Source organism: Beta vulgaris, chromosome 3 (assembly GCF_026745355.1).
Source record: "Beta vulgaris subsp. vulgaris cultivar EL10 chromosome 3, EL10.2, whole genome shotgun sequence".
Taxonomy (NCBI): domain Eukaryota; kingdom Viridiplantae; phylum Streptophyta; class Magnoliopsida; order Caryophyllales; family Amaranthaceae; genus Beta; species Beta vulgaris.
Window position 1 is genome coordinate 25,595,314 of NC_079204.1, and position 72,089 is coordinate 25,667,402.

General features: G+C 37.6%; 1 protein-coding gene across 2 annotated transcripts; it reads left to right on the forward strand.

The window, feature by feature from the left end:
• Positions 1–29,882: 29,882 nt before the first annotated feature.
• LOC104884621 (cytochrome P450 734A6) lies at positions 29,883–52,235 on the forward strand. Of its 2 annotated transcripts, XM_010669308.4 has the most exons (4): positions 29,919–30,579; positions 48,285–48,529; positions 50,003–50,366; positions 51,624–52,235. In XM_010669308.4, exons 1-4 carry the CDS (start codon positions 30,073–30,075, stop codon positions 52,038–52,040), a joined length of 1,533 nt encoding a protein of 510 aa, XP_010667610.1. In that variant the 5' UTR covers positions 29,919–30,072; the 3' UTR covers positions 52,041–52,235. The 2 variants fall into 2 exon arrangements, with proteins under 2 accessions (XP_057249662.1, XP_010667610.1); XM_057393679.1 differs by lacking the exons at positions 48,285–48,529; positions 50,003–50,366; positions 51,624–52,235 and adding an exon at positions 42,198–43,433 and having other exon boundaries at positions 29,883–30,579.
• The last annotated feature ends 19,854 nt before the right edge of the window (positions 52,236–72,089 follow it).

The following is a 72,089-nucleotide window of genomic DNA, read 5'->3' on the forward strand; positions in this document are numbered from 1 at the left end:
TATTAAGACATACTCATGCCTAAGGAATCCACTAAATATAGTACTTTGTTTATACTTTTAGAATATAATTAGGTCAAGACTCAATGTATCAACTATACATCCATATAATCAATTAGACATCTCCATGTCTCCATAGCCCATGGGACTGCGCTATCAACTAATTATATACTAGTCTTTTAAAGAAATCACTTATGTCCAATTTAGTGATTTAGACTAGGGACTTTAAATAAATTGTGAAATCTGCTCACTTTATAGGGTTCCATTATCAAAACGTTTTCGATAATCCTATTTGAAAACAAAAATTATTTGGACAATTTATTTAATACTTATAAACTAAACAATTAAATAGGAAACAAATTTTTATTGATAAACATCCAAAGCATAATCAATGTATTTACAATTGTAAACATGAAGTAAACAATCTAAAGCCATTCTCTCATATGCTTAAGCCTCATAGACCTAGTATGACACTCATGCTTAGGTTGAGCAAGCGGTTTAGTCAGAGGATTTGCTATATTATCCTTAGTATGAACCTTGCTTATCCTCTCTTGTAGTTTTTCAGTATGAAGCTTGCAAGAACCTCATCAAAATAAGTCTCTCCTAGACTTTTATAGAGAAATAATTTTTAAGCCATTCCTTGACTAACTCAAGCATGGTTTTATCATTTCCTATGAGAAGTATGTCAGCCACATAAAAGACCAGAAAAGTAATATTACTCCCACTTAACTTCTTGTACACAAGATTCCTCTTTATTTCAGAGAAACCCAAATTTCTTGATTGCCTCATCAAATATGAGGTTCCAACTCCTTGATACTAGCTTTGGTCCATAAATAGACTTCTTTAGCTTGCATACCCTCCTTGGATTTTGTAGATCTTCAAAACCTTGAGGTTGTGTCATGTATACACCTTCTTTCAAGAACCCATTGAAGAAAGCGGTTTTGACATCCATCTGTCATATTTCATAGTCATGAAAGGCAGCAATCGCAAGGATTATCCTAATGGACTTAAGTATGGTTACTGGTCCGAAGGTTTCATCATAGTCAATACCATGAATTTGCTTAAAACCTTTCGCAACCAACCTTGCTTTAAAAACACTAATGTCTCCATCCTTGTTTGTTTTCAACTTGAAAATCTGTTTGCATCCAATGGGTTTTACCCCATCAGGCAAATCAACCAAGTCCCAACTTAATTTTCAGACATGGAATCCATTTCAGATTTCATGGCCTCAAGCCATCTTCCGGAGTCTTGACTATCCAAAGCATCTTTGTAGCTACTCGGTTCTTCTGAATCTAAAATTCTCATGTTAGAACTTTCAGTCAAAAGGAAATTAATATATCTCTTTGACGAAATGATGATCCTTCTAGACCTACGTGGGGAACAACAGAAGAAGTTTCTACCTCACTACTTCACATGGAGTCATGTCGTTTATTGCTCATCTCGAACTTCTTCGAGATATACGTTTCTCCCACTTGTTTTTCTGGAAATGAACTATTTTTCCATAAAGACACCATTACGAGCAACAAGCACTTTGTTTTTCGCTTTGGTTCTAGAAGTAGTATCCCTTGGCCACTTTAGGGTAACCCACAAAGAGACATTTATCGCATTTAGGTGAAAGCTTATCAGAAAGTAAATGTTTTACATAAGCTTCACAACCCCACATCCTTTGAAAAGACAATTTTTTCGGAACGTTTCCAGTCGACATATCATATGGTGTCTTTTCAACTGCTTTAGATGGCGCTTTTTTAAATGTGAATGGCGTCGTTCAAGCGCCAATCCCCAGAATGAGATAGGAAGATCAGTAAGACTCGACATGGATCAAACCATATCAAGTATTCCACAATCCTTCAAATGATCACCAAATTCTTGAGATAAATATTCACCACCACGATCAGATCATAGGGCCTTAATTTTCTTCTCACGTTTGTTTTTTACTTCATTCTGGAATTCCTTAAATTTTCCAAAGGATTCCGACTTATGCCACATGAGGTACACAAATCCAAATCAGCTTACATCATCAGTAAAAGTAATGAAGTAATTGTACCCTCCCTAGCCATATTACTCATAGGTCTACACAAATATGTATGTATGAGGGCTACAAGGTCATTGGCTCTTTGACTTGAACCTTTGAAAGGTGACTTTGTCATTTTCCCCATCGAGCAAAACTCACAAGTATCAAATGATTCGAAATCAAATGATTTCAGAACTCCATCATTATGAAGCTTCTCAATATGCTTTGAGCTTATGTGGCCTAATCGACAATGCCATAGGTATGTAGGGTTTGAATCGTTTATTTTATGTTTATTGTTGTCTATGTTATAAATTTGGGTTTCTAAGTCTAGAACATATAAACCATTTGATAACTTATCAGAGACAGATAACATATCATTCACATACGCAGAACAACAATTGTTCTTTATTGTAAATGAATAACATTCAGAATCCAAAACAGGAATCGAAATAATGTTCTTTGTGATAGCAGGAACATAATAACAATTATTAAGTTCTAAAACTACTCTTGAAGGTAAAAGTAGACTATATACTCCCACTGCCAATGACGCAACCCGTGCTTCCTTGCCAACGCGAAGATCTACTTCTCCTTTTCCCAATGTTCTACTTCTTTTGAGGCCTTGCAGATTACAACTAATGTGCAAGCCACAAGCAGTATCGAATACCCAAGAAGCAGAAGTTGCTAAGTTAACTTCTATAACATACATTTCAGAACTAGAAACTCCTTTCTTTTGATCCTTGAGATACTTAGGACAACTACTTTTCTAATGACCAACCTTATTACAGGTGTAACAATAGTGCTCATCATTAACTTTTGGTTTTAGTGTAGTCTTTTGCTTTTCAGAAGTTTCAGACTTAGCAACTTGTATATTTTTGTCCTTCTTAATGGTCATCCCAATCCTATTGAGCGATTGCCCTTTAATGACCATAAACACATCATATTCTTTTCTTGGCTCGTTAGAGATGTTTCGCTCAGTCTGAGTTAGCCTTTCATGAATCTCTTGAATCGTTGCTTCCTCCCCTTGCATGTGAAAGTGGGTAAACTTATCAGTTCTGAGAACGGTTCTCACTTCCCTTTCACCTGTAATGAAACATTCAACATTCAATTTTTCCTTCGAAAGGACGGAATGCAAATTACAGGTAGAATTATTGGTGCTGATGTTGTTGTTACTAGACTTAATTACTACAACAAAATAAAGCAAGATTCAGACCATGTTTATCAATAAAGTAGCAATTAAACAACTTTAATTAACTACTACCCTTTATTCAAAATGAAAGTCCCCTATTGAATAAAGAAATAACCAAGATCACCTCCCACTACAATCAAACAGACTTTGTCCATGCCTTCAATTAATAGTAGTTGAGGTAAGTAAACACTTTACTAATTATAACTAATTATAATTCTTAGTAGACAGGTGAGCAACTCATTGTTTACTCATATCTCTTAGCTTCAAAACCCAAAACTTTATCTTTTGATGATTTTCTTGAGTTAAACCATACGTTAACATGAAAGTTTCAAACACCTACCCTACTATCCCCGGAATCATCAGTAACACCCTGATTTGGCATAAACTATCACTCATTATCTAAGGCTTTATAGGTGTTATTTGGAAAAGTAATTAAAACTCAATATTACTTGTGGGGACCTAAGTTTACTAATATGGTCAATTAATAGTGAACATGTGAATCAATTAACCACAAACAAACTTAGAAGCAAGCATTTAAACAAAATAAATGCAAGAATATTATAAAAGCTATCACCAGTGGAAAAATAAGGAAGGGTTGCGCTAAAAAGGGCCCTTAGGGCTGCGCTTTTTGACAGTAGCCCTTTCAATAGCAGCCCTTCACTTTTTAAGTAAGGGCCACGCTTGAACACAACGAAGGGCTGCGCTTTTTAGGTAAAAGCGAGCCCTTCAAGCTTAGAAGTGCTGCGCTTTCACGTGAAAACGCAGCCCTTCTATGCTTGAAGGGCTCGCTTTTACCTAAAAAGCGCAGCCCTTCCTACCAAAAATTAAAAAAAAAAAAATTTTGACCTTTTTTTTTACTCATATATTAATCTCACATTTTCTGAATTTTAACATTTGCATTAAACTTTAAAGTGCAGCCCTTCAAGCTAAAACTAAAACTAAAACAGGAAATCAAAAGGGGAATAGGAAATATGGTCAGGAAAACTAAAACTAAAACTAAAACAGGAAATCAAAAAATGTTATCACATAGAGAATTCTACAATGCAACTAAACCCAAAAAAAAAAAAAAAGAATGAAACGAAAATGAAAAAAAAGGAACAAAAACTAAAATACAGAAGAGAAATAATTATAGATCTGAAAATACAAGAACATTAATCAAAACAAAGATTAAGAAACCCTAGATATGAAAAGTAAAAAACTGCCTCCAAACATTGACCTAATAATGTTTAAATACGTAAAACAAAACTCTAATACGTAGTTAAGAAAATAATAAAATTCGGAAATACTTAAAATGCCTATTTCGAGCCTTAAACAAACTCGGATGGCTTAAAAAGCCTACACATAACAGCATAGCGGTGAGTTTGACTCGTTGGTCCATTCCGCTTCCGAAAAGGTATCACTATAGGCAATCGGACTCCGTCGGCTCGATTAGTGCAAATCATTTCAGGCTTTTTGTCGCGAATCTGGGAGTTTTTGAGAGAGAAGAGAGGATGAGAGAGGAGGAAAAGGAAGGGAGGAGGGACGTGAGAGAGGAGAGAGAAGGAGGAAAAGGGAGGAGGGATATGAGAGAGGAAAGAGAGAAGGAGGGATAATATTTGAAGCCCGCGAATTTATTATTTCAAATTTTTTTAAGAAAGGTTGCGCTTGTTATAAAAACGCTGCCCTACATAACAGAAGGGCTGCGCCTTTGAAGAAAAGCGCAACCCTTCACTTAGTTGGGATGCGCTTGTAGAAAAAGCGCAGCCCTTCTGAATGTAAAAAGGGTTGCGCTTTATTATTTCCCTAGGAACACTACAAGAGGGGGGGGTGAATTGTAGGTGTAGAAATAAACGTAACTTTTTGCGGAAATTTAAACTTAAACGAATAAACAAGCTAGAGGAACACAAGGGATTTTTACGAGGAAAAACTTCTTGGGCCCAACAAGAAGAAACAACCTCGACCACTAGGGATTTTAAACTCAACTCTTTCACTAATTAGGCCAAACAACTTTGTTACAACCTAATTCTAACTCGAGCCACACCTTGAGTTCCTAAACTCAAGTTCCTGAGCCACTGTTCCCTTAACAGTAGTTCCTCTCAACTTCACTCGAAGTTTTCTCACTCATACAAGTTTTACTCAAACCTCTCTCTTACAGAACTTCACTCAAAGTTCCCTTACCCCAAAAACCAAAATACAATTGATCGAAATAAGCTTAGTGGAATTAGAGTAAGAAAGCAAAGAACAAATGGCTATTATGAGAGAATGAAGGCACTGACACTTAATTAGTTAAACTCACTTAATTACTTAGTCAGACACATTTGGAACTCATTTAGACTTCAATATTTATAGTGACAATCACAAAGAACGTGGGAGTAAAACTCGATTTCATGTTAAGTCCATTAACCCATGATGTTCCTTCCCCTAAGGAACACTTTCTCATCATGTCCCATGATCCCATGACCTCACTTTGAACGTGGATATATTTTAGCCACAACTCCTAAAGTTAGGAGTTTCTTGAGTTTTATCCGAAAATCAGTTAGACATAAAACAGATTTATTATTAAAACTGAATTTTTAATCTTTAAGAAAATATTATCTTTTAAACAAACTCTTTATAAAACCGGATAATTATTTTCTTTTTTTTCCGAAAAACAAAATCTTTTCCTTAAAAAGATTTCTATTAAAACTGATTTTCAATTTAGATAAAAACTAATTTCCTATAATTTAGGCATGACTTACTCAATTGCATAATTGTACCGTTATACTTTTGCACGCCTAAGTCTAGTTCCTTTTATAAACCAAGTTCCTTTAACAGATTCGTTTAGTGCCACTTAGTTTGTTCCTTAGAAAGGAACAAACTCTCATTCTCAAATAAAACTGCCACTGTTCCTTACCATCCTTACTTTGTTCCTTTACAATGGAACTAGAAAATAAAACGCCTAGCTTTTATTCTTCTTGATCCAATGCTTGCTCCAGTATCAACTTATAGAAACTTCTTTACTTAGCCTTTGAAATCCTCTCTTGACTTCTTCCTTGACTTCGTATTCTCCCAGTTCCTTTCATTGATACCTTAAACATCATACACTTAAATAACTCATTAGTTCACTACTTAGTTTGCATCTTTGTTTCTTTGTCATCATCAAAACTAGGGTTCAACAAGCTTTTTCTACAAGCGCATCGCTACTAAGTGAAGGGTTGCGCTTTTCTTCAAAGGCGCATCCCTTCTGTTATGTAGGGCTGCGCTTTTGAAGAAAAGCGCAACCCTTCACTAGTAGGGTTGCGCTTGTTGAAAAAGTGCAACCCTTCATGCGCAGCCCTTCCCTTTTTTTCCCTAGTGTATAATTAAAATGATCTAGTATGGCCCCTAAACTTATGAAAATAACTAATCATCATGAATTGTCCCTTGAATCTCCATGGATCACCGTCCTTGAAACTCCTTGGATCCTCATACTTTGATTACATAATTTGAATTAAATAAATAACAAAAATTTAAAATTACAAAAATATATACTATTCGCAGATCGTATTTAATTTACATTTAAATATAACGATTCGCAGATCATATCTACTATCCTAATTGGGCCATACTAGTCATAACATGCAAAATATAATATCACACATATTATATTAAACATCCACGCATTTATAATATCAAAATAAAATAAACACAAACTATTTACTTGTTAAGAATTAAAAAGCAAAAACAAACTTTCCATAATAATTATAAAACTTAACAAATTTAAGCTAGAAATAATTTAGGACACTTTATTATTTTCATTCAATTACTTATATAAATATGGCAATAATCATTATTATTCACAAATTTGCAAAATAGAAAACTTTTGGATTTATGCTCAACTTTAGAAAATCAGAATTTCCTTAAAAATAATTTTTCTTTAATGTTGACTTTGACCGTTGACTAGCAGCACAAGGCAGCCAGTCAACAGCCAAACTTCAATACCGTGAAACAAATTTCACAAGAAGCTGTGCTAGAAAACACAAACAAATCATCACACACACACACACACATCCACTGCTGTCGGTCATCGACGCCAACCATCCTCAGGGTCGCGTCACGCACCATCGGCCTTACCGTGCCACTATCGCACGCTCGCCGGCAGCACAAAACAGCCATCAACCGTCGTTGGGCTAGCAGCAGCGCGAGCCACCATACGTCAAACATGCGTGGTTCGCCCCTGCTTCGCCGCCACTTCTCCTGCCAAATTTCGTTTCTCTCTTAGCCAACCACCGTGGCACCACCCTCTTTAATGGTCCAGCCAGCCATGGTTGCCCTCTCTTTAATTTTTGTAACAATTACAATTTAAATTAAAGTAATCTTTATGTAACAATTAATTAAAGATTTAGGAGATAATAAGGTTATAAAATCCGAGAAAATTATGGCAGAAATTTGTGATCCATGGAGATTCAAGGGAGGATTCATGAAGATTAGTTATTTTCCTAAGTATAGGCGCCATACTAGATCATTTTAATTAGAACTTTTATAATTTTCGTGCATTTATGTTGTTTAAATGCTTGCTTCTAAGTTTGTTTATGGTTAATTGATTCATGTATTCACTATTAATTGACCATATTAGTAAACTTAGGTCCCCACAAGTAATATTGAGTTTTAATTGCTTTTTCCAAACAACACCTATCAAGCCTTAGATAATATAGACACGTCTCTTGATGGTATCGCTGATTTCCTAGTAAAGATAACAACTTTTAAATGCGCTTTTGTAGACAAATATAGACACGTCTCTTGATGGTATCGCTGATTTCGATAAGTTCAGCCGATATGACAAAGTCCATCCGAGTTCAATATTTTTTTTTGGAATAATTAAGCCTTTGACCCGAAAGATGAAGAAAAAAAGATGCATATGGTATAAGCGATGTCAAAGTTAACCTGAGTTGATGCAGTTTCCTTTAAGAAACTGAAACTAACTGAATCCGAACTGAAAAAAATGTTTAACTGATAATAATAGGTAAATAATCAATTGTTTAGACCAAAATTGTATGGGTCAAACCAAAACAAAAATGTAAACTGAACTGAGAATATAATTAGATTAATTGTATGGATTGAAACTGAAACCAAAAAAGTTTAAACTGAATCAATTTAATTAGAAAAAATGAACAGAATGAAGTCAACGAAACTGTTTGGTTTGAACCAAAACTGAACTGGTTAACCGAAATGACACCACTAGTATAAGGATTAATGCAGAAGTTTTGTAGTAAGAAAATAATATGGAAGAATTTAAGTAGCATAAAATAAGAGCGCTATTTTATTGAAAAAATTTAACTTGAAAAACCATTTACTGATGGATAGCTCAGTGGTTATAACATCTCTTCTAGTTGGAATAATGCTCTAAGCCCCCTTAACATGCAGGTTGAAGTCCGAGATGTACTAGAACCTTCCGTCCCATAATATAAGTCATGATGTTTTTAGACGGGAATGAAAGTGGACTCTTCTTTTATTTGGATAAATAGATTCATTTTTATTGGAAAACACTTACATTATTTTTTTTTTTAATTTTAACAAAAAATAAAAACTGAATATTTAAATGTTGCACAGTTTAATGTGTGGAGAAGTTCCATGGGGTAAAAGATCTCATTTTGACATTAAAAATGGTGCATTAGGAGGTGAAATTATGAGAAATGTAGGAATTATGCCTTGAATTTGTTCGGCGAATTGCTTGTTCACAGCCCCACCCGGTCGAGTCGGGCAGTGCTGCCCGACCATCCGCCCGAGCCGATCAGGCGGTGGTTAATTACAAGCGAATGTGATTTCTGAAACGGGTTGATTAATGAAAATAATTAGCTATGATTCATACAACACCATTGGTTAAAGTCCAATTAATAAATCGATAATGAACCCAATAACTGACCATATTCATAATCATGTAGATAGAAGTCATTATGATTAGAGCATTACCACAACGATATAAGGGAAATTAATTTTAAGTAATTTAAGAACTTAGATTATCTGCTTATCTAAACTCACTTACTAACTCGTAAACACATCCTTTATAATCTAATCCACAATTAATTACACTACCTCAAATAATATCTATATTATTAACAAATATTAGTTAGTATTTCCTCATTAAACCATTGGACTACTCTAACCAGGTTACACTAAACTAATTAAACATCTTCGTAGAAATATACTCGATCAATTTAATTATAAATAAAACATAATCATATGATTAACAAATTAATTCACTTATTGCTATAATAAATACTTCGACAAACTAACATACTCAGAGATATGCTTTTTACTCCTTTATAAGCATATCACTTTTAAAAAGTACTCAATAAATCATCATCTACAAAAATAACCAGATTCCACAAAAAGAAGGAACACAACTTGAATTAAGCATAAATTCATTCCTACATTACTCTATTTGATAGCCACATTAAGCACTAAAAACATATTACATAGCCAAGGTATATACGCCAAGTAACAAAGAATACTTTTTAAAGTCATTAGCAACTTATATATTAACCAATTTAGATATCCATTATCGTTACATTAACTAAAAAAAAAAAAATTCTTTTAGAGCCTCAAACTATAGTTCTTGATTGGTTAATATATGACTATTATAACTTCTTTATTATAGTATATTAAACTTAGAACTCAACCATTAACTCAGATTACCACAATGCTTGACAATATATTTATACTATTTAAGTTAAGCACTAATAATCTTCAATAAATCCTAGTCTTACTTTTAAGAGAAACCTCGAGCCTATAATCATCCTCCATATTTCCTCAATCAACAACATTTATGAATATTGCTAACTATTCAAATTACTAATCAAAAAAAATAGGGTAATGTTATATGTAGCCCTTAGGGCTACATATAAGCATAAAATACATTTCTTTTAATGGAAACAATTTAAGAATTCAAGACACATTTTCACATCAACTGAGGTAATAAATGCTTGATTCAATATCTTATTTCCATTTTAAACACCTTATACATAGCCCTAAAGGCTATGTATATCATTTTTCAAAAAAATATATCCAAATTTAATTCTCTTGAACCATCTCTAGTTACCTTATTCATTCTAATGCTATAATTAGTCTTGCCAAATCCATATGAAAAAGAAACGACTCAAATCTGTTTAATAACCTTACTAATTATCTCCAAAGCATTAATAATAGTAGCCATCAATAATTTTTATTGAACCCATAATACAAAAGTTAACTTAACTAGCACATAACATTAGCGAATTCTCAATTTATAATTCATTTGTAGTTATATTATCAAGGCAAAAGCTAACGGACGGCCCGGGACGCTAGATAAGAAATTTATTAATGGTTGTACTTAAGTACTCATATTTATATGAAATAAAAGAATAATGTACAATTTCAATGCAATGCATTTAAATGTTGTGCATTTGAATTAAATGTTTACCCTTTCCTTTTGAAAAACATTAAATGCTTTGCATTGGAATCATACATTATTCTATTATTTTGTATAAATATGAGTACTTAAGTACAACAATATATTTCTTATCTATTGCCCCGAGGCGTCAATTAGCAAGATCCTATTATCAATTCCTTAATCCCCTATTATGTAAACTGATTCCTTTTCCAAAACTCACAATACCAATATTCAAGATTATTTATCAACATGATGACTACTCCCAACATGATGACTACTCCCCTAATGAATCGATACAACTACACCATCCAATTTCGAATTTCAATTCACAAACAACAATAAATTCAACAACATTAACTATAAGCACAACCCACAATTCATTTGTAAAGTCCATATAAAACTGAAAGCAATAATAGCAAGAAGAAAGGAAGGAACAACTAGGTTAGTACCAATAAGGGAAGCACCTCAACGACGACACCACCAACCACGATGAGCAACAACAGACGCAAAGGAGGGAGGAGAAGAATCACGGTAGCGTGCAACACACAAACAACAACAGTAGCAGCAGCAACCCCGTATACGAGAGAAGAAAGGACAACAGAGGAAAGAGAAACATCAGCAGCAGTCGTGAGGAACACAACAACGACAACCACAAGAACAACACCACTCGAAAGAGAGGGAGTTCGAAAGAGAGATGGATGGGGTTGGGTTTTTATAGGGGTGCTCATTTCGGATATCAGATCCGATGTGATGCAAAATTTTGGATATTCGAAAATTTCGGATCGGGAAAAACGCGATCCGAATCTAATCTGAAAAATTTCGGATCGTACCGGGTCGGATATCCGAGATTTTCGGATTAGATAATCTGATATCCGAAAACAAAAAAAAAATGGAAATTTTCTAAGGAAAAGTTCATAGAACAAGTTTCAGGTCAGATAGGATCCTCGGATATTTCGAATCGAATATCCGAAAATATCTGAAAAAATACGAAAATTTTCGAAAAAAAAAATGTTGATCCGTATCCGATCTGAAAATTTTCGGATATTCGATCCGAAATATCCAAAAACAAAAAAAGCAGATCGGATATCCGAAAACTCATATCGGATCGACCGGATCACGTATGGATCAGATCAACTAGATCGGATACTTATCAGCACCCCTAGGTTTTTGGCTGACTGATAACAAGGACAGGGAGGGGTTAATTTGTCCAACTTGTGCTACACTGTGTGACCTCGCTCATCAAGAGGCCCAGACACCATTCCTATTAAATAGGAGGACTTATCCACTCGTGTATGACCAAAACTCCCACTAAATTCTTAGCCCACCTGATCACTGCCTTTATAGCCTACTTTTACGGTGCGGCGTTTAACAGTGTCAAAGTTAAACTAATTATTATGTGGTTATTAAGACATACTCATGCCTAAGGAATCCACTAAATATAGTACTTTGTTTCTACTATTAGAATATAATTAGGTCAAGACTCAATGTATCAACTATACATCCACATAATCAATTAGACATCTCCATGTCTCCATAGCCCATGGGACTGCGCTATCAACTAATTATATACTAGTCTTTTAAATAAATCACTTATGTCCAATTTAGTGATTTAGACTAGGGACTTTAAATAAATTGTGAAATCTGCTCACTTTATAGGGTTCCATTATCAAAACGTTTTCGATAATCCTATTTGAAAACACAAATTATTTGGACAATTTATTTAATACTTATAAACTAAACAATTAAATAGGAAACGAATTTTTATTGATAAACATCCAAAGCATAATCAATGTATTTACAATTGTAAACATGAAGTAAACAATCTAAAGCTATTCTCTCATATGCTTAAGCCTCATAGACCTAGTATGACACTCATGCTTAGGTTGAGCAAGCGGTTTAGTCAGAGGAATTGCTATATTATCCTTAGTATGAACTTTGCTTATCCTCTCTTGTAGTTTTTCAGTATGAAGCTTGCAAGAACCTCATCAATATAAGTCTCTCCTAGATCTTTTATAGAGAAATAATTTTTAAGCCATTCCTTGACTAACTCAAGCGTGGTTTTATCATTTCCTATGAGAAGTATGTCAGCCACATAAAAGACCAGAAAAGTAATATTACTCCCACTTAACTTCTTCTACACAAGATTCCTCTTCATAACTTAGAAAGCCAAATTTCTTGATTGCCTCATCAAATCTGAGGTTCCAACTCCTTGATACTAGCTTTGGTCCATAAATAGACTTCTTTAGCTTGCATATCCTCCCTGGATTTTCTAGATTTTAAAAACCTTGAGGTGGTGTCATGTACACATCTTCTTTCAAGAACCCATTGAAGAAAACGGTTTTGACATCCATCTGTCATATTTTATAGTCATGAAAGGCAGCAATCGCAAGGATTATCCTAATGGACTTAAGTATGGTTACTGGTCCGAAGGTTTCATCATAGTCAATACCATGAATTTGCTTAAAACCTTTCGCAACCAACCTTGCTTTAAAAACACTAATGTCTCCATCCTTGTTTGTTTTCAACTTGAAAATTTGTTTGCATCCAATGGGTTTTACCCCATCAGGCAAATCAACCAAGTCCCAACTTAATTTTCAGACATGGAATCCATTTCAGATTTCATGGCCTCAAGCCATCTTTCGGAATCTTGACTATCCAAAGCATCTTTGTAGCTACTCGGTTCTTCTGAATCTAAAATTGTCATGTTAGAACTTTCAGTGAAAAGGAAATTAATATATCTCTTTGACGAAATGATGATCCTTCTAGACCTACGTTGGGGAACAGCAGAAGAAGTTTCTACCTCACTACTTCACATGGAGTCATGTCGTTTATTGCTCATCTCGAACTTCTTCGAGATATACGTTTCTCCTTCTTGTTTTTCTGGAAATAAACTCTTTTTCCATAAAGACACCATTACGAGCAACAATCACTTTGTTTTTCGCTTTGGTTCTCGAAGTAGTATCCCTTGGCCTCTTTAGGGTAACCCACAAAGAGACATTTATCGCAGTTAGGTGAAAGCTTATCAGAAAGTAAATGTTTTACATAAGCTTCAAAACCCCACATCCTTTGAAAAGACAATTTTTTCGGAACGTTTCCAGTCGACATATCATATGGTGTCTTTTCAACTGCTTTAGATGGCGCTTTTTTAAATGTGAATGGCGTCATTCAAGCGCCAATCCCTAGATGGAGATAGGAAGATCAGTAAGACTCGTCATGGATCAAACCATATCAAGTATTCCACAATCCTTCAAATGATCACCAAATTCTTGAGATAAATATTCACCACCACGATCAGATCACAGGGCCTTAATTTTCTTCTCACGTTTGTTTTTTACTTCATTCTGGAATTCCTTAAAATTTCCAAAGGATTCCAACTTATGCCACATGAGGTAAACAAATCCAAATCAGCTTACATCATCAGTAAAAGTAATGAAGTAATTGTACCCTCCCCTAGCCATATTACTCATAGGTCTACACAAATATGTATGTATGAGGGCCACAAGGTCATTGGCTCTTTGACTTGAACCTTTGAAAGGTGACTTTGTCATTTTCCCCATCGAGCAAAACTCACAAGTATCAAATGATTCGAAATCAAATGATTTCATAATTCCATCATTATGAAGCTTCTCAATATACTTTGAGCTTATGTGGCCTAATCGACAATGCCATAGGTATGTAGTGTTTGAATCGTTTATTTTATGTTTATTGTTGTCTATGTTATAAATTTGGGTTTCTAAGTCTAGGACATATAAACCATTTGATAACTTATCAGAGACATATAATATATCATTCAAATACGCAAAACAATAATTGTTCTTTATTGTAAATGAATAACATTCAGAATCCAAAACAGGAATCGAAATAATGTTCTTTGTGATAGCAGGAACATAATAACAATTATTAAGTTCTAAAACTAATCTTGAAGGTAAAAGTAGACTATATACTCCCACGGCCAATGACGCAACCCGTGCTTCCTTGCCAACGCGAAGATCTACTTCTCCTTTTCCCAATGTTCTACTTCTTTTGAGGCCTTGCAGATTACAACTAATGTGCAAGCCACAAGCTGTATCGAATACCCAAGAAGTAGAAGTTGCTAAGTTAACTTCTATAACATACATTTCTGAACTAGAAACTCCTTTCTTTTGATCCTTTAGATACTTAGGACAACTACTTTTCTAATGACCAACCTTATTACAGGTGTAACAATAGTGCTCATCATTAACTTTTGGTTTTGGTGTAGTCTTTTGCTTTTCAGAAGTTTCAGACTTAGCAACTTGTATGTTTTTGTCCTTCTTAATGGTCATCCCAATCCTATTGAGCGATTGCCCTTTACTGACCATAAACACATCATATTCTTTTCTTGGCTCGTTAAAGATGTTTCGCTTAGTCTGAGTTAGCCTTTCATGAATCTCTTGAATCGTTGCTTCCTCCCCTTGCATGTGAAAGTGGGTAAACTTAGCAGTTCTGAGAACGGTTCTCACTTCCCTTTCACCTGCAATGAAACATTCAACATTCAATTTTTCCTTCGAAAGGACGGAATGCAAATTACAAGTAGAACTATTGGTGCTGATGTTGTTGTTACTAGACTTAATTACTATAACAAAATAAAGCAAGATTCAGACCATGTTTATCAATTAAGTAGCAATTAAACAACTTTAATTAACTACTACCCTTTATTCAAAATGAAAGTCCACTATTGAATACAGAAATAACCAAGATCTCCTCCCACTACAATCAAACAGACTTTGTCCATGCCTTCAATTAATAGTAGTTGAGGTAAGTAAACGCTTTACTAATTATAACTAATTATAATTCTTTAGTATACAGGTGAGCAACTCATTGTTTACTCATATCTCTTAGCTTCAAAACCCAAAACTTTATCTTTTGATGATTTTCTTGGGTTAAATCATACATTAACATGAAAGTTTTAAACACCTACCCTGCTATCCCCGGAATCATCAGTAACACCCTGATTTGGCATAAACTATCACTCATTATCTAAGGCTTTATAGGTGTTATTTGGAAAAGTAATTAAACTCAATATTACTTGTGGGGACCTAAGTTTACTAATATGGTCAATTAATAGTGAACACATGAATCAATTAACCACAAACAAACTTAGAAGCAAGCATATCAACAAAATAAATACAAGAATATTATAAAAGCTATCACTAGTGGAAAAATAAGGAAGGGCTGCGCTAAAAAAGGCTTTTAGGGCTGCGCTTTTTGACAGTAGCCCTTTCAATTGCAGCCCTTCACTTTTTAAGTAGGGCTGCGCTTTTTAGGTAAAAACGAGCCCTTCAAGCTTTGAAGGGCTGCGCTTTCACTTGAAAGCGCAACCCTTCTAAGCTTGAAAGGCTCGCTTTTACCTAAAAAGCGCAGCCCTTCCTACCAAAAATAAAAATAATAATTTTTTTTTGACATTTTTTTAGTCATATATTAATCTCACATTTTCTGAATTTTAACATTTGCATTAAACTTTAAAGTGCAGCCCTTCAAGCTAAAACTAAAACCAAAACAGGAAATCAAAAGGGGAATAGGAAATATGGTCTGGAAAACTAAAACTAAAACAGGAAATCAAAAAATGTTATCACATAGAGAATTCTACAATGCAACTAAACCCAAAACAAAAAAAAAAAAAAGGAAACAAAAATGAAAAAAAAGGAACAAAAACTAAAATACAAAAGAGAAATAATTATAGATCTGAAAATACAAGAACATTAATCAAAACAAAGATTAATAAACCCTAGATATGAAAAGTCAAAAACTGCCTCCAAACATTGACCTAATAATGTTTAAATACGTAAAACAAAACCCTAATACATAATTAAGAAAATAATAAAATTCGAAAATACTTAAAATGCCTATTTCGAGCCTTAAACAAACTCGGATGGTTTAAAAAGCCTATACATAACAGCATAGCGGTGAGTTTGACTCGTTGGTCCATTCCGTTTCCGAAAAGGTATCACTATAGGCAATCGGACTCCGTCTACTCGAATATTGCAAATCATTTCAGGCTTTTTGTCGCGTTTCTGGGAGTTTTTGAGAGAGAAGAGAGGGTGAGAGAGGAGGAAAAGAGTGAAGGAGGGATAATATTTGAAGCCCGCTTAATATTTGAAGTTCGCGAATTTATTAATTCAAATTTTTTTAAGAAAGGTTGCGCTTGTTATAAAACGCAGGCCTACATAACAGAAGGGCTGCGCCTTTGAAGAAAAGCGCGGCACTTCACTTAGTAGGGATGCGCTTGTAGAAAAAGCGCAACCCTTCTGAATGTAAAAGGGTTGCGCTTTTTCTACAAGCGCATCGCTACTAAGTGAAGGGCTGCGCTTTTCTTCAAAGGCGCATCCCTTCTGTTATGTAGGGCTGCGCTTTTGAAGAAAATCGCAGCCCTTCACTAGTAGGGTTACGCTTGTTGAAAAAGCGCAGCCCTTCCTGCACAACCCTTCCGTTTTTTTCCACTAGTGTATAATTAAAATGATCTAGTATGGCCCCTATACTTAGGAAAATAACTAATCTTCATGAATTGTCCCTTGAATCTCCATGGATCACCGTCCTTGAAACTCCTTGGATCCTCATACTTTGATAACATAATTTGAATTAAATAAATAACAAAAATTTAAAATTACAAAAATATATACTATTCGCAGATCGTATCTACTATCCTAATTGGGCCATACTAGTCATAACATGCAAAATATAATATCACACATATTATATTAAACATCCACGCATTTATAATATTAAAATAAAATAAACACAAACTATTTACTTGTTAAGAATTAAAAAGCAAAAACAAAATTTCCAAAATAATTATAAAACTTAACAAATTTAAGCTTGAAATTATTTAGGACACTTTATTATTTTCATTCAATTACTTATATAAATATGGCAATAATCATTATTATTCACAAATTTGCAAAATAGAAAACTTTTGGATTTATGCTCAACTTTAGAAAATCAGAATTTCCTTAAAAATAATTTTTCTTTAATGTCGACTTTGACCGTTGACCAGCAGCACAAGGCTGCCAGTCAACAGCCAAACTTCAATATCGTGAAACGAATTTCACAAGAAGCTGCACTAGAAAACACAAACAAATCATCACACACACACACATCCACTGTTGTCGGTCATCGACGCCAACCATCCTCTGGGTCGCGTCACCCACCGTCGGCCTTACCGGACCACTATCGCACGCTCACCGGCAACACAAAACAGCCATCAACTGTCGTTGGGCTAGCAGTAGCGCGAGCCACCATACGTCAAACGTGCGTGGTTCGCCCCTGCTTCGCCGCCACTTCTCCTGCCAGATTTCGTTTCTCTCTCAACCAACCACCGTGGCACCACCCTCTCTAATGGTCCAGTTAGCCATGGTTGCCCTCTCTTTAATTTTTGTAACAATTACAATTTAAATTAAAGTAATCTTTATGTAACGATTAATTAAAGATTTAGGAGATAATAAGGTTATAAAATCCGAAAAAATTATGGCAGAAATTTGTGATCCATGGAGATTCAAGGGAGGATTCATGAAGATTAGTTATTTTCCTAAGTATAGGCGCCATACTAGATCATTTTAATTATAGCTTTTATAATTTTCTTGCATTTATGTTGTTTAAATGCTTGCTTCTAAGTTTGTTTATGGTTAATTGATTCATGTATTCACTATTAATTGACCATATTAGTAAACTTAGGTCCCCACAAGTAATATTGAGTTTTAATTGCTTTTTCCAAACAACACCTATCAAGCCTTAGATAATGAGTGATAGTTTCTGCCAAAGCAGGGTGTTACTCATGTTTCCGGGGATAATAGGCTAGGTTTTCGAAACTTACATGTTAATGTTTTGTTTAACTCAATAAAATGATCAAAAGAAAAAGTTTTGGGTTTTGAAGCTGAGAGATAGGAGTAAACAAGGAGTTGTTAACCTGTCTACCGAGAATTATAATTAGTTATAATTAGTAAAGTGTTACCTCAACTACTATAATTTGAAGGTAGGGCCAAAGTCCGTTTGATTGTAGTGGGAGGGGATCTTGGTTATTTTTTTATTCAATAGAGGACTTTCATTTTGAATAAAGGGTAGTAGTTGATCAAAGTTTGTTTAATTGTTGCTTTCTTGATAAACATTGATTGAATCTTGCTTTATTTTGTTGTAGTAATTATGTCTAGTAACAACAACATCAACACCAAAAATTATATTTGTAATTTAAGCTCCGTCCTTTCGAAGGACAAAGTGAATGTTGAACGTTTCACTAAAAGTGAAAAGTATCTGAAGGATCAAAAGAAAGGAGTGCTAGTTCAGATATGTATGTTCTAGAAGTTAACTTAGCAACTTCTGCTTCTTGGGTATTCGATACTGCTTGTGGTTCGCACATTATTTGTAATATGCAGGGCCTCAAAAGAAGTAGAAAATTAGGAAAAGGAGAAGTAGATCTTCGCGTTGGCAATGGAGCACGTGTTGCTACATTAGCAGTGGGTGTATACGTTCTACTTTTACCTTCAGGATTAGTTTTAGAACTTAATAATTGTTATTATGCTCCTGCTATCACAAAGAACATTATTTCAATTCCTTATTTGGATTCCGAAGGTTATTCATTTACAATAAAAAAACAATTGTTATTTTGCGTATTGGAATGATATGTTCTATGTCTCTGCTAAGTTATCAAATGGTTTACATGTGCTAGACTTAGAAACCCACATCTATAACATAAACAGCAAGAAACACAAAGCGAATGATTCAAACCCTACATACCTATGACATTGTCTATTAGGCCACATAAGCTCAAAGCGTATTGAGATGTTTCATAAAGATGCAATTCTCAAATCATTTGATTTCGAATCATTTGATACTTATGAGGTTTGCTTGATGGGGAAAATGACAAAGTCACCTTTCACAGGTTCAAATGAAAGGGACAATGACCTTTTAGCTCACATACATACGGATGCGTGTAGACCTATGAGTAATATGGCTAGGGGAGGGTACAATAACTTCATCAGATTTACTGATGATGTAAGTAGATTTGGATTTGTTTACCTCATGCGACATAAGTCGAAATCCTTTGAAAGATTTAAGGAATTCCAGAATGAAGTACAACACCGATTTGGGAAGAAAATGAAGGCACTGCGACCCAATCGTGGTGGTGAATATTTATCTCAAGAATTTGGTGATCATTTGAAGGATTGTGGAATACTTTCACCATGGACTCCACCAGGAACACCGCAGTTGAATGTCATTTATGAAAGAAGGAATTGAACTCTACTTGATATGGTTTGATCCATGATGAGTCTTGCTGATCTTTCTATCTCATTCTTGGGATTTGCACTTGAAACAACAACATTCACACTTAACAGAGCACCATCTCAAGCGCTTGAAAAGATACCATATGAAATGTGGATTGGAAACGTTCCGAAGTTGTCTTTTGTTAGGATATGGGGTTGTGAAGCTTAGGTAAAATGTTTACTTTCTGATAAGCTTTCACCCAAACCCGATAAATGCCTCTTTGTGGGTTACCCAAAAGAGACTAAGGGATACTACTTCTACAACCAAAGTGAAAACAAAGTGTTTGTTGGTCGTAATGGTGTCTTTCTGGCAAAGGAGTTTATTTCCAGAAAAACAAGTGGGAGAAATGTATACTCGAAGAAGTTCGAGATAAGCAACAAATGGATGAGGTTAACACCTCATCAGAGGCGGCCCGACATGAAAATGCTCAAGAGGCGGTGCATTCAATTCACTTACCTCCTACCGTCTAACTTGGAGATACTCCATGCAAAGTCAATCAACCTAGTGAGGTAGAAACTTCTTCTGTTGCTCCCCAAAGTAGGTCTAGTAGGACCATCATTCCGTCAAAGAGATATATTGATTTCCTTTTGACTGAAAGTTATGAAATAACGATATTAGAATTAGAAGAACCTACTAGCTATAAAGATGCTTTGGATAGTCAAGGCTCCGAAAGATGACTTGAGGCCATGAAATCTGAAATGGAATCCATGTCTGAAAATCAAGTATGTGACTTGGTGGATTTGCCTAATGGGGTAAAACTCATTGGATGCAAATGGATTTTCAAGTTGAAAACAGATAAGGATGGAAACAATAGAGTTTTCAAAGCAAGGTTGGTTGCGAAAGGTTTCAAACAAATTCATGGTATTGACTATGATGAAACCTTCTCACCAATAGCCATGCTGAAGTCCATTAGGATAATCCTTGTGATTGCTGCCTTTCATGACTATGAAATATGGCAGATGGATGTCTTGAAAATCGCTTTCTTGAATGGATCCTTGAAAGAGGATGTGTACATCACACAACCTCAAGGTTTTGAAGATCTAGAAAATCGAAGGAGGGTATGCAAGCTTAAGAAGTCCATTTATGGACTAAAGCAAGCATCAAGGAGTTGGAACCTCAGATTTGATGAGGCATTCAAGAAATTTGGCTTTCTTAGAAATGAAGAGGAATCTTATGTATACAAGAAGTTAAGTGGGTGTAGCCCAATCATTCAATTCATCCTATTTTCATGAATAAAGTTTGTTGGGTTTGTTATATTGAGGATTTGTGCATTTTCAATGATTAATGTTGTTAGTGATTTAGTTGATGTGAGCTCCATCACCTTTTGACACATTTGTTGTCCTTTAATAGCTTGTTCTTATGTAGTTGACCTTCATTACTGAATGATTGGTTATTCGCATCACTTGTTTATTTGTATGGATTAGGTTTTCTTCCAATCCAAAATCTATTTTTTGTACGCCCGTATAATTTTTTTTGTACATCCAAAAACTATATTTATACATTAATAATGGTTTTTTGTATCTTACCTGAATTACATCAAAAATAATTATGTTAGTACATTCATATTATATTTTATATATCGACAAACTATATTTGCACATCCATAATGGTTTTTACATCTTACATCCATTAATATATCCATGTTATATTTTTTATATCCAAAATCTATTTTATACATCCATTATTTCTTTTTTGCATCGTACATCCATTAGTTTTTATATACGTCCAAAAATATATGTTTGCACATCTATAATATTGTTGTTGATCCTCTAAAACAAATATCTGTCCATTATGTCAAATAATAATCAAGATTATTTTCTGAACCTAAAAAATATTATGATAATCATGGTTATTTTATTTGGTTGATGTGGGCCAAAATTCTTTGTTCACTAGCCATCAGTTCGATATTATCGAGTAATTCTATTGCAATTGGAACTCATCTTATTCATTGATCGGAAAACATAGCTTAAATATATAATTTGCTTTTCATAAACTAAAAATAACTTTCGTTTATAAAGCTTCATTATAATATATACTTCCATTACTTTGTATACAAGACTTCAATTCACAAACCAATTGACCAACACTATATACTTAGGGATGAACTCTAGTAAGCTCAATCAAAAATTAAGTTGTAAGCACACAAATCATATTCATTATCATTAAAAACAACAATACATAGTTTGAAGGTGGATGTACAATATATACCTTATCCTTTACAACATGGAAACTCCGTATATTTATAACCTTGATCTCCTTATTCGCTCTATTTTAATTATATAATCTCTAAATTTTCAAAAGGTTCCTGAGCTCCATAAAATAATATTCATAATTTACCTCAATAACAATAACAATACTTAATATATATTACTCACGAGCATATCAATATATAAATAGGATAATCTGATTCATTTTCCTTAATCGAAATGCTTTAGCTAACAATATTGCAATTCTAGAATAAACACCAACTAAATCCATTAAATAAACCACTACCTTAATTCCTTCACCATCATCACCGCATTCATTCTCGTCGTCATCATCTTTGCTCCATATAAGAATAACAAATTAGAACGTAGGAAGTATATATGTATTTTTATTTCTTCAAAACTCTATTTTATTTTAAAAATTAAGCTAGATAATTATCACATGATATACGTAAGTAGCGATATAGCTCTCCGAAAATTCTTCTTTTTACGGGAAAGTGGCGTATTGAACCCTTAACGCTTGCAAATAATGAAATTCATCCCATGATGTCCTACTGGTAAGCTAGGATTAACACCATGATGAGAGAAGTGAGAGAAAAACCTAGAGAGAGAAACCTTGAACATCAATGGCAGACTGTCGCCAAGAGGAAACCCAAACCCCATCCATCCCAAGCCCTTCATACTTGGTTCATAAATTATCTCCCTCTTTCCATAACCAGTTCTGAAATTGAAAAAAATTTCCGAATTCACGGATATGTAGAATTCATCTATATCCCCATGATAAAAAAACACAAAAATTACAAGTGTGCTTTTGTCAAATTTAAATATCCTCAGTCCCTCCCATCTACAATTCGAGACGAAAACCGCAAAAAATTGGGCCACCTCCAAATCACGGTGTTCCCTGCAAAATATGACAAAAACCCTCCACCTCAATCCCGCCACCACCCTACTCACCTTCCTCCCCCACCAAAAATATATCCTCCCACCAAGTACCATGGCGCCAAGAACAGAGATGCAAGACGTGATCAGAGATCTTACAGAGATGACACCTCCCCAAAAAGGGACCAAAATCCTCCTAAACCCCCAGACATCCAAAAGCCCCTCCAGCAGCTCCTCCCTTTCGATAAATCATCGCCTCAAAACCCAAACTCAACCTTACCTCACCCTTCAAACCACAGAATTATGAGTTCTCGCACTCTTGGTGTGGACACTGAAAACATCAGAGAATCTCTGGGGCTATTGAAATAGATGGTGATTATATGCAGCGTTAAAAGGTAAAAAGTCCGATGAAAATATGGAAATGCTACAAAGAAGTGTGGTAGCAATAGCTATTTCTTCCCAATCTTCAGAAGTCATTATTGATGCCATCTTGACTCAAGGAGTGAATAACATGTCCATAAAACCAATGGGGGGTATCCTACATCTTATCACATTTGTCTCCCTAGAAGATAAACAAGCCATGATTGAGAGTAAATGGCTTGAACAATGGTTCCTCACTCTGCAAGATGTCAATAATCAATCATCCTCTCTATGGAGGGAAACATGACTCAACATTTACGGCACTCCCCTTGTAGCTTTATATGACAACTTCTACAACATCGGATGTATATTTGGGTGTGTACTGTCAGTAAATTATCAAAATTTTGGCTGGGCTCATGTGCTTGTAGTCACATATTGCTTATTTGAATAAATGGGAAGATAGTGTTAGAAATTGACAATAAATAATACCCAATTTTTGTCTCTGAAAATAAGGACAGATGGAAGGGTTTAAACCCAGGAAGAAAGTTAGAAGTTATGTCAAGCCATGTCAAGATCAATCCTCACTCTTCTCCTGATCCAAATTCACCAATGTCAAATAGTGCCAGAACAGTTCATGGAAGCCCAATCATTCCCCATGATAAAGACGAACAGCCACAATCCTTTAATGGTTGCATGGGAAATAACACTCCTACCAAGACCGACCAATCAAATCCCCAAAAACTGTCAAACCTTTCCACTACCCTTGAGCCACCTTTTAATAATGATACCAATCGAATTAGCTCCCTGCAAAGAGCCCCACCTCCCAATCATAACCAAATCATTCCCCTTCATGACGTCACAGGATCTTGCCCCCACACTCCTGTCTCCCAATTTAGCGGGCCAATTCCCCATGGGCCATGGAAAAGCCTCTTTCCGGAACTTTCACCAACAACTAAAAGGCCTACTCCCCCACAAAACCAAAATAAGCCCCTCTCCCCTCCCTCTAAGCCCAAACTCATCTTCCAAGTCTTCAACAAATTTGGGCCTCGCCTCCGAAATTCTAAAAACTCATCATCCTCTTCAGTGACTTTGGGCTCATCCTCTGAGTCAAGCCCTCTCTTCCTCCCTGTTTTTGAAAATAATATACCAAACCAAACTCAATTAGCCCAATTGGAAAAAAGAAAGAAAAAACAGGAAAAAGAAAAGAAGAGGCTTAAGCTGATTGCTGCAATGGACCAGTACATGGGTTCTGAAGATCAACCTGTTCATTCTTTGGGCTCAATTAAGGTTGACGATATCATTGAGATGGCTGATAGCTTGGGCTTAACTTTCAGTGGTCCAAAATCCGAGCTTCGGAAAAGAATTCAGTCTATTCTCGTGGGTCATCAAGATCAAGAATGGTGCAATCACCAACAGTTTTTCCAAGTCTCATCCCATATAAACTTTTTATTATGATCATCATTTCATGGAATGTGAGAGAGCTTAATGCCAGAATTAAAAAAAGCTCCCTCATAAAATTGATTACTTCCCATGACCCTAACTTCATATTTATTCAAGAAACGAAGATCTCAGACTTTAATCCTCGACTCATAAAATCTCTGTGGAAAATTGACAAACTAGCCCATTTATACTCCCCCTCAACTGGGAACTTGGGAGGATTGTTATCTCTCTAGAGGGAGAATTTTTTCTCGATGGAAACATATAGAATAGAGAACAGTTGGATTGCTATATCTGGAACCTTCCCTTCTCTGAACTTTAAACGGTGCCTGATAAATGTTTATAATCCCTGTGACAAAGAAGAAAGATCGCTAGTCTGGAATTCCCTGTAGAGTTTTGCTTAGAATCTCACCAGCCATGTCTCCTAATTGGAGATTTCAACGAGGTCTTAGGGCCTAATGAAAGGGGTAGCAACCAAATTTGTCAATCTGGTATTTCGGAGTTTCAAGCCTTTATAAATCAAGTTCGTCTCTTAGAAGTCCTTGCAAAGAATGGTTGGTTTACGTGGTTCCGAGGTCAAGCAAAAAGCAAATTAGATCGTTTGCTTGTGAATCTGAAATGGATTGATCTATTTCCAGCTCTTCAAGTCTCAATCCTGAAAAGAAGCATATCAGATCATTGTCCTCTTCTTGTATTATCCAAAGAAATGAATTGGGGCCCAAAGCCTTTTAGATTTCAGAACTGTTGGTTAACCCGCCCAGGATGTATGCGCAACATTATAGAAATATGGAGTGAATCCCCAAATTGTAATCTTAGTGAAAAACTGAGGCTAGCAAAAGGAAGGTTGAAAGAATGGAACCTTGAAGAATTCGGCCATATTGACCATAACATTGCATCTCTTGAGAATACAATCCATGAGTTGGATCAAGTATCTAACTCAAGAGATCTCACTGCTGATGAATTAAGTGAGCGGAGGTCGGCCCAATTCAATTTGTGGACCTGGCTGAGGAGGAAGGACATGTTTTGGGCCCAACACTCTAGGGCAAAGTGGTTAAAGGATGACGATAGAAACTTGAAATATTTCCATGTCCTTGCCTCGATCCATAAACAAAAAAACACAATAACGTCCCTTTCTACTAACGGTTTGCTTATTGATGATCCAGCAGGTATTCAAGAGGAAGCAGTATCTTATTTCTCAAATATTTTCAAAGAAGATTTTTTGTCCAGGCCAACTTTTGAGGGATTGGACTTTAAAAAACTCTCATCTGAGCAATCAGACTTTCTCATTGCTCAAGTCTCTCGCTCGAAAATTGAGGAAGCCGTACAGTCTTGCAATTCGCAAAAAGCCCCTGGCCTCGACGGATATAATTTCAGATTTATCAAAGAAGCATGGGAGGTGCTAAAATTTGATGTGATCTATAGCATTGTTGAATAATTTTGGCTCTCAAGCCGTCTCCCAAAGGGCTCCAATGCAGCTTTCATTGCCCTTATTGCAAAATGCGAAAATCAAGAAGGGCTAAAAGACTATAGATCAATAACCATGGTGGGATGTATATATAAGATAATTGCCAAAATTCTTGCTAGAAGACTTCAAAAAGTCATGGACATCCTAATTTGGCCACATCAATCTTCTTTCTTTGCGTGAAGACAGATACTTGATGGTGCATTGGTTGCCGGAAAACTTATTGAGACTTGCAAAAGAAGGAAAATAAAATCAACTATTCTGAAATTGGATTTCCATAAAGCTTTTCATAGCGTCTCTTGATATTTTCTAGAGTGGGTCTTGGTGCAAATGAACTTCCCACCTCTTTGGATATCGTGGATTATGGCTTGTGTGAGAAGTGCGGCCGCTTCAATCCTTATCAATGGAACTCCCACCATTCCCTTCAAACTTCACCGTGGTTTGCGCCAAGGGGATTCTCTCTCCCCATTCATTTTCAATCTGGTTGTGTAGTCCCTAAGTCTAGTTATTCAAAAGGCCACGAGACTCGGTTTATGGAAGGGTATTGAGATCTATAGGGGTGACACACTTTAACTCATCTTCAATATGCGGACGACACGCTGACTTTTTGTCCTCCTAATACTGACGACCCCCTCAACATTAAAAGAGCTCTCTTAATATTTCAATTGGCCTCCGGTTTGAAGGTGAATTTCCATAAAAGCTCTATTCACGGCATTCACATTGAATAATCATGGCTACAAGTGACTGCTAAGTCTCTCTTATGTAAAGTGGGTGGGTTTCCAATAACCTACTTGGGCCTGCCTATTGGGGGTAATACCTCAAGAATCTCACTGTGGGACCCTGTTATTAAGCGTGTGGAGAGAAAATTGGCCACATGGAAAGCAAGCCTTCTCTCGCTAGCGGGCCGCCTGACGCTCATAAAAGCCTCAATTTCAAGTCTCCCTGTATACTATCTGTCACTTTATGGGCTCCAAAGGGTGTTCTTGATAAAATAAATAAACTGCAACGACAATTTCTATGGAGCGGAGGTACAAAAAACTCTTTTATGGCCTTGGCTGCGTGGGATCTCTTAGAACTTCCAAAAAATTTGGGAGGCCTCGGATATGGGAATTTGTTTCACCGTAATCTATCTCTTATCTTCAAATGGATCTGGAGGTTTCTTCATGAACCTCAGGCTATATGACGCAAGTGTAATTTTTGAAAAATATAATTATCTCCCTCATTTTCTACATCATGAATTGTCCACACCTTCAAAAGAAGGTCCATGGAGGAATATTTGTGCGGGCATTTTTGAATAACACTCAGACATATAGTATGCTGAAATCCAATATCATAAGGCTTGTAGGGAATGGTCTCAACGCTCTTTTTTAGCATGATCTTTGGATTGGCAATGAGCCTTTGAAATTGCAATTCCCTCGGCATTTTTCTATATCGTCACATCCATACGCCACTGTCTTCTATTGTGGCTCGTGGGATGGTTACTCATGGGCCTGGCGACTCTCTTGGTGTCGCTTATTAAGGCCGAGAGATTTGGAGGTATGGATGTGACTTCTCTCTATCTTAGAATCAGTTCACCTCTCAACTTTGGAAGATGACTCATTCTCATGGACCCCCTTAAAATCGGGGTTTTTCACTGTCAAATCCCTCAGTTTTAAGCTAGCCAAATCATCTTCTGTGAACCGAAACCAAATCATCATCTGGAAGAAACTTTGGAAAGGTCTCATTCCACCTCGGATTGAAATTTTCACCTAGATGGCTCTACTTGGCAAAATAAGTTCCAAAGTTCTACTCGCCCGGAGAAGCATCATTTCCACTGATGAAGTAATGTGTGTTTTATGTAACGAGCATCATGAATGTGCTGATCATCTTTTGCTGCAGTGTTCTTTCGCCAGGAGTATATGGTATTGGTGGCTTGGTCTATGGAATATAAACTGGGTTTTTCCTAAAAGTCTAAGTGAGGCCTTCGAACAATGGGCCACTATTGGTTCGCCCCCTTTTCTCGAGAAGGTATGGAGAGCAATTTTTTCGATAATTATATGGTCTATTTGGAAAGAGAGGAACTCTCGTATTTTCAGAAAAATTTCTTGCATACATGATCAGATTTACGATCTCATACTAACAAGGCTTAGTTGGTGGATAAGAGGGTGGGGAACCCCCTTCCCATACTCTAGCGAGGAAATTATCAGAAACCCTCTCTCTCTCTCTCTCATGGTCTTAGCCTCGCGCCTCTCTTGCAATGATGGTCTCTCATTCTGATAAGTCATGGTCTCCACCTCCAAAGAATTTTTTCAAGTGGAATGTGGATGCTTCAGTCAATGGTTCCAAATCCATGTCGGCTATTGGAGGTGCACTTTGCAGTGATCAAGGCCACTTCATGTACATATTCTCTAGCCCAATTCCGTCGATTTAAATTAATTCAGCTAAAGTTCTTGCTATCTTTAGAGCCATACAAATCTCAATGTCATATGAGAACTTGAGAAAAGTGCCCTTGCAAATTGAGTCTAACTCTGCTAATGCAGTAAAATGGTGCAATGAAGTGCAAGGGGGCCATGGAACCTCCACTACCAACTCAATTACATTCGCAACGCAAGGTATGAGTGGCTGAGTTTATCCATCTCTCACAAAGGGCGTAGCTCCAATGTAGTTGTAGACATTCTGGCAACGCATATGTTTGGGCTCATTTTGTAAGATTTATTTCTGTTTGGGCGACACCCCAATCCCTCTCTGTATTCGTTTATTATGGCTTTGCAGCCTTTCTACTGAAATAAAATGAGACCCAAATTATCAAAAAAATATATATATAAAAATAGGATAATCTGATTCATTTTCCTTAATCGAAATGCTTTAGCTAGCAATATTGCAATTCTCCAATAAACACCAACTAAACCCGTTAAATAAACCACTACCTTAATTCCTTCACCATCATCACCGCAGTCATTCTCGTCGTCATCATCTTTGCTGCATATAAGAATAACAAATTAGAACGTAGGAAGTATATATGTATTTTTATTTCTTCAAAACTCTACTTTATTTTAGAAATTAAGCTAGATAATTATCACATGATATACGTAAGTAGCGCTATAGCTCTTCGAAAATTCTTCTTTTTTACGGGAAAGTGGCGTATTGAACCCTTAACGCTTGCAAATAATTAAATTCATCCCCTTAACTTTCAACAACATTTATTACGCTATATATATGTATCCAAAAAAAATATTTTCTTGACTATAAGTTTAAAATCTTTGCATGACTAATAAATGTCTATTGTATGAATAGAGGTGTTAACGAGGCGAACCGAGACCGAGCCCGAGGTTGCCCGGCTCGACTCGTAACACTTTTAGTCGAACTCAAGTCGAGTCTTGAACTTTTTCGAGGCTAATTTTTCTAGTTCAAACTACCTTAAAACTCAACGTGATTTGAAAAATTATATTGCATATATGGTATAAATAGGTTTAGATTACTTTGAGCTTTTTACAAATATTATGCACAATTTAAGTAAAACTTTTCATTTAATTTCTATAATATGAAAAAATCTTTAACCAAACCATATTTCGAGCCTGCTTACAAACTTTTAAAATAAAACCTTGTTATGCTCGGCTCTAGAAAATTTCAAGCCAGATTTGAATAGTTTACAAATTAGTTAGGCTTAGGAACACCCTTATGTATGAAAATTTATATCTCATGTAAAAGGAAAAAGGCATTAGTATTTTACAATATCTTTTTAGGTGGTTGAAGGGATCACTTGTTTTTGAAAATCGAGCTAAATATTGACTAACCGGTAACACCACTACTCACCTTCTCCTTTTCAGTTCTTTTATTTAAATTTTTTAAAAAAATCTATAGCCAATATATAACTCTTCTGCCTTCTCATTCTATCGGCTCCATCTCCGAATCTAAATCATGGAAGCCCTTCATTTATTTACAGGTGTTGTCATAATAATCATAATCCTAAAGCTCACGCACACCATCTTATGGGTGCCATGGAAGATACAGCGCCACTTCAGAAACCAAGGCATAGTGGGACCCACCTATCATCCGATCGTCGGGAACACGGCGGAGATCCGACGGATGTACGTTGAAGCCCAGTCCAAGCCCATGAAAACGGGTACGGATGATCCAATACTGAATCACAACATCACTCACAGGGTTATGCCTTTCTACAACAAATGGTCGGCCCAATATGGAAAGACTTTTCTTTATTGGTTTGGGCCAAAGCCCATGCTTGCTCTAGCTGATCCCCAAATGATAAAGGAAGTGCTGATGAACACGAGTGGTTCGTTTAAGAAGTTGAAGTATAATCCCTTGGCCAAGATGTTGTTTGGTGAAGGACTTGTTGGTCTTGAAGGTGACCAATGGGCTTTTCATCGCCGTATTGCTAACCAAGCGTTTAACATGGAAAGGGTAAAGGTTAGTCCATTGCTTACTTCTATGGGTGATACATGGATAGGGATTAACAGTGTGTTTGGTTCATTTTTAGTAAAGAAAAGAAAGAGAAGACAAAGGAATGGAAGAGAAATAATAAAAAACCTTAACTTCCCATATTTAATATCAATTTTCACTTTCCCCCCAAATTTCTCCACTTTTGAGAGGAAAAGAAAGTGAAATTTTATTAAAGAGTCTTTCTTTGTAATTCCTCCCATTTTCTTTCACTTAATTTTTTTTTAGTGAACCAAACATTGAAAAGTAACAAATATCCTTCCACTTTTTTTATTTTTTATATCCAAATTAGTTCTACCAAACAAACTGTAAAAGCAATAAAAGTCAAGTCACTTTAATATTTCCTCTGTTTCATAATAAGTGAAACACTTCTCTAAAAAAACTCTCACATAAAAGAGAGAATTATTTCACTTATTATGAAACGGAGGAAGTAAAAAAAATGAGGGCTATTTAATGTCGTTTTACGAGGGGGATAATGTAGTGTTGTTGTAAATTGTAATGAGGAAGTAGAGAGGAACAACCATTATTCCAAATGAGATGGGTAAATTTTACCTCAATATAAGGCTACAATTGTCCCATCCATTCCTTTTTTATTTTCTTACCAACATTAGCTCATCCTCTTTATTATCATCTCTTCCCTTTCATAATCACCTCTAAACACCTTAATTTTCCTTAGTTTGACTTTTATTGCTCTCTTAGTTGATTACCTTTAATCCAAGTATGTGATTATGTGAGGGTTCTAAAATTAATTTATGGATTTACATCTTAGGTCATGATTTGTAAAGGATTTTAGCTTATGATGATTTGTGTACCTTCATGATCAAAGAAACATAACCTAGTTTATTAAAGTGAACTTCACTCGTTTATTATTCGAGGGGTTTTGTAATTGAATTTACTCTTTAAACACAATAGAATTATGCAATAGGTTGCATAAAATAAAATAAACACTTTTTGGCTCGTTTGGTTAGTGGTAATAAATAGTGGTAATAGTAATGAAATTTAGTGTAATTTGGTAAAGAAGTTTTCTTGTCAATGACATGAGAATGAAACTGTTCCGGTGGTGAAACGGTGACAGACCTTTGAGATGTCCGTCAATGATTAATACCATTTGACAATCTATAGGAGTAATGTTCATCTGACACGATGCGTAATCTTTTGACATGTGTACGACTGAGGTGAGTCTAATTAGAAGGAAGATTCCCTTATTTTGTCCTTTTTAGTGACTGCGAGTGCCATCTTAGACCATTATCGGGATTGATTTGGTTTACCATGATCAGATCACATCGTAAGAGTTTCATGCCGGACATGCGAAGTGTGTCCGACAACAGACTTAGGTTGCTACCTATACAACTAGCCCCCTCAGCATCATTAGGGGTCGCGACCGTCATTGATGTTGGATTTGAGGAGGCGAATTAATTTTGCATGTTGGCCAAATAATTTTTTTTATGCTTCCACATGTTGGCTTGTGGTGCAATGTGGATTTCAAAAAGTGTAATCATTACCTTTCTGGAATTTCGCTCGTTTTTCACCTCTTTGTTTCATTAGGGTAGACTTTGCAGTTGACACTTGGCATAAATTTAGGAGAGCAGTTGATGGGTCGTTTCATCGTGACCATCCGCCTTAGTACTTAAAAGATGAAATTGCTTTTTCTTTATTTTTCATCCATCTTCATCATCTTCCTTCAGTTTTCTCTCTGGTTTTTCGAATTATTCGAAGATTTCAGACCTCTCTTTTTCTTCCAAGTTCTTCGCTTTCTTGCAGCGAACTTCCTTGAAAGTACTTCGGGTTACTTTTCGTTCACTGTGTTCAAAAGATTTCACCAAATTTCATTCTTTTTTATCTGGGTTTGTTCGAGGATTTCTACTTCGCTCATTTCGACTCTTCAAGCGAGTTCTTGATTTTTCCGGTGCCATTGGACTAGAAATTCTTCTTCTTGCACTTTTGGGACTTCTCCTGTAATTTTTGAAGGCTTGCTTGATTTCTTCGGTCAGTTCCTCGACGAGATTTTCTTTTCAAGTATCTATTCCATACCTTTTTAGCTTTCTATTGCCTTTTGTTGCTTAGAACTATGTCACACCGCTCCGATAGTCAAAAAACCTTGAGTGATAATTTTATGTCTGCAACTGATCCTTCTTTTTCCTCTTCCCTTCATGGCGAACATAGTTCGTCTACTTCTAGCCCTAGGGAGGGAAGAACTTGTCTATTAGCTGACCTAGCCCTTACGACTAATATGGCCAAGGAGTTTATATCTAAATTTCTAAAAGGAAGGTAACAAGTGTTCGTGTATTGAAAGTAAATGTTATGGGGAAAAGACTGATTTAGGAGAGAGAATGACAATAAGTGGTGAAAAAGCATTAAATGCATGACTAATTCAACCCTTATCTCTATTATATAAGCTAAGGGAGGAGGTGTGGTGTCCTCTTTTGAAGTGACTAAAATACCCTTAATGATCTAATTAATGGAATGAAAAAAATTACAAAAGCAAATCATTTAAAAATTCTCATTCCAACTTGCCATTTAAAATAAGTTTAAAATGGTATAATGCATCAAATACTTCAATCAAAAATTAAATGGACAAAATATTTATACCTTATAAGAAAATATGACATACATAACGTGCACATGAAAAGTCTGAACATTCACTATCTTTGATACTATTTAATTCAGTTAAACCAACTCATTATTTTTGTTTCATTCTGTTCAATATTCATTCACAAAAAATTAATGTTAACAATCACTCACAACCTTTTTATTTTTTTACATTAGCGAAATAATATATCTAAATTCATCTAACTGTTGACTTTTTCACATTTAAGTTTAATCATAAATAAAGTACGAATGGAGTATCTAATAGAATAACAAATTTTGAAATTAACGCACGCATCGCGTACATATGAAGGCTAGTGTTGAATAAACAAAGCAAAAAACTATTTTTAAGAAGCAAATAAATAATGGTAGCACAATTTTTCTAGGAAAATTATGAAAATGTGTGGAATTAAAAATGGAAACAGGAATTATATTTTGGAAAATTTTTTTTAGGGGATATTTTGGGACACGTTAAAAGAAAAGAAGCACTATAATATGAGATGAAGGGAGTAATTATTATCTAATAAATAGTCCGTTTGAAATCAAATCAATAACCAATGATTAATTTATCATACAAATCAATCAATTCAAACTACCTTATTTTTTCATTCATACATCATCATTAGTCTTAATTTGTTATTAACGTTAAATTATCAGTTTATCAGCTAAACATTAAACAAAGACCTAACCTTTAAAACCTCAGTGATGTGAATCAATATTCTACTAATTTAATTATTTAAGTCCCCTAGATAAAGTATTTAAGTTCAACAATGAACAATGAACATTCAACTAGTTTGGGCTTTGTTGTATTTGGGGACTCGTTATATTCATGCTTTATATAACTTTGTATAGCTTTGCGGGGTGTAGGTTTTGCCTCCCTAGTACTTGATACATATACCTTACTGTTGAATGAGAAAAGGAAAACCATTTAACGTTTAACCTAATCCTTGTCAAGACATGAGGGGCAGATGAATTGGAGGAGGCAGCAAACCTAGACGACATTTTAATCTTCTTTCTCTTTCTTCTCTTTCCCAGTTCCACACTTCATCTCTTCATATAATATTCTTTTCAAGGTTTTTAATTTCACAAAAAAACTCACTTTGGGGATACTGCAGTACCCCCAATGACCCTGCTGCATCCGCCAGTGGTGGGGCCGCAATGCTAGTCATGTTGTCCGTCGTGCCGTACGTACTCCTAGTCGAGTTGCCGGTAGGGGCATCATACCCGTTTCCGGCATGTTGTTTATGTCCCGGTCAATCGTGGTGGCGGGAATACCAGTCATAGACGTCCTTGTGAGTCTACCAAGGTGGAGAGAACCCGAGCAAAAGGTTGGCTGTTGAAATTGCGGCCGCGTCTGAAGCGCACAACATGGGGTCTGCCGTCCACATATTGGATTCCCCTCTCCGCGAGCCCACTCCCTCGGTCCCCTTTCATATTCTCAGTTTTGGGAATCGCTTGTATTTCAAATTAATCCAACTGGGCAATCATTTCTTTGGCTTTCTCGACATACTTCTGCGTGTTGGCCTCTCTAGCTTCAAACTCTCCTCTGAGCTAATCGTTTACCAATTGCGAATCTGTTTTCAAAGACACATTTTTTGCTCCTGCCGGAAGCACATTATGAGACCGGCAATACCTGCTTCATACTCGGCCTCATTATTCGATGCTGAAATGCAAATTTTATGTCTTACTTATAAATGTTCCCATCCGGGCTCGTCATTACAATCCCGGCCCCGCATCCTTTAACCTCGAAGGAGTCGTCCGCTTCTAGTAGCCATGTCTCCTTTTCTTTCATCTCTTCCTCCTCATATGAGGCTTTCACAATAAAATCTGTCAGGGCCTGTACTTTAATAGTGGTCCCGGGTTTGTATTGTATATCATACTCTGATAACTCAACCACCCAATACAGCAAACGGCCTGAGCTATCCATTGTCTGTAAAGCTTTTTCTAGCGGTTGGTTTGTTAGAACTTGGATGGGATTAGTCGAAATAAGGTCGGAGTTTCCTGGCGGCTATAAATACTGCCTATGCCATCTTTTCCACTAACCGATAACGACACTCCAGACCGTTTAGGATGTGATTAATGAAATATATGGGATGACGCAGTTTTTCTTTTTCCACCAACAAGACAATTGTGACCGTTTTAGGAGAGGCCGAGATATACAACAACAACGTATCTCTCATCTCGTGTCTTGTGATTGTGGGTAGGCTTTTCAAATGCTCCTTGACTGCCAAGAAGGCTTTACTTCTTATTCCAACTTAGATGGCTTTACTTTTCTCAAAGTACTGAAAGTTTCTTCAAGGTCACTCAAATGTTCGCAGTCAGTTTTTCTTTTGATAATGGAGTCGTCTACATACACCTCTATGTTCCGCTCCTCTTCTCCGTGAACACTTTGCCAACCAGTTTTTGATATGTTGCCCCTGCATTGCGGAGTCCTAACAACATTGGCTTATAATTGTATACCCCACAATCAGTGATCAGTGCTACCTTTTTCCTATCGGCCTCCAACAGGCTGATATGATGGCAGCCTGAGAACGCATCTATAAAACTCAACAATACGTGACCGCTGGTGGAATCTACTAACTGATCTATTCTCGGGAGAGGATAACAATCTTTTGGGTAAGCTCTTTTCAGAATTGTGAAATCTACGCACATTCTCCACTGTACGTTAGGTTTTTTCACAATAACTACATTGGCCATCCACTCTGTGTAATCACATGGTTCAATGAAGTCAGCCACCAACAATTTGTCTACTTCTTCGTTGATGGCCTTGTTGTTCTCAAAAGAAAAATTTATCTTTTTTTGTTTGACAATACAGATTGCACTATCAACGTTGAAGTGATGTACCATCACGGTCGGGTCTATTCCCGGCATCTCATCCGTGAAGAACGCGAAGTCATCAGCGTTTTCTCGATAAAGATTCACTAGATTGACTATGACCTTTGGGTTCATGTCAGTCCCGATAGTGACCCTCCTTATCTGATCTATTGCTAGCATTTCCTGTTTCATCTCTCCATCAGGTTTGGGGTCTTGGCGTACCATTAGGCCTAGACACCAAATCCTCCATAGATATTTCCATCATTTCTTCATCCACTTTCTCAAGCTCTGTTTCATTTGCCAGAACTTTATTCTGAGCTCTCCTCTGTTTTCGCATTGGCGGATTTATATCTTCTGTTGGGATTCTTATTGCAGGCCGCTTGAAGGCTATAAGATAGCATGATTTGGCCATTTCTTGATTTCCTCTCAATTTTTATGTCGTCCCTATATTAGAGACATATAACATTAACATATGGTAAGTAGATACAACTCCTTGGACGCCATGAATGAAAAGGGGTCCCACTATAGCATTATAAGCTCCTGGTGCTTCTACTACCAAAAATTCTTCCATTACATCCCTAGTTTTCTCGTTTTCCCCAACTCTAACCGGTAACGTTATGAGACCTTCAGCAACCTACAATGCTCTTGTGAAACCTATCACAGTGTAGCGGACAAGCTTTAGATGTTCCCGGCCAATCATCGATTTTTCAAAAGTTGAACAATAAAGTATGTGTGCAGAACTTCCTCCATGCACAAGGAACCTATGAATCGAACAATTTGATACCTTCAAAGTGACTACCATTAGGTGATCATGGGGGTAGTTAACATGTTTGGCGTCCTCCAATGTGAAAGACATGGCTGACATTACTGGCGGCTTTCTCCACCGCATACTCTCATTGAAGTTTACTTGGTGTCTGAACTATTTCAATCTACCCTTGGCTCCATTTATATTACCCTCATGAGTAGGGCTGCCACTGATTACGTGAATTTCACCAATCTGCGAATGAACATTCTGGTTAGTTGGCTTTTTCAAATCTCCATCTCTAGTCTAAGCCTTGTATTGAGCAAAGTATCCCTTTCTTATTAGATCCTCCATATTGTCTTTTAAATGACTACAATCCTCAGTTAAGTGTTCGTGATCACCATGAAAATCGCACCACTTGCTCTTGTCACGGTTCTTATGGAACATCTGCTTTAAACATTGCCACTTGTCACTGTCCTTGTTCATTGTGTATATCTGCGCTCTAGAGGTTGTGAGCGGAGTGTACACGTCACACTTTTCTTTACGTTAACCCCTCTCGCGATCATTCCCTTTCTTGACCACGTTAGATTCTTGCTTTCTTTCTTCCTAGCCACGATCATTCTTGCGCCCCTTATCTTGCTTTTGCTTCTCTTCCTTCCTTCTTTTAGGCTCGCGAAGCTTACTACTCGCGACCTTGTCAAATTCTTCACCCCTAATGAAATCATTTGCTTTTCCAAAACGGGTCCAAGAGACGTGAAGGTATTGTGGTCTAGATAGCTCCTGAACGCGGACCCCTCTCTGAGCCCAGTCATTAGAGCTAAGACGGTCATGTCCTGCTTAAGGCGCGAAATAGAGACCGCCTCCACATTGAAACGACCAATGAAATCTCGTAGGCTCTTTATTTCACCTTGCTTGATAGAAAGCAATTCTCCAGTGGTGCAGTCACAGTGCCTATTGCTTACAAAATGAGTACTAAATTTGGATAAAAACTGAGAGAAGCTAGAAATGATACCCGATTTCAGACTCTACAACCAAGTCTGGGCGATCCCAATTATAGTGAATGGAAACACCTTGCACTATATAGTGTCCACCTGAGTGTATAAAAAATATGGCCTTCATATGCTGCAACATGGTCATCTAGATCAGAGGTGCCATCATACTTGCAGAATGGCATCTTAATCCTGGTCATATGGTGATTTAGGAACTCTGGAACAAAAAAGGAGAGAGTTTTGGTTTAATCAGTATGTGTCCGCCAACCGAATAGTTACTAGCACCGTTGGTGTTGTATTCACGGTGGGAGTGACCTTGGTTTTCTTCATCCGCAGAGTTATAAAGCTTTTCTGTGTCTAGCAATGGCTCCTTATACCCAGATTGGTTGAGTTGATTCTCAAGTTGTCGTCCCTCTTTAGTGAAGGTACGCATTTTTATTAACGGAGTTCCGTTAGCAATCTTACCAGTCAAGACTAGTGGTCACTTACGGTTTACAACATCAACATTCTAGGAAGGGGTGTTGTTAGGCTGAGGAGTGCCTGTCAACATTGTATGAAGGATGCTATAGTTTTCAGTTGCTCCGGAGAGAATTGACTGAACTAAGCCAAATTGAATAGAACATTGTTGTTAGGAGTTTATTCATCGTTCTGTGGCGTCCTGAAGTGGACTTAGGTGCCCCTACATGTCCGATAATAAGGGGTTGAGAAGACCCTTGACTAGTTTTGAATCCTTGTGGTTCACGACTCATATTGTTTGTGTTAGCCATGACTGTTATCATAAAAGAGGGGAAGCGCCCCTCCTTCTTGCACCAAGTTGTTTCGGTGTTGAAACGGTAGCGGACGTTTGAGATGTTCGTTAATGATTGTGGGGGTGTCCGAGGTTGGAGAACTGCAGGAGAACAAACATGAACCACCCTCGGGGGGGATGCGAGGAAACCCCCTCCGACGCTCAAGTTACCGTATGTCCGTGCATGGTTTAGAGAGAGAGAGAGAGAGAGAGAGAAGCTATTTTAGGTGTATGTGACTGTACTTGCAGAATAGTACCATTTGGCTATTTATAGGAGTACTGTTCATCTGTCAGTATGTGTAATCCTTTGACACATGTACGACTAAGGTGAGTCTAATTGGAAGGAAAATTCCCTTATTTTTTTCTTTTTTGGTAGCCGCGAGTGTCATCTCGGACCATTATCAGGAGTGGTTTGATTTACCATGATGAGATCGCATCCTAAGAGTTTCATGCCGGACACATGAAGTGTGTCCGACAGCAGACTTGGGGTGCTACCCATACATAAGCTTTATCACAAAACATGGGTTCCCCTTTATAAATTTCCATTACCAACCAATACCACATTCCCAAGTGGTAATGGATAGTAATGAGAATTTTGGGAGAAAATGGATATCTTGAGATGAAATAGCATTACCATAAGTAACGACATTCGATTTCTAGTACAAATTTACACTATAATGCATTACCATTCCCGCGCTTTATGACCTATTACCAAACGCGTCGTTAAGCCTCAATTAACAAATGAAAGAAAGTGAATTTTATTAATATAAACTCTCCTCAGTGAAGTAAAATCAGAGAGAGAAAGTCATCTTTTGATTTGTCAATATATATCCGTGAATGACCTAGGGCGGATGCGATGAAACCCTCTCCGACGCTCAAGTCAGTGTATGTCCTTGAATGATTTAGAGAGAGAAAGTAGAGAGAGAGAGAGAAAGAGAGAGATAAGCTATTTTAGGTGTGTGCGAATGTACCTGCATAATTGTATCATTTGGCTATTTAGAGGAGTACTGTTCACCTGACAGGATGTAATCCTTTGACATGTGTACGACTAAGGTGCATCTAATTGGAAGGAAGATTCCCTTATTTTGTCCTTTTTGGTGGCTGCGAGTGCCATCTCGGACCATTATCAGGAGTGGTTTGGTTTAGCGTGATGAGATCGCATCCTAAGAGTTTCACGCCGGACACAAAATGTGTCCAACAACAAACTTGAGGGTGCTACCCATACATAAACTTTATCACAAAACATGGGTTCCCCTTTATAAATTTCTATTACCAACCAATACCACATTCCCATGTGGTAATGGATAGTAATGAGATTTTAGGGAGAAAATGGGTATCTAGCGATGAAATAGCATTATCACAAGTAATGACATTGGGTTTCTAGTACAAATTTACACTACAATACATTACCATTCCCACGATTTATTACCTATTACCAAACGGGCAGTTAAACCTCAATTAACAAATGGAAAAAAAAAACTGAATTTTTTTAATCTAAACTCTCCTTAGTCAAGTAAAATTAAATACTAAAAGTCTAAAACCATAATATTAAACATAGAAGAATCCTCAATGCTTAAACATGATAAACCTATCCCAAGTAGGCTAATAAAAAATTGTACGCCAAATATACTTCTTAAGTTCATAGAACACTAAGACATTGACAGTTCCACTTAAAGGGGGACGCTATTAAAAATACTCAATACTAAAATTCTAGGATTGTTGAGAACAGAATGTAGATAAGTGAATAATCAACCTTTACTATGCAATTGTACCGTACACTGTAGTATATGCATAATTTTGTACGCAACCTTGGTGTATAAATCACCACACTTGTATCAGTAAGAATGTGGCAATCAATCTACTCATACTTTTGCATCTACTTCTCTTACTCTTCTTCCCCTAATCTCTAACACGTTATCAGCACGAACTCTAAGGTATAAATTTTTTTCCCACTTCACATAAATTACTACAAACTACTTTAGTTTTTTTTTGTGAGAAGTATGCTCTATAGTTGCCGAGAACTCGGATCTTCTATATCAGAAACTCATAAAAAAAAAACTTTAGAACCCTTCATATCTAACTCTACTAGACTTCCCGAGAAATTATTTGATACTAAGAAAAAAAATATACTCACCATATCCACTACATACCTTCACCTTTTTTTTGATACTCACTCTAATAATATGAATGTAATCGAATCATGTTTTTTTTCTTGGATATACACTAGATATCATTATACTTAAGAAGAAAAGAGGGAGAAAGAATAGATGACTTTTGAATATGAGAAATAAGGAGGAAAGTAAGAGTGAACTACTTCTTATAACCTGTAAAAGAACAATACATATAGCCTTCATGTTTTTTTTCTCTTTCACAATACATATGGCCTTCATGCATGGTGATTGATGACACATCACTCCATAAAAATAAAAAAAAATGAAAAAAAGGAGGTTTTACTATAGCCTATAGTCAAAGCATACACATTGATCTTATCACCCAACTTTTACTTTCCTTTTGCATATATCACGTACAAGCTAACAAGTAAAATTGCAAGTCCTACTTTTTTGGCATCTTCCCCTTGTTTTTTTATTGTCTAGCATTTTATTTTCCCTTTTCTAGTATTGTTGTTGTTTTTGTTCCTTTTGTCTTTCATTTAACCTTATAAGAGAGAACTAAAACTAATGATATAAAGAATATAATGGACATATTATGAGATACTTATATTGTTGTCACAAGTAATCACTAGTAATAGTTACTTCTGGTCACGTGTCCTATCACCTTTTTTGGCATCACTAGTAATATAATGGACATATTATGAGATACTTATATTGTTGCAAGTCCTACTTTTTTGGCATCTTCACCTTTTTTTTGATACTCACTCTAATAATATCAGTAAGAATGTGTCTTATCACATAAGTTTAATAGTTCTTTCTTGTTTCTGTTAATATTGTTATCACTAGTAATAGTTACTTCTGGTCACGTGTCCTAGTTTCTCCAATATTATTAACTAAATTATCTGTTTATTACCAACATGTATACATTTACATATTGTAAAATACAGTTTGGCAATTACCTCTATAAATACCGGATTACCCGTCTCTTACCAACCACACACCCCTTATCTTATCTTTACTTTTTATCCAAAATCTATCCATCTCCCACTTTCCTTCTTCCACCTAATTTCGACCCCCATTTTTTCCCGGCCATCATGAATCCCAACAACAATAACCAACCTTCATCTTCTTCTTTTGAAGAAGATTTTATGATGATACGATTTTATTTATCCCTCATTATGGCTCTAATAGCTTTATTAATGGGGATAATTGTTTTCTTTTTTACACAAAAATAAAATCCAAATACAAATCCCCCCGGCGAAATAGTCAAAAAAATGCACAAAAAAAATTTTCATTAATTGTGCATTTTACTAAGTTTTTTTTGTTTTAGTATGTATTATATAGTCCTTTTTTTTTCCTTTTCTTGTTATCATTTATTTTTCTTTGATTTTTTTTGTTTTGTTCTAAAAAGATTAGTATCTGTTATATACTAAACTTATATGGATTGTGTTTGTAATATTTCTTTGCATAATATTTATGATGATAAAAATCAGGGGGAGATAATACATATGATTTATTATCATTTACTAATTATAAATATTTACATGTTTGTAGTAAAGATGGGAGATCTAATGAAAAGACAATTTAACATACTAGATCTATCTGGGCATAAATTTTTAGAATGGAAGGTGGACGCCCAAATGAATTTAAAGGCCCAGGGATTGGAACATACAATTCAAAGTATCACGGCCCAACAAAATGATGCAACTACATCAACCACTTCAGTTAAAATAGCAACTGAACAAGAAAAGGCAAAAGCCTTAGTCCTTCTCAGGCATCACTTACATGATAGTTTGAAAACTGAATATCTACTTGTGGATGATCCCAAAGAATTATGGGACAGCTTAAATGAAAGATATGGGCATCACAAAAGTGTGCTCCTCCCTAAGGCACATTTTGACTGGACAAATCTGAGATTCCAGGACTTTAAAACAGTCAGTGATTACAATTCAACATTGTTTAGAATTGTATCATTGTTGAAATATTGTGATCATCCCATAACTGAACAGGAGATGATAGATAAAACACTCTCCACTTTCCATGCTACGAATATAATATTGGCACAACAATACAGGTTAAGAGCTTTCAAAAAATACTCTGAGCTAATCTCGGTGCTGCTTGTGGCTGAACAGAATAATGATCTTTTATTGAAAAATCATAATCTCAGACCTACAGGGTCTTCAGCCTCACATGAAATAAATGCAATAGAAAGCTCCGATCCACCAGAAGCAAATGCTGTACATAGGGGTGGACGCGGTAATTACAACGGTCGTGGGAGAGGCCGTGGTAATTATCGTGGCCGAGGGCGTGGACGTGGTAGAGGCCAATTTTTCCGAGAAACAATAATTTTAAAAATTTCGGAAGGGGACAACAAGGAAATTACAAGCAAAACCCAAAAGGGAAAGATGCATGTTACAGATGTGGTATGACTGGGCATTGGGGCCGCACTTGCCGCACAGCCAAACATTTAGTAGAACTCTACCAAGCTTCCAAAAGAAAAGGAAAGGATGCGGAAGCCAACTTTGTCAATGAGGCAAATACCTCCATGCCCAGCCTTGACATATCTGACTTTTTTATGGATGAAGCTGACTCGGGAAAAGACTTTACCCTGGGAGAAAACAACGATGTTTAGCAAATGCATTTGTTTTATTTCTTGTTCACTTGTACTTTTATTTCAGTCATGTACTTCATTACTATCAATAAAATACACATTTGTTTTCTCTTAAACTAACTATATGTTTATTTTACTCTGAAGATATGGATCGAGTTGGAAATGAATATCAATGCCTTTTGGATAGTGGAACAACACATACCATATTGAAAAATAAAGAGTATTTTCAAAATTGGTAATGTTCCAAGCCGATGTTAACACTATATCCGAACATCCAAATTAATAGAAGGCTCTGGAAAGGCTTGCATAATGCTCCCAAATGGGACAAAATTAGTCATCAATGATGCACTATACTCAAGTAAATCTCGGAGAAATCTCATAAGTTTTCGAGATGTACGTAAAAATGGTTATCATCTAGAAACAATGATGGATAGCCAGAAGGAATATCTTTGTATCACAGAAAATAAATGTGGCAAGAAATTTATATGTGAAAAATTGCCAGCATATTTATCAGGATTATATCTTATTGACACATGTCCAGTTGAAATAAATATGATCTCTAAGCGAAAATTAGAGAACAAAACATTGATTACTTTATGGCATGACCGCTTAGGTCATCCTGGCACAGGAATGATGGAGAAGATAATCGAGAATTCAATTGGACATTCGATAAGAAACATAAGAATTCCTAAATCAGATGAATTATCATGTGTTGCATGTTCTCTTGGCAAATTGATAACAAGGCTTCTAGAAATAAAATTGCAACTGAATCGCCAACATTTTTGGAGAGAATACAAGGCGATATTTGTGGGCCAATTAACCTCCATGTGGACCATTCCGATACTTCATGGTATTAATTGATGCCTCAACACGATGGTCACATGTGAGCCTTTTGTCAAGTAGAAATATTGCTTTTGCAAAAATTCTTGCTCAAATTATTCGATTAAGAACTCAATTCCCAGATCACACAATAAAGAAATTGAGGCTTGATAATGCAGGGGAATTTACGTCCCAAACGTTTAACGATTATTGCATGTCAATTGGAATTATGGTAGAACACCCTGTTCCACATGTTCACACACAAAACGGTCTAGCGGAAGCATTAATTAAGAGGTTGCAATTAATTGCAAGACCATTATTAATGAAGTCAAATTGCCTTCATCTGTTTGGGGTCATGCTATATTACATGCAGCATCACTAATTCGCTTGAGACCCACTGCCTATCATAAATTCTCCCCATTACAGTTAGTCTCTGGAAGAGAACCAGATGTCTCACACTTGAAAATCTTCGGATGCGCTGTATATGTCCCCATTGCTCCACCACAACGCACAAAAATGGGTCCACAAAGAAGGCTGGGAATATATGTTGGTTTTGAATCACCATCCATTATAAAGTATCTTGAACCAATGACAGGTGATCTATTCACAGCTAGATTTGCTGACTGCCATTTTAATGAGGCAATATTCCCACCCTTAGGGGGAGCAAAGATGGACCCAAAGAATAAACAAATTGAGATCACATGGAATGCAACACAATTATCATTTCTAGATCCACGAACTAATTCTTGTGAACAAGAAGTGAAGAAAATCATCCATTTACAAAGTGTTGCAAATCAATTGCCTGATGCATTTACGGATATTAAAAAGGTGACAAAATCACATGTACCAGCTGAAAATGTCCCTGCACGAATTGAAATTCCAACTGTGAATAAGGCATTGGATAATGAACCGATGGCACGTAAGCGAGGAAGACCGCCTGGCTCTAAAGATTCAAAGCCAAGAAAAATGAAAAAACGAGAGGAAGTAGTAGATGAAATAAAAAGGCTCTTCCAACTGAAAGTAATGAAATCCAAGCTGAAAATAAAGATAAAGATGCCTCGAAAGATGAAGAACATGAAATCATAGACAACAATGAAACATCGATTAATTACATTTCCACAAAGAAGCAGTGGAATCGGAAAAATATTGTTATGAATGACATCTTTGCTTACTCCATAGCGGTTGATATAATATATGATGAAGATGATATGGAACCAAAGACAGTAAACGAATGTCAACGTAGACAAGATTGGCCAAAATGGAGAGAAGCAATTCAAGAGAACTAAAATCACTTGAAAAACGTGATGTATTTGGACAAATAACCCGCACTCCTAAAGGTGTGAAGCCAGTCGGATATAAATGGGTATTTGTAAGAAAACGAAATGAGAAAAATGAGATTGTCAGATACAAGGCAAGACTTGTCGCCCAAGGATTTTCTCAAATGCCAGGAATCGATTATGATGAGACATATTCCCCGGTAGTTGATGCAACAACTTTGAGATTTCTGGTGAGTTTTACAGTCTCAAACAGATTGCAGATGCGACTAATGGATGTCGTGACGGCATATTTATATGGGTCGCTGGATGCAGATATTTATATGAAAGTTCCTGATGGGTTAAAATTACCAGAAAATTATATACCGAGAGAAATGTTCTCCATAAAATTAAAAAGGTCACTATATGGGCTAAAACAGTCTGGTAGAATGTGGTATAACCGTCTTAGTGAATATCTTCTAAAGGAAGGATTCAAAAATAATCCAATCAGTCCTTGTGTATTCATCAAACGATCTCAATCAGGTTTTGCTATAATCGCAGTTTATGTTGATGACTTGAACATCATTGGAACCCCTAGAGAACTTGAAATAACTGCCAAGTACTTAATGAAAGAATTTGAGATGAAAGATTTAGGGAAGACAAAATTTTGTCTTGGGCTGCAAATTGAGCATTTCAAGAATGGAATTTTCGTTCATCAGTCAAACTATACAGAACGAATCCTTAAACGTTTTTACATGGATAAAGCCAATCCACTAAGCTCTCCAATGATAGTTCGATCTCTAAACATTAAAGATGACCCTTTCCGACCGCGAGAAGAGAACGAGGAAATTCTTGGTCCTGAAGTGCCATACTTAAGTGCGATTGGTGCTTTAATGTACTTAACCAACAACACACGACCGGATATTGCTTTTCCAGTAAACTTGCTAGCTAGATACAGTAATTCGCCAACAAAGAGGCACTGGAACGGAGTTAAACACATATTTCGTTATCTCCGGGGAACACACGATCTCGGGTTGTATTATCAATCAAAGCCAAACGCACCACTTATTGGATATGCAGATGCTGGGTACTTATCAGATCCACAAAAGGCGAAATCACAGACTGGTTACCTGTTCACTTATGGAGGTACTGCCATATCATGGAAATCAACAAAACAAACCTTGACAGCTACATCCTCGAATCATGCAGAATTAATAGCTCTTTATGAAGCAGGACGAGAATCCGTGTGGCTCAGGTCAATGGTCACTAACATTCAAGAAGAATGCGGGATGAGAACAATTGCGGATAATCCAATTGTGATATACGAAGACAACACTGCGTGCATCACACAAGTAATTGAAGGGTTTATCAAAGGAGACAAGACCAAACATTTATCACCAAAACTTTTCTACACCCATGACCTCCATAAGGACGGAAAAATTGATGTTCAACAAATTCAATCATCTCAAAATCTTGCAGACCTATTCACCAAATCACTCCCAGCAAAGAGATTTCAAGAATTGGTGTACAAAATAGGAATGCGTCACCTTCGTGACATATGTTAAATTCAGGGGGAGTATTATACACACTGCACTCTTTTTTCCTTCGTTCAGGTTTTTATCCCACTGGGTTTTTCCTGACAAGGTTTTTAATGAGGCAGTTAGTTCTAATGTCTATGGATGATTATTCAAGGGGGAGTGTTGAGAACAGAATGTAGATAAGTGAATAATCAACCTTTACTATGCAATTGTACCGTACACTGTAGTATATGCATAATTTTGTACGCAACCTTGGTGTATAAATCACCACACTTGTATCAGTAAGAATGTGGCAATCAATCTACTCATACTTTTGCATCTACTTCTCTTACTCTTCTTCCCCTAATCTCTAACAAGGATATGTAAAGTTAAAAAGAACGACTACTCAAGAATCCCAATTGCAGTAAGTTTCTTAAAAGAAGAAATTATGCTCGGTTTCACCACATGGCCCATATTATTTGTCATAACTACGATGCTATGAACCAAAAATATATCATTGATCTATTAAGGGTCATGGGTGGCACGTGCCCCATATAAAAAAAAATAGGGTTCTTTTACTTTTTAATGTCAAACAGATTTTTACAATAGGTTAAAATTAAAACGCGTGTAATAATTACATATTATGCAACTTGGTCCAGTGGTTCTCTTAGTAACTTGTAATTGGTAGTTGTTGCCGCGATCGCGGGTTCGACTCCCCTACATGCATTTTCTTTTCTTTCTTATTTGCTTAATACCTTTTGTTTTGTTTTGTTTTTTCTTTTTGTTTTTTTACTTCTTACTCTTTCTCTTCTTTATTTTTGCATTTTTTTTCTTCTCCATTTTGAATCTTCATTTCATATTTTAAATAATATCCATCTCACTGAATCCTAACTCTAATTTTAACCATTTTTTTGTTTGTGATATAACCATTACTTTTTCTTTCACTTACAAGTAAATGCAACAAATTGACTTTCGACATTATTCAAATATATTAATTATGACCAAGATTTATTTACAAATACTTACAAATAAAGTTTACTATTTAAAATTTTGTTTTAATTTCTATTTACATTAAATAAATTTATATCAACTTCTTATAAACTTTAGTAACAAATTGAAATAAAAGTTGCATCTGTTGATGAATGTGAAAGTCAATATGTTAAATATACTAAAAATGGAGATATTATTGAATACTTAATATTATTTATTAAGGTTGTGAAAATTAAAGTGTTGCATTGTTTTAAAATATGATATTGTGATTTTTCTTTTGTAATTTGGTGCCCCACCAAATTCGAAATCTTGGATCCGCCCCTATTCATACCCAGTTGTATGTTTATTGTTTATTCCATCATCAAGTTGGATTATCCTAAATTGTAGTGTCTGGTTAACATCTTTCGATTTTCTTCAATGAGAATAAGCATTGATGATGAAAACAATTGTTCACAGAGTTGGATACCTGAAATTGTTGCCAGTACTGAAAGTACTTTAAATAAGTGGGAGGAAACTCGGGAAAGCCAAGACGAATTAGAGCTTGAACTCCACCAAGAGCTTCATAGCCTTAGCGCAGATATCATATCCAGAATTGCTTTTGGAAGCAGTTATAAAGAGGGAAAACGAATTTTTGAATTGCAAGAAAAACAGATGCACCTTGTTTCCATTGCTCTTAGAAGCATCTACATTCCTGGATTTAGGTTCGTATCTCTATCAAATTTTATACATAGTAGTAGTACCTGTGTTTTGTAGTAGTAAATATTCATGTTGGGCCTTAAAAAAAGTTTTTGCTATATAATGTCCTACAATTTTTTTATTAATGCCTTAAAATAAGTATTTTTATACGATATCTATATACTTTCGTTCCTCTTTCTTCCATTCGCTCACTTCCCCTACCGCCGCCACCACCACGCACCAACAACGACCCTTTCCGTCACTTCCTCTTCCCCTTATAATTATACTACTTTCATTATATCACCACCACCACCACTACCACCGAGAAAATCGCGTCCTACCCAAGCACCTACTGTACCTCAAAGTTTGCCACCACCTTCACACGATCGTCACAACCGCCTCATAGGATTCACTTCCACCAAAAAAAGTTTTTTTATTAATAAAAAAAAGGAAAAGCATCTGCCATGGACGCCCCACCACCGACATAGGTGTCCATGACAGTCACACCACCAGAGGTAGCTAGAGGCGTCTCTCATGGACGTTTATGCTATTAGTGGGGCGTCTATGATGGACGCCTTTGTGTTTTAAAATAAAACATTTCAGCTGTTTGTGATTTCGAACATCTCCATTTTTTCCTTCTTATCTTAATACTTTTTAAAAAAAACAAGCTTAATATTTTTGCATCGAACCAAACAAAAGAAAGCTAATATTCATTTGTGTTCTCGACTTGAAAATATTTTTCATGAAAAATGTTTTTAATCAAACTAAACAGATCCTTAGTCTGCTAGAGTGTAAAAAGGTGACTAAATCAGGCCGTCTTGAAAATTTATGGGGTCCTTGTTTTAAAATGGAAATTGGACCCTTTGTTTCCGTTACTTAGAGAAAGAGACCACAAATTTTCATTGAGAGTAGAGAGGACCAATACTAATTGATGGATAGCTTTTAATTTTTATAATTATGAAAAAAACTTGATGACAATATTTGTTGGAAGAAGTTAGAAAGTTAAAATATGGAAGATTTAATTTTTGATGGAAGAGATTGAGGAAAATGATAGGTGATAGCGTGAATTATGGAGTCCGTAGAATGGAGATGTGGAGCTTATGTCGTTTACGGTTCACAAAGTATCAAACTTTTTCATATTGCGTCCTTTTATATAAAACCAAAAATATTTGGATCGAGAACTTGTGCAAAGGGGCAGCCACAACTACGTGCCTGGAATAAATGACTCCAATATATATCAAGCAAACCTCCTCCCTTAGAAAACCCCATACCTTATGAGTTTAATATCTGAGTTTTAAAATCTATCAATTTATTAAGCAAACACTAGATATGAATTTTACTCATCCTAAATTCATACCTTATCAGAATCATATAACCAAAGGCTTCGTGGATATTTTGGAATTAGTTGCTAATTAGACTTTTGCATGGCTTTGATATCACAAAGTGGACCCTCTAACATCTTGGAAACAAAAGTAAATGATGAAAAATTTTGAACACAGATTTTTGCCGACCATGAGAAACAAGGAGAGGTGGAGGCTAGATAAGGAAACTCGAGATTCCATCAAGTTATTGATCTTGAAAAACAGTGAGGCGGTGAAAAAGCAAAACAACTTATTGAGTTTATTGATGTCTACCACAGAATATGAAAATGGAAAGGAAAGGAGGTTGAACATTAACGAGGTAATAGAGGAATGCAAGACTTTCTATTTTGCAGGGAAGGAAACAACTGCTAATCTACTCACTTGGGCTCTCATTCTACTAAGTTCACACCAAGAATGGCAAACGAGGGCAAGGGAAGAAGTAGTTCGAGTTTGTGGTGTCGATGGACTACCTACTCCAGACAAAATAAATCATTTCAAACTTGTGAGTGTCTCTCCTTGACATTTTTTCTTTTCCACTGCAACAAATTTTACTTCAACAAATTTTGTAGATATAGTGATGGTAGGATCTTACACTACGGCCCGTTTGATGGTATTAAATGATAGTAATGATAATGGTTTCTAGTTTAAATTTGTGAAGACAGTCTCATGTCAACATTTATGGTAATGCTATTTTATCCCAAAACACATATATTCTTCCTAAAATTCTGACGCAGTCGGAAGCTATGGAGATTAGCAAACACTAATCTCTAATTAAGAACGATCAGATTCACAAGCGATGAATCTGTAAAACTCCGGAATCCACCAGAAAGAGTATAAACTCTGTGATATTATTAAAAGTCAAAAACTGCCTCCAAACATTGACCTAATAATGTTTAAATACGTTAAACAAAACCCTAAAACGAAATTAAGGAAATAATTAAATTCGGAAATAATTAAAAAGCATGATTTCGGGCCTTAAACGGATCCGGATGACTTAAAAAGCCTATACGTCACAACATAGCAGTGAGTTTGACTCGTTGGGCCGTTCCGCTTCCGAAAAGGTATTACAATAGTCAATCGGATTTCGTCGGCTCATTTTCCGCAAAACAGTTCAGGCTTTTTTCCGCAAATCCTTTTCGAACTTTTCCGCCAATCTGCATACGTCAAATTCCATTATCAGCCCGCTTGGGAATATCATATTGAGTTCTAGTAGAAATTTATGAAAGAAAAACCCATGTTTTGGCATCAAGTTTTATTATTATCAAAATTAACTTGAAAATATCTTCACAAATTTACATTAAAAAACCTTACTATTACCACAATTTAGCATCAATAACCAAATGGGCTGATTGTATATCATTTAGTAATTCATGTATTTAATCCCTCCGTTTGAAAAGATAAGGTAGGCACGATATTCGAGGTCGAACTTTGACCGTTAATTACTTTCAATTTATTTTTGATAGAAAATTTTAAAAATAATGTTATTTTAGTATTCTTCAAGACGAATTCAACGGTATTAATATTTTATAATTTTTATTTATCGTATTTGAGAGATATTTGTGGTCAAAGTAAATTTTTTAAAGCGTGAATGTCTTATATTTGAAACAGATGGAGTATGTTAAAGATAATATTCACCATTTTTCCTTAGGATTTTGAAATATTCATCATACGTTACACTTTTCTAGCGTACATTTTGTTCACCGAGGTTCAAAGTATGCAATTTCAGTATTAGTTTACATAATATGTTTGTTGCCAACAGATCAATATGATCCTAAATGAGACCCTTCGACTGTATCCTCCTGCTGTCATGATGAAAAGAAGAACTAGTAAAGAAGTGAAGTTAGGAGATTTGAACATTCCAGCTGAAACACAGTTGTATTTGGCCATGACAGATGTTCATCATGATGTCAATATTTGGGGGGACGATGCTGACAACTTCAACCCTATGAGATTTTCTGAACCTAGGAAGCATTTGGCAGCATTTTTCCCTTTCTCATTGGGTCCAAGAGTTTGTGTTGGGCAAAATTTTGCCATGATGGAATCAAGAATTGTTCTAGCAATGATTATTCAACAATATAAGTTCATGTTATCCCCAAGATACGTTCATGCACCGATGCAACTGATGACCTTACAACCTCAACATGGTGCTCATATCCTTCTCCAAAAAATTTGCTAAATCATATAAATTTTCTTTGAGGTTTTATGTAAATTTAAGAAATCTTGCTCTAATACTTGCCTCAGATGGCCATTCGCAGAATTCTTAGATTATTCTAAAGTTCATTGTCTAATCAAAGTGAATTCTGGTTTTGCTTCCACACATTATGTATTATACTATGGTCTTGAATGAATCAGTGTGAAGTCCATAAGTCTTGTCGCCTTGAGGAATGCAATATTAGCATTGAAAACAAAAAAAATGGACAAGATTAATCTCAATTATGACAACTTTGCTCATGATAAGCATAATTTTCTATATCAGAACTAAAATATAGTCATGTGGGATCTTGTTTGATTTGTCTCAATGAATACTTTATTAATATTCAATTATTATAATTTTTACTAATATGTAACGAAAGATATAATGATTTTTAAATATAAGCATGATCTGAACTGATTTGATCTGGACTTATTTTTTTTGATCTGATCAGATCTGAAATAAGCAAAAATAAGGTGAACTGAACATAGCCTAATTCTATAAAATTCATATGGAAGTTTAAGGATCATCAAGGAAGAATACATTGAACAAGGGAAAAAAAAGGTTCCATTGCTTGTGAACCCACGAGTTTATGCACAATATCTTATTCTTATTACTTGTAAATAAGAAAACCTCTTTTTCCCAATTCAGGTAAAAAATGTTTCAAAATATCTACCACTATAAACCATTTGTCAAGCCATTTATTATAAATCCCCTACTTCTAATCTCAAATTTTGATAAAAATGGCGTAGAGAGAGAGAGAGGGAGAAAGGGAATTTGATTAGAGAAAGAGACATAGGTGGATGGGCTACTGTCTCCCGGCGTAAATCCGCTTCCAAGCACCACCCCACCCTATATCTTCGAAAACTTGCTTCATCAAACACCTTTCTCTAACATCACAACCCAAGAACTATCATCCATCTTCGTCAAATATGATCCCATACTGAGTATTTCCATTCCCACCATACCTAGAGCTAACTGAAACTACAAATATGCTTTTATTTACTTCATCACCCCTCAATAATCCATGTTCAAGGCCATTGAAAATGAAGATGGTAGAAAGCTATGCTTAAGAACACTTAGATTATTTAGAGTAAAACAAGATAAACCACCTCACCCTTCGAACAAGTTGTACCCTCAAAACCCTAACCAAGCAAAAAAAAAATCAGAGAAACTAAATACCATCAATCACACCCTCGTAAAGGGGTCATAGATCATACAAAGAGGTTTTCAGTCAGGAAAACTATCTCCATAAAAACACCACACATCCAACACTCTCCCGAAATCGAGAACGACCAAAAAGTTCTCCAGACCATACAACCAAACAACCTTCAAAGAAAATCAAGAGGAGGAAAGCAACAAACCACCTCCCCCAATCCAAATAATAGAAAATCAAACCAAATATGTATAGAAAGAAGCAAAGAGGGAACAAGAGATGAGCTCCAAAGTTTTAGGTGAGGAAACCTATAAAGTAAGAAATAAGGCTTAAGTGATTGAATTTGACGATGGCTGGTATGTGGCTAGAAGAGGTGCTCAAGGCACCCCCTATGTGGAACTTCTAGAGAGAAGTATGATTGGAGTAGCCTCGTCATCCATCTCCTTCAGTATGATCCATGATAATATACTAGCTGAAGGCATCAATTGCCTTACCATTAATTCAAAGGGAGAACTACTTCACCTAATATATTATTAGACAATTTAAGATAAGATCGCAATGGTCCAAAGTAAATGGCTATAGACAAATGGTTTATGGAAACGCGAAACGTGAACACTAGATGTTCCTCAATCTAGCGACAACGTAACCTGAAAGTATATGGAGTCCCTATTGCGGCATGGAATAATGATTTTTTTCTTTCAAAATGGTTGCATATATGGTACAAAAATCTCTATAGATTACTCAAAGTTCAACTGTGCAAATGTTATTGTTATCACTAATTGCCTGTTAAAGTCAATTCGAAAACCATTGACAACCACAACTTCTCAATCCATTCCATTGAAACTCCTCAGGCTGAGCCTCACCAAGAACCACCATAACAACCACCATCCCTAAACTCACCATCCCAATCTCCAAAAGGCGCTGAAAAAACAAAGACCTTCTTACCCTCCCCAGGGGCGGGGCAAACATAGCGGGGGCCCTATACGCTCTTTTAAAATTGGACCCTTCATATTTAATTTATAAAAGATATTAGATTCTCAATTTAAAAAAATACTTTTATATTGAAAATAATATCTAATTACATCATATTAAAATAATCTAAACAAAATCAGCAACCACACATTTTACATCAATTTAAAACCGCCCATCTCTTGAACTTCTCTGGCAAAATTTGTTGAATTGAAGTTTAAGAGTAAATTTTATTGGAAAATTGCAAAAAAAAAATAAAAATATGGGGTATGAGTAGAAATTAATGAGAGAGTTAGGAAGAGAGATAGCTATTAATAGGGAATAAGCAGCCAAAGAGTGATGGTTAGTATTAATGTGAATAAGTGATGAATCAACAGTCATAATTGAAAGAGCAAAAACTAAAAAAAACATTTCTCCTACCAAGAATCGAACCCACGCCCTTGTTGCCAATCCCTTACCACTTTACCACTAATCCAAATGCTTTCCTTTTGTTTTAATTTCAAACATTTAATACATATAATATATTTCGGGGCCCCTTTATTTTTGGGGCCCTATTCCGTCGCCTATACAGCATGGGCCAAGAACCGCCCCTGACCCTCCCCTGGGTGAGATTCTGGTAAACAAGAGGACGTTGAATTCAATGTCCTTGAAAATCCTCACCACCAGCGAAACAAAAACTCACTTTTCACTACAAGGTGATAATTATGTCGTCTTTCCTTCCCATCCTCCAAAATCCCCTTGTAGAAAGTTTCATTTGCAAAAGGAGGGTTCCCAAGATGACCTTTTATCTACTTCATCATCACGCAACCAACATGTTCCTAATAGAGTGTCCCGCCTTTTGCTATTTAAGCCCAAGAAAATCACCATCACAAACAACAAAATCATTCTTTCTCCTAGGAGATCCCCCTCATAGCCCATCACCAAAAATCCTAGCAAACTATCTTCACCTAACTCCCTATCCTCATTCCAATCAAAAAACATGTTTGAGGCTCTCTCTAAAAAAGGACACGCTCATGTTCATCTTTCTCATATGGGCCCCTTTTTTCTCTAGGCTTTGAGACCTCTATCCCATCACCTATCAAAACAACCTATATAAAAAATTGAAAAAAAAGAAAACCCAAAAAAAGGACCCCCCCTGACCAGCATCTCAACAACAAGTATCCCCAGCCAGAAAAACTCCCGGCTCCACCCACCCTATCTCATCACTGCTGACCAAGTGCTAAAGCTCGCAAATGAAATGAATGTTCTATTGGCTGGATGTTGAATGAGCTCCAAAACATAATTGAAAAAAGTTCTTCAAAGCTAGCAGGAAGAAATGGTTGCCTAATCCTCGTAAACCATATTCAAGCATTAGTATTTCAATGATAGTCCTTTCATGGAATGTAAGAGGACTTGGGGCCAAAGTAAAGAGAAGGAAAATAGAACAACTGATTTCCACCCATGACCCAAAATTTGTTGTCTTCCAAGAAACAAAAGATGAAAACCAAAACCAAACAATTATTCAATCAATATGGGATGATCAGGCAACTTAGGTGGAATCCTTTCTCTGTGGATTCTAAACTCATTATGAGGCATTGGACCGAAATTTGTGGCACCATTTTGCTCCACAATTTCAAATGTTGCCTAATAAACATCTATAACCCATGCTCAGTAGATGGAAGGCGTAAAATTTGGAATCAAATTTTCACTACTAGAAAAAGCGTGTTTCTGGACGCTTTTTGACCCATTTTGTGATACCAAAAAGCGTCCCAAATTTTGCTTTGGATGCTGCCAAAAAGCGTCGCGCCAATTGAGTCGATAAATGACGACGCCTAAAAGCGTCGCCATTCTCGACGCCTAATAACATCCCCAATTTTCTCAACGCATAAAAGCGTCTCCATTCGCAATGTCTTACAAGTTATAACCTTACCACGTCTATATTCTAAACGTTTTTTGGCACCTTGAAAAGGAAAGTTGGCTTCAAAATTCGATATTTGTTTGGCAAAATTTCTTGGAACAAAAAGGCGTTTCGATTTTTTTTTGTTTTTTTTTAGTTATTATCCCAAATTAACAAATCTATGTAAATACACACACATTTACCTTAGGATAAATCCAACAATGAAACTAATGAAAAATTTAATACTTTGATAACTTAAAATATACATTTTTTTCACCAGGTACCCTATGGTTTTTCAAAATTCATGGGGTACTCCTAATCTGTTTTTAATGCACCAAGTACCCTTATTATTTTAGTAAAATGAACAAAATGTCCTTAATGACTAATGGTGTCAAGTTTTCGTTAGTCATTAGGGTTGATTAACTCTTCTAACCCTAATTAAACAATAATTAACTAACTAAACCCTAACCTTTAACCCTACCTTAACCCCATAACCTCAAACCCTAACCCCACAACCACCACCCAACCACCACCACCTCTCCTCCCCTTCCTCCGTCACCCCGTGCAACATCCCTTCTCCCCCCTTGATTTTCCCAACCCACCCCCACCCCTTCCCCCCACCCCCGACAACATCCCCCCTCCCCTGGTAGCAACTGCCCTCAAAACCTCACCCCCACTCATCCACCACATCACCTCCTCTCAACATTTTCGAAAACCATTTTCGAAACCATTTTCGAAAGTAATTCTCATTTCAAAAACCATTTTCGAAATTATTGTCAAAAACCATTTTCGAAATCATTTTCGAAATAAGTTTTTGAAATCAAAAATATCAATGACGGCGAGGATGTCGGCATAGGAGACAGTGGAGGGACAGGAGAGTTCGACGGCAACTTTGGCGCGGACGACGACCAAGCAATCATGGAAGAAAAGGCAGAGGGCGGCGCCGGCAGTGGTGGGATGGGAGATTTGTTTTAAGGTGGTGGTTTCTTGCATGATTTCGTCCAAGTTGGGGCAAGATTTGGAGTAGTAGGTGGATGAGAGGCGGGACTCTGAGGTTGGGGGTGGGGGTGGGGGTAGGACGGGGTTGGGGTAGGGAGGGGGAATCTCTACGGGGTGGTAGGGGAGGGGTGGGGGGGATGCATTGGTGGGGGAGGGGTGGGGGAAGGTGGTGGTTGGGTTGTTAAAGTTGGAGTTAGTGTTAGTGTTAAGGTGTTAAGATTAGGACTTAAGGGTTAGGGTTAATTAACCCTAATAACTAACGGAAACTTGACACTGTTAGTTATTAAGGGCATTTCGTTCATTTTACTGAAATAATAAGGGTACATGGTGCATTAAAAAAATTAGGGGTACCCCATGAATTTTGAAAAACCACAGGGGTACCTGGTGAAAAAGTAGTAATTGAAATAACTACACGTTTAAATCGTATTATATGCATAATGTTAACAAAGCCAAAATCATAATAAATTTAATTTGTTAAAAACATCATCAATCATAAGTATAAACTGTATCTACTCACTAAGCCAACAAAACTAAAACTTAGAAAAGCTAATGAGCATCTAGCTAGATATGTATGATACTAATTCGAAGCTCGATTTACCAGTGTCCCTTTGTTCTCTTGTTGCACTTTCGCCATCTTGGACAATATTGAAGAAAACCAAAAACGTAATAAGTACATATAACACAAAAGTAAATTGATATATATAAAAATCTTGACCACATATATTTTAAAATATGTAATTTATTATTGCATAAACAAAATATTTTCTCTGTATGTTAGTTAAAAAAAATAGAACTTTCACCATTCTAATATCTCAAAAAGAAATGTAATGAATACACAAGGTAAAAAAAGTTTCAATTAGATGAATGATCCTAATCAATTAAAAAAGTTGCTATTGGATTTTTTTTTCATCTTTGATTGATCAGTTTGTTGTGTAATCTGCACAATCTAAGATAAACTAACTTATAATCAAAAAGCAGATTAAAGAGTGATATAACAAGGCTAAAATATACTAGGTAATTAGCATATACTAATCAGTTTCGAACAAGAGCATCAAGGTAATAAGGAACAATAAGTAGACACCAAGTTGAAAATGACGTACTTAAGTCTACAAAACAAAATGAGAAAGCATTAAGAAAATAAAACTACAAAATTATCTAACAAGATTATGTTAGCTAGAGACTTTTAAGACAAAAAGTATATTCTAAAGCGCAAAATTTCAAATTATAATAGAAGTAAAGGATTTTCATATCTTCTTAAACTTAAGACAACTTTCGAATAACATCTGTAGTCTCATCTTTGATTGAAATGGCGCCCTAATAAAAACAACACCAACTCTATGGTGAAGATCAATAAGTTTTGGAATAATAAGTTTTACTTACATCACAAGGCAAGTGAATTCACATGACTAACTGGAGTACATAATAGATTAGACGATAACTTATAACCTTTCGTATCTTTATATAGTTGATTAAAGAAAATATATTGCTAAGCAAGCAGAAGTTCACACGTAAGTAGAAACTTTGACTTATAACAATCAAATATAAAGGAAAAGAACTTAATGTCTTAATCAAAGTTTGAAGTCTCAAAGAATTAACAGTTTAGGCTATGTTTAGTTCACCTGAAATTTTCTGATATGAACTTATCTGATTTGATCTGAACTTATTTTTTCTGATCTGTTCTGATCTGATCTGATCTGAACTGATCTGATAACAAGATCTTATCTTTTAGATTTTTCTCAATATATAAGAAAAAATATAGTCATGTGGGGTCTTGTTTGATTCGTTTCAATGAGTACTTTATTAATATTCAATTATTATAATTTTTACTAATATGTAATGAAAGATATAGTGATTTTTAAATATAAGCATTATCTGAATTGATCTGATCCGAACTTATTTTTTCTGATCTGATATGATTTGATCTGATTAGATCTGAAATAAGCAAAAATAAGGTGAACTGAACATAGCCTTAGTTGAAAAAGTTATATTCTAGCAAATTACATCCGTATTCCAACAGAACTTGAACTACAACAACTTTTTGAAGGCATACTTTGGTCATTATGTTTAGAGTTTAGGGTTTAGGGTTTAGGATTTAGGGTAAAGCTACTTAACTAAACCCCAAAGATTAATCATCCATCTCATATTGTCAGAAGCACATTTGCCATTTTCTAATATAAATTTGAAAATCTACCCACTAGATTCCTTAAAAACGCATAAATCAAAAATATTATTTCCAAACAAATTTAGAATGTACCGGAGTTTAGACTTTGTAAGAACATCATTTGTAGCACACTGTTTCATTAGGTAGATCTCAAGATGTTGATCAGATTCAATAGGAAAAGCCCTGGAACCGCTACAGATTAAATTTTTTAAAAATAAATACCAATTATGCAAACATTCAAGATTGAAATGGACTTAAATGAAGGAGAAAAGTGATGAAGAACTAGCCTAGTTCTGATGAGCAAAATCCCTCTATATATCTCTCTCTTCTCACTCTCTAAAAGGATTAAGCAGTAGATTTGGAGAAGAAATAAGTTAGGGTTTGTTGATGGCTTAAAGACCCAATAAACCAAAATAAAATTAATCAAAGATGAGGCAGCATCATCGGAACACGATTACATTCTAATTAAGAATTCCCTCATTATTTTTTGGAAACAAATTAAAACCCTAGATCTCTTTAAAAGATAAACTGCTAATCAATTAGCCCCACACCAGGGGTGGGGGATCATAGAGGTCCGACCGGGCGTCGCTAGAGATGGCCAATAGTGCGGGCCAATCCTGCCCATCTAACCCAACCCACCTCGTGGGATGTGTGGGCCGGGCTCGCAAAAAGCCTGGTCCAACCCAACTCGAACTGTGAAATTGGTGGATGGGCCGTGGGCCAAATTTCTTGAGCCCAGCCCACTAAAGCCCGCTACTAAAACCGCCCATCCCGGACCACGAAACCCGTCCAGTCCAGTCCAAGTTATTATTGAACCAAATTGTGTATATTTTAATCAAATTGTATATATTTTAATCAAATTGCATACATTATAATTCAATCAAATTTTAAAATAATGAAATTATTCATTAATTTTAATAATTGTATATATTTTTATTCAATTTAAATATTTTAAATAACAATAATGAATAATTTCAATGATTAAATAATTTTGAAAAAAAATATCTCATGCCGTCCCGCCAGCCCGGTCCAGCCCACTAGACCCACGAACCGCGAAAACCGCTTCTCAAACCGTGAAAACCGGTAACAGACCGGTGTGGGCCAAGACTTTTCAGCCCGCGGACCAACCCATCCAACCCATGAATTTCACGGTCCGATCCTGGGCCGTGAAATCTCAGCCCAACCAGCTACGGACCACGGTCCGGCCCGCCCAGCCCGCACCAGTGGCCATCACTAGGTGTCGCCCATCCGTGGCGGAATAGCAACTTGCCTAATCCCTTTCGACTCGAAGCCTGGAAGAAGGAGGCCAACCGAGTGAGTTATGGTACGACCGAGTCTCTCATGGCATGGAAGAGAGGTACCGACCAAGTCGCTCTTTGTGACGAGGAATGACAGCGCGAGTGGATTTCTATTGGAGGGGATGGAGCCAACTGAGTAACCCTCCCTTGAATACGGGCCGAGTGACTCTCCAGAGGAGGGTAGGGTTCCCACCGAGTCATATCCTCCCTAAAAGGAGTCGAGCCGACCGAGTGACTGAATTTAGATAACTTGTACTTAGCCATTATTGGTACTAAGTATACAAGCAGCTCGACAAAGTGAAAAGGGTCTCCTTTGGTCGAGTGCGTAGGACATCACTCGGAAGAGGGACTAGTGAGCCTCACGCTGTTCGAGTGGGTGCCTTTTGGTACTTAGCAATGTTTTTACAAAGTAGAGAAAGAACTCGGCAAAGGAAAGAGGTCTCCCTTTGCCGAGTGAGTAGGAAGAGGTAAGGGGGATGGGAATATTGTTACTGTCAACTTTAATAAGTTGTCCTGATCCCTCAATTGTACCTGACGCGGTCTTTTTTCCGAGTTCTCCATCGCAAGTGGAAGAAGAGGCCGAAGGCATCGTTCCCTATCCAATCTCTGGCCTATCCATCTCCGAGGAGTTTCTTAGACCGTTAGTTGCTGATGATGCAGTTAGGGTAGCTATGCCGAGGAAGGAAGGTGAGGTGTCCACGTTTGGCCGATTGGAGTATCCAGATTTGGATCCGAGGGGAGGACTAGGTTCCAAATTTCCTCTTCCTTCTCTAATAAAAGTGTTGATAGACGACCCTTGAGGTCAAGCATCGAGGTTTCAAATAAAGGACCCCTACCATCTGCTCTGACCGGAGGCTTTCCACACTATTCTAACTCCGCCTCCCGGATGCACTACTGTTTATTACAAGGCGATGGAGATAGGTCTTCGATCCCCTCTAACTCCTTCTGGTAAAGACATCCTGAATGCCTACAACTTATCTCTGGGACACATATCGCCTAACTCTTGGGGGGGCATTTTGGCAGTGCAATCAATTTGCAAAATAAAAGGAGTTAGGCTGACCGTGATGTTGTGGCCATATGAACAAACTTGTCGTGATGATAGCCGACTAGCACGGGCCGGGTTGGTGGTGCAAGCTCGCAGGGGCTATCGGACTGTGTTGGACCTCCCCTCTTCCCAACAATGGTTTCGCAGAGGGTTTGCCTTCATCTACTTTGACAGGGAGGGTGGCTGCCGATCGTCCCACCAACAGCCGAGCCGAATCATGAGCTCAACTTTCGAGTCCCTGAGTTGGATGACGAAGAGATCGTCGTTGCATGCTACATGTAGCTCCAATCGAAGATAGTAAACGGGGAGGGGGGGTGGGATATTCGAGGCCGACAATTGGTTTCCTAATTGCCTGACACTTCTAGAAGGAACACTTCCTTGTCGCGATGGGACTAGGCCCAGACATTCCGAAGGGGGTCTGGCTTACACATTAACTTTTTGATGATTATTTTTCTAACTTTCTTTTTTCACTTTCTAGAGCCTTCGCTTGCCTATTTGACCGAGTCTGATCCAGAAATGGCCGAACGTTTAACATCTGCGACTTTGAAGGCGGCTCAGATCAGGGCCGAGTTCGGTTCTGAGGCCATGAAGAAGCCTGCTGCACCCAAGACATTTTTCGCGGACAGGCTCTTTGTTGAACTTTTAGCTTATTTGCCTAGGATTAGCTAAATTTTCTTATTTCCAGACCCAATTAAGCCAAAGTTGAAGAAGCGCAAGGAATGCATTGAGGATAAGGTGGCCAAGATAGAGAAGACCCTAGCCAAGACCCGGCACGAGAGGGAGTCCACGAAGAAGGCCAGGACCGCTCCTTCGGTCGAGGTTAACAACCCGCAAGATAACTCCTCGAACTGCTATTTCATACTTTCCGTTCGTTATTTCCTTTAATTCGTGCTATTTTCCTTTCTTCTCCAACTGCTCTTATGACACCTAGCAGACGTAGCATTAGGACTTTTGTAAAAAATCAAGAAAAATCGAAAGGGAAAGAGAAAGTTATGGAACAAAGGAGTGAGAATGAAGACGAATTGTCTACTATGTCAGAGAAGGACATGTTTAGGTTTTTAGGTTCAGGGAATTTGCCCGAAAGTACTGTCATTAGGAATGCTGAGTCTGACGAACCACCAGAGTCATGTCCCCCCAGATGGGTGGTGCTCTACGAGTACCCTTTCAAAATAGGCCTGAGACTTCCCTTCACCCCCCCTAGCAAGGGACCTGATGTAAATTTACCAGATCAGCCCTGGGCAAATTATTCCCCAAGTCTGGCGGATTCTGAGCGTTATCGACAGGGTGACGGTGTCATGGGAAGAAGCCTTCACCCTCCACGACCTACTGTTGCACTATGAAATTAGGGTCAAGGCAACAAATAAAATAGCCGTACATGCAAAGGCGAGGTTAGAACCTTTGGTCGGGGGAATCCAGTCGAATGACAGAGGTTGGAAAACCAGATTTGTATTTGTGAAGAGGTCGTCGCTAGGGGAAGCTGGGACGTCTTTGATTAGCAGCTGGAATACCGAAGGTGTGTTTATTTTCAGTCTTTTTGCATTCATGTCATGTCGTTAACACTACTCTTACATCGTTTCTACTGGAGGTCTTAACCCTAAACTACTGTCGCATCGCGACGAGTCTCAGAGTCTTTGCGACAAATTTTAGAAAGTACCAGAAGAAGACAGGCAGTTTAGAAGAATTCTATTTGTTACTCAAGACAGTTGTTCATCTATGGCATCTGGTTAGTCTATCTATTCTCTCTGATTTTTTATTTTTGGGTAGGACTTTACCAGGAAGAGTTTCACGTTACTGACTCAAACACTACTGGACAGGTTCATCACAACCGCGCCCTAGGGGGAGTCTGGACGGGCAAGCATTAGCTGAGATGCTGCACAAACGTAAGAGGGAGTCCTCTGCTGACACTACGGCCCTGTCGACAACGTCGACAAAGAAGGACACAACGGTCGTCGTCCACTTGGACGACGAGCATGACGTCGCGTCTAAGACGCGCAAAACTGATTTCCTGGCCCCTCCGGACAAGAGCGGGCCTTCTTATACTTTGACCGTCCCTAATGACTTTATATCGTTAGAGAGGTCCATATGGCCTGAGGCTGATAGGTTCCTTTTTCCCAGCGTTATGGAAAGGATCAAGGACCATACTCTTCCTCGCATGATGTCAGATGGACTAGAGCTCCCATTCCAGGTATAGACACTCGCTTTACTTTTGAGACACTATGCTATTATGACAATGACTTATGACTTTCAAATGACACGCATCCTCTCTTTTCTATGCAGTCCTCTCAACATCTCCTAATGGCGAAGAGAGAGATCTCATCTCTGCTGAAAGGTCATCTGACCATGAAGCAGAGAATGGAGAAGGCTAAATCGGATGCGAAGTCCAAAGGCGCTGAAGTGGAGTCTTGCAAGAAGACTATGGAGGATATGGGGGAAACACTAAAGAAGAATTGAGAAGAGCTGGAAGAGATTAGGAAAAAGGCGACTAAGCTGGAAGAATCCTTGCGTCGGGAGATCGAGACTCTCCAGGCGAGCGTTGACGCACAGAAGAATGAGCTGGATCTTCTTGAGGATGAATTGACAACCAGGGTCAGGGCTAAGCTAATGTACCAGTTTCTAATGAAAAAGACGGAGTCGTGGACGCCACAAAAGGACATTGACCTGTTCCTCTAGTACATGGGGTCAATGAAGTATCTGATGGACGAAGAAGACTTGGCTGCGACGGCGGATTCTTCATCAAAAGTTGATGAAAACGCCCCGTCTTGTGCCGGGTTCATAGCGTCAGATGTGCCACCAGACCTTGAAACTGAAAAGGAAGTTCCAGCCACTGCCTTGCCAGCTGTAGCGTCAAAGGAAAAGGGAGGAGGCCCCTGACGTTTAACTTTTAATCATTCTATATTACACCCCTTTCACTTGAACTTTAATCAATCTTTGTTATAAGTCACTCAAGGGAGTGACTGTTTGTATTGTACTTTTGGGTCACCTACGGGGGTGATCATAACTTTTATCGTTTGAACTTTTGGGTCGCCTATGGGGGTGACCATTACTTTGATGCTTTTGAATTTTAACAAAGTTAATCTTATGTCTTCACTTTGTGTCATATGCATGTGTCTCAGTCGTTATTCTGACATTTCTAGAGGATGGTCAGGCGCTTAGTAAGCCATTTTTGGCCGTTCAGACGTAACGTTTGGACTTAGTAAAAGCCGTCTTTGGTCGTTCAGACGTAACGTTTGGATTAAATAACTTTAGATTACACATAGGAAATACAAAGATACTTACGTGTGTTTGTCAGAAAGATATATGAAATGTCGCAAGTAGTTGTGGCCTTAAAATGACTGTGCCCCTGTTGTAGCGTCAGCTGGGGTAATAGAGGACCAAAAGACTTTATATGGTAGTAAAATGCAAGTCTGCCTGTTGTCTTGTAAAAATCGTTGCAACGTTATTAAGATGGACGGGAGCGACTTCCCTGAAATTCAACAACACCCAGTGAGAGAACACTATGGTCGCTAGCAACTAGCGACACAGATACAATAGTATTATCGTCTACTTCTTACATAATGCTGGGAAAACAAGACGCATTACTTAGCTTAAAAGAAGTATCGTTTGAGGTGTGTAGCGTTCCAGCTACGTGGCACGGAGCTTCCGTCACGTCGGACCAATTGGTAGGCTCCATTGCCTTCTACCTTATTAATTTGGTATGGTCCTTCCCATTTCGGTCCTAGCTTACCAGCGTTAGCCTCTTGTGTGTTCTGAAATACTTTTCTTAGGACCCAATCACCTTCGACGAAGGACTTGGCTTGGACGTTTTTATTCAAACTCCTAGCGACTATTTGCTGCTGATCCGCCATGCGTACCAATGCTGCGTCGCGCAACTCTTCAATGGTATCTAGGTTGTTCACAAGCTCATCACAGTTCTGTCGCTCCGTCGCTAGACCACATCTCGCAGTCGGGACGTTCACTTCTGAAGGCAGGACAACCTCGCAACCATATACTAGCGAGAACGGTGTTTGTCCAGTCGCGGTGCGCGGTGTCGTGCGATTAACCCATAAGATGGAAAGCAACGCCTCCGCCCATTAACCCTTCTTGGCTGCGAGTCGTTTCTTCAAAGTGTCAATGATCGTCTTATTACTGGACTCAACTTGTCCATTGGCTTGCGGTATATTGGTGTTGACGTTAACAACGTTATGCTCCATTCGTCACAGAAACATCTTGTCTCATTGCTAATGAATTGCGACCCATTGTCGCATACTATCTCGGACGAGACACCAAACCTGTTGAAAAGAACCTGCTTCAATCCACTTCGAAAGGTAGTCAGTTAGCGCCAACATAAAGACCTTCTGGCCTGGGGCTGGAGGTAACTTGCCAACTATGTCCATGCCGCATTTCATGAAAGGCTAAGGTGTTAGAGTATGATGCAAAAACTCACAAGGTTTATGCGGCATACCTGCATGTCGTTGACATACCTTATTGCGTCTTTCTTCATTGTGGGCCAATAGTATCCCATGCGTAACACTCTATTGGATAAGCTGCGTCCTCCTGAATGATTTCCACAAGTGCCTTCATGCATGTCCTTCAGGACTTGCCCCCACTAATCCTTTTCTAAACAACGCATGTAAGGGCCTGCGGCGGATTTTTCGAACAGTACTCCTTGAATGAGTATGTATCGCAACGCTTTAAACCGAATTCTGCGCGCGTCTGCCTTTTCGGTTGGAAGTACATCGTTAGCAAGAAAATCATAAAGAAGTTTTGTCCAGCTGACACTTATCTCCTCGCCGTCCGGGTCGCTCGCAGCTGCGAGGTTACCGATGTTACTAACGACCTCATGGTTGTCTTGAAGCCGTTCGGCCGTCATCGCGACAGCATCCCTAACATTCCTAGCGACAGCAGGATTCGCCAGATGAACTATAGGGACGGAAGTAAACGAAATGTCCCTTAAAGAAGATCCGAGATTGGCCAATGCATCCGCCTGCATATTCTGGTCCCTTGCTATCTGCAAAATGTCAAACGAATTAAGCACTTTACTTTTACGCTGAGCTATTTCTAAGTACATGGCCATTTTAGAGTCTTTTGCCGCGAATTCGCCCTTGACTTGGCTGACTATCAGCAATGAATCGCTGAAGACTTTCAATGCTTTTGCTCCCATGTCTTCTGCTAACGCCTTTCCTGCTATGAGCGGCTCGTATTCGGCTTCGTTATTCGTCGCTCTAAATTTATAGCAAATGGCTCGTACTATCTTGCCCCCTTGTGGCGACTTTAGCACAATGCCACGACCTGCACCACGAAAATTGGAAGACCCATCAACAAATAATATCCAAGAATCATTGTGTACTTGATTAATCTTTGCGACTTCATCATCTGCAAGCTTTTCTAACTTTAGGCTAAAGTCAGCCACAAAATCTGCCAAAGCTTGTTAGTTGATAGCTGTTCTTGGACGAAACTGGATGTCGTACGCGCTGAGTGCTGTTGCGCACTTGCTCATGCGTCCTGTTCATTCGGGGTGTCGCAAGACAGACTTGATAGGATAGTTAGTGATAACGATAATAGTATGTGTTTCAAAATAGTGCCTAAGTTTTTAACAGCTACGACTATGGCTAAAATGAGTTTCTCCAATGAAGAATACTTGGTCTCCGCGTCTAGCAGAGACTTACTGACGTAATAGATTGATAGCTGCTGGCTTTCTGCTTCCCGCGTCAAGACATCACTGATGGACACGTTGCTTACCGCGAGATAAAGCTGCAACGTCTCTCCGATGCTTGGCTTCGACAGCAACGACGTCGATGGTAAGTAGCTTTTGAGTTTTTGCAGCGCATCTTCATGTTGTTGCGACCAGTCGAAGCCCTTATTCTTCCTTAGGACGTCATAAAATAGATGGTATTTTTCAGACGACCGGGATATGAAGCGATTTAGCGCGGCTACACGACCTGTCAACTTTTGCACCTCCGTGACGCTCCGTGGAGATTGGATATTGATAGTAGCTTTTATTTGATCCGGGCTGGCTTCAATTCCTCGTTGCGCAACGACATACCCTAAGAGCTTTCCTGCAGACAATCCAAATGTGTATTTAGTGGATTTTAATTTCATGCCATACCTTCGCAGGACATCGAAAGCCTCCGACAAATGCTGGAAGTGATCGCCTGCTTGCTTGGATTTGACGAGCATATCATCTATATGTACTTCCATGGTTTCGCCCAGTTGGTCTTTAAACATTTGGTTGACCAATCGTTCATAGGTGGCACCTGCATTTTTCAAACTAAAAGGCATAACTTTATAGCAATATATACCTTTATCAGTGATAAATGCGTCTTTTCCTGATCGTCCGGATGCATCAATATTTGGTTGTACCCAGAATATGCGTCCATGAACGTTAAAAGCTCGTGGCCTGTCGTCGCGTCGACCATTGCGTCTATATGACCGAGAGGGAACGGATCCTTGGGACATGCTTTATTCAAGTCTATGAAGTCGATGCAGACTCTCCACTTCCCGTTCTTTTTGCTGACCACCACGACATTGGCTAGCCAATCTGGATACTTTACCTCACGAATCTTTCCGATGTCGATCAGCTTTTGAACCTCGTCACTAATGACTTGATTCCTTTGAGGTGCGAATTTGCGTCTTTTTTGCTTTACGAGCTTGTGACCGCGGTCAACGTTGAGTTTATGCGTGATGACGTCAGGACTGATTCCGGTCATATCCTCATGGGACCAAGCAAAACAATCTTAGTTAGTTTTCAAAAAATCGACTAACTAACCTCGTATTTCTTGCGACAACGTCGCTCCGATTCGAACGACATGATCGGGGATGGATGGATCGAGCATCACTTCATCCACGTCCTGCTCGTTGGGCGCGTCGGACGCTGGCCCATCCTTTAATTGCTAGATGGACGCCTTTGGGGGCTTGAGCGACGAACTATAGCATTCTCTTGCAGATTTCTGCTCGCCCTTTATTTCTTGGACGCCCCATTTAGTTGGAAACTTCAGCGACTGGTGATAGGTTGAGGGGACGACCTTCATCTTATGTATCCATGGAGTGCTGAGAATGATGTTACACGCGGACGGGCGATCTACAACATTGAATCTAGTCACCAGGTTGACGCCTTTGGCTAACGTTGGCAATGTGACCTCTCCGACAGTATGTTGGGCCTTTCCACTGAATCCTACCAAAACTGTAGATTTTTTAGTAATATCTTTATCGCACAAACCCATACCTTCGAGGGCGCTTTTGAGTATAATGTTGGCTGAGCTCCCCCATCGACTAACACCCGCTTCAACAAGCAATTACTGACAGTCAGGGATATCACTAGTCCATCGTGATGTTCTACGTCGCAGACGTCGTCGTCATCAAAGGTTATTGCCATTGCTTCAAGCTTGCGTTCTTCCGCTGACCTGCAAGATTTAAAAACGGCGGACGAGGGAATGCCCTCTCTTGCTAGCCTTTTGGCTGCGGAATACGTTAGTCCACATACATCAGACCCACCAGAAATAACATTGATTACCTTTAGGTGCATGGGCGACGCAGGAGGGTCTGACTGTCGCTTAAGAGGTCTTTAAGGTGCCCCTTATTAAGCATGAACGCGACCTCTCATCGCAACGTAATGCATTCTTCTGTCTTATGGCCATGGTCATGATGGAACTGATACCACCTTGTTTGATCCTTTTGAGCTTCCGGTCGGTCGCTCTTCTTTGGCCAACGGACGGGTGCTCCGATTTTGGATAAGGCATTTACGACGCCTCTGACATCGACGGAAAATCCGTAAGAGTCTAGATCTGGGAAGGTCGACGACTCCGTCCTTGCGTCACTACCTGCATTCTCGATAACGTCAGTAACATTATTTACCTGATTTGAGAGACCATATGGGTGGCTTCGCGAATTATTCTTCTTGGGGACGAAAGCCTTCCGGTCAGCAGGGGTCTCTGGTGCACGTCGTGTTGATATGGTGTTAAGGATGGCATCGTCCTCCTCCAGTCTCATCTTTGCTAGTGCTCGCGACTTGACTTCCTCGAACGTCTGGCACGTATACTTTGTCTGACGGTTGTATAGCTTTGATCGCAAGATTAATCCTTTCATGAAACATTCAATAGCAGTCTTAGTATCAAGATCTTTAATGCTAATCATTTCTGTATTAAAGCGATTATAATAATCGCGAACAGATTCTTTAGGTGCTTGGACGACGCCATATAGGTCGCTCGTCTGCTTTTCCAGGCTACGACTGCCTTCAAACTTCTCATAGAACTTATTAACTAGGGTGGAAAAATTGCCAATGCTCCCTGCCTTGAGGGATCCGAGCCATTTGAGAGCGGGACCGGTGAGTGTGGCTCCAAAAGACTTGCACATACAGGCCTCTACCAAATGCAAAGATTGACGCTTGCCACATCCGCTGCTTGTATTGGGCGACATGCTCGCCTGGATCGGTTGAACCATCATAATTAGCAGCGAGGGTAGGCAGATTGAGCTTTTTGGGAAGCACATTCCTCGCAATCCTTTTGACGAATGGTGACTCTGCATAACCGTCTGGATGCTCCACGATGCCTGGCGTCGGAGCCCCGAGGAGCTGGGACATGAGCTTCATTAAGCGCTTATTCTGATTTTCGATCTGGACCATGCGCTTTGCCATAAGATTCGCTTCTCCTTCGCCTTGGTCGTTCTCTTCATTATTTAAGGGCTCTTCATCCTCGGGCTCTTCGTCATTTTCAGGCTCCTCACTATCTGACTCAAAAAGGTTCCCCATGAAAGGGATGTCGTTCAGATTAGCGCGACGTCGGACCTTCGAAGCCTTGGACGATGCTAACTCTTCCTGTAATTTCTGGATTCTCTCCTGCGATGTCGTGAAGTCGGTAGCTAGCTGCTCATTGTCTTACTTCATTTCGAGCATTTCTGCTCTCATCTGTTCATATTGTCTCTGCATTTCCTCGAGGTTAGGTGTTTCTCCCATTTGATGGATTTTGAACAATAGATGGTCTGGTTATGCCGCACAGTGGGTGCCAAATTGTTTATGCTAAAATTTATCGCTTACCACGAAATTAAAGTTTGGGATGATTTAACCAGATTATGTTTAAGACAATGCAATGAACGAATGCAATAGGGATCAAAGGGGATAAACACACAAAAATGGTGACGCGGGTAACCCAAATGAAGATGGGTAAAAACCGCGGGTGGATGGAGATCCACCAATCTACTATGGTTCGCTGTCTCTCTTAGTGAGTGACAATCGTTACAGAAATATCTTTCTCTTTAGTTTTCTTCCAACAATGTTGCGTAGAAAACGACTAATGATCCCCCTCTCTCTTTTGTATGCCTCTTTTTTCCCTTGGTTTTTTCTCAACGAATACATAATAAATTCTCTAATTATTACATTAACTTTGGTTCTTTAATCATGGGATATCTTTCTCATTTATTCTCCAACGTCACAATCCATACTCCTCAATGGCTGATTTTATGCCTCATTGTGCACCTTCCTTATTTATCAAAACCGTTACTGCTTAATGCTTAGCTCCAATCTTGCGTTCTCTGCTGCGTCTTCAAGTCATAGTCACTACGTCACCATGTCATATGGCATCATGTCATTGCATCATCATGTCGTCGCGTCAATGTCATCCTGTGAAAAAATTCAGCCATAACAACCCCAAGTTTAATTTGTCTCACTAAGTGTATAGGGAAATGTACCATAATATCGCAAAAAGCATAGCAGGAAATTTTTCTCAAGCTCACACAATATTATGGTAATCTCTGACAGTAAGTTATCAAGGTCTTTGGGCTTTACAACTTTGCAGTTCACTTTTCTAAAGAAATCACCTAACTTAATCAAAGGCAATGCTACACGCTTAGGTAGTGTTTTCCTAGCAGCAACCTGGAGTAAGTAATGCAACATAATGTGAGCATCATGGCTTTTGTAACCAGCTACCTTCCTTGCTTTCACATTAACACATCGTGCAATGTTAGAGGAGCATCCATAAAGCAGCTTCGCTCCGTCTATCACACGACAAAATGTTTCTTTCTCTTTGGAAGACAAAGAGTAGCATGCTTTTGGTAACAATACCTGCTTACGACCATTAATAAGCTTGGGTTGAAGATCATCTTTGATCCCCAAGTACAAGAGATCGAGTCTAGCCTTTGCATGATTTTTTTTTTTTTTGACAGGGCCTTTGCATGATCTTTTGTCTTCCCAGGTATGTCTAATAATGTCCCAATCAAAATTGTTTTTTTCGATATGCATAACATCAAAATTATGAGGACATGCATTATCTTTCCAGTACGACAATTCAAAAATAATAGACATTCTTTCCACGGCATAGTGGATCATCTTTCTTTTTCTTTTTACGATTAATCATGTAACACATCTTTTCACTACCATAAAAATACTCACCTCCAGTCTCATAGTTGCAACATGGACATGCATACTTCCCCTTAGTTTTCCACCGAGACAACATTGAATATCCAGAAAAATAACTAATTGTCCACAATAAAGATGCATGTAATTGAAATGTTCCATTTCAAAATTTATTATATGTCTCGAATCTTACATTCCATAAATCATTC

What these genes read in the sequence shown, in the direction of transcription:
- LOC104884621 (XM_010669308.4), top strand. Translation starts at nt 30,073, where the DNA reads ATGGAAGCCCTTCATTTATTTACAGGTGTTGTCATAATAATCATAATC. An exon ending in TTAACATGGAAAGGGTAAAG is followed by an intron (nt 30,580 to 48,284) that starts GTTAGTCCATTG and finishes AATTGTTCACAG; the next exon opens with AGTTGGATACCTGAAATTGT. An exon ending in AAATAAATCATTTCAAACTT is followed by an intron (nt 50,367 to 51,623) that starts GTGAGTGTCTCT and finishes TGTTGCCAACAG; the next exon opens with ATCAATATGATCCTAAATGA.